Source organism: Haliotis rufescens, unplaced genomic scaffold, assembly GCF_023055435.1.
Source record: "Haliotis rufescens isolate VD_foot unplaced genomic scaffold, xgHalRufe1.0.p SCAF_14, whole genome shotgun sequence".
NCBI lineage: Eukaryota > Metazoa > Mollusca > Gastropoda > Lepetellida > Haliotidae > Haliotis > Haliotis rufescens.
Window position 1 is genome coordinate 9,721,281 of NW_025963824.1, and position 72,089 is coordinate 9,793,369.

The 72,089-nt window shown below is 40.3% G+C and overlaps 1 protein-coding gene across 1 annotated transcript; it reads left to right on the forward strand.

The window, feature by feature from the left end:
- Nucleotides 1–17,362: 17,362 nt before the first annotated feature.
- LOC124145414 lies at nucleotides 17,363–31,705 on the forward strand. Its single transcript, XM_048395737.1, has 15 exons — nucleotides 17,363–17,515; nucleotides 18,868–19,012; nucleotides 20,964–21,040; nucleotides 22,067–22,204; nucleotides 22,954–23,198; nucleotides 23,454–23,535; nucleotides 23,983–24,156; nucleotides 24,379–24,452; nucleotides 24,714–24,896; nucleotides 25,706–25,879; nucleotides 27,551–27,706; nucleotides 28,971–29,057; nucleotides 29,561–29,753; nucleotides 30,358–30,557; nucleotides 30,881–31,705. Exons 2-15 carry the CDS (start codon nucleotides 18,913–18,915, stop codon nucleotides 31,050–31,052), a joined length of 2,055 nt encoding a protein of 684 aa, XP_048251694.1. The 5' UTR covers nucleotides 17,363–17,515; nucleotides 18,868–18,912; the 3' UTR covers nucleotides 31,053–31,705.
- Nucleotides 31,706–72,089: the final 40,384 nt, after the last annotated feature.

The following is a 72,089-nucleotide window of genomic DNA, read 5'->3' on the forward strand; positions in this document are numbered from 1 at the left end:
CCATCTCCAGTCAGTAGGTGTGGGCCAACCCTGGGAGACAAGAACTGCCTTGGCTATGGAAGCAAAGGGTTGAAGCAGACCCTGCAGAATGGTCGTCCACTCGGCTGCAGAATTTCGTCTGGGTGCTGTTGTGAAGTGAACTTTGCCCTGAACGTGAACCATTGTGATAGCTTCCCACACCATCACACCACCTCAGCCGAATCTGTCGACTGCCATTGCGCAGTTTGGTGCAAAACGTTCTCGTCGACGTCAATACACCCGGCATGTTCCAACTCTATGTTCAAAAGACACCTTTCATCGCTGTACTATATAGTACAGTTCTGAATCGCAGGGAGGCTACACTCTCTCTGTGGACATGACGATCCGGGTTAGAATAGGTCTTCAGCAACCCAGGCTTGCCGTAAGAGGCTACTATGCTTGTCGTAAGAGCTGTTATATGCGTTAAACAACAAACAAACAAACTGTGGACACGACACCACTGACGTCGTATTGGCCGTGAAGTTGGTTCGTCAAAATGACACCGTAAACCATCTTCCCGAGGCAAGGGAGTTAACTGACTATAAAAGTCCAGTTTCCACCCTTGCCGAACTAGGCTGGTGTTATGGAGTTACATTTTGGCTGGACTAACGAGTCTATGCATAATCCAATCAAAATCGCGCACCGAAATCGAAATCCGGTTCATAAACTGTCGGGCAGATTTCGGTCGATTGAAGGATTTGCAAGGCATGTGCACCAACAACTTGTTGTCAGCAAATATTGTCCAAATCATTTCATGTTTTTAATCAAGGTGCTCACGTGATTTGATGCATTTCGCGATGTAAGACCAGTTTTATCACAATATAGATCTTGATTATCGATCAGATCGTCCTGACTGGGCGGCGCCATTTTGTGTGAAGCAAACGCAAGTGATACGAGAGGTGGAATCTGATTGGTCCATAGGAGAGGCTTAGAAGGGGCATAACTTGTAATAGCCACTGGTGGCGCTACGATCGAGCCCAGTAATTCCAGCCAAGTTCGGCAAGGGTGGAAACTGGACTTTTAAAGTCGGTTAACTCCCTTGCCTCGGGAAGATGCCTGAAACAGTCGCCTGGCTCGAAGACCTACCTCTCGTAGATGCCCTCTTACAATCTGGGACGAATCCTGCCAACTTTGTATAGCCGATGCTGTGGAGCCGTTGTGATCTTTTGCATAGAAGGCGAACCCGGACGTGGAACGCTAGTCTATAATAGTCACGCATGGTCAACGGGTTCTGGGAAGTCATGTGTTGTCCCTTGGCGTACTAACGATTCCGGAGCCAGGATAAAAATTTCCAATCGACCGATGACGTTACTTTCTGCTTACCCAGCATATGTTTTCTGTGGTGTAACCACACAGATACAGAGGACTGGCTTTATGCCTCTATGTCGCGCCCGGGTAGCGCAGACCGCCTCCGTGGTCTATTGGTAGAGCGTCCGCCCGGAGACCGGAAGGTCCGAGTTCGATCCCCGGCCGCGTCATACCAAAAAAAGATTAAAGATGGTACTTGTTGTTACCCTGTCTGGCGCTCGGCATTAAGGGGCTAAAACAAGGACTGGTCGGCTCGGAGTCAGTATACTGTGTCTGAGTGGGGTATTCATGTTAAACTGCGGCATGGTATCTCAGTGAGCTAGCACTATAAATCAGCATTAGTCCGGACTAGTACACACACGCACGCACACGCACACACACACACACACACACGTGCATGCACATCGCTATATAAGTGCAATACTCTTGGACGCGACGTTAAACCCCATTTCACCCCATCTCACCAGGTAGCGCACGTGTAATGGTAACGTGGTTTGCACGTGGTTGCATTTTGCCGAATTTCCACGTTTGGGACTGTGGCAATGCCGAAACAGGTCTTTCGCTATTCCCCGCTGCTGGGATTTGAATGCGTGCATGTCACTAGCGACTTTGAACAAATTAGCAGTGTTATTATTATTGGCAGTATGTGATGAAATAAATTGCTGCTTTTTCTAAAGAGTCGCGTACACACACAGACAAAGAAACACACACACATACAGATACACACAGAGACACACCGACACAGAGAAAGACACTTACTCATACAAACACACGGATACATACACATCGACACACAAGCACACACACAAACACACACACACACACGCGCACACACACGCACCACACAAACACGCTCACACACACATACAAACACACAGATACACACACACACACACACACACAAATAAACAATCACAAACACATACACACACACACACAAACATACACACACACACACACACACACACACACACACAAACACACACACACAAACAAACACACACACACACAGTGATACAAACACACACACACACACACACAAAAACACACAAAAACACACATAAATACACACACAAACACACACACACACACACACACACACACACACACACACACACACACACACACACACACACACACACTTTGTGAAATACAAGTTGCACCTTGTAAAAAGCTAATTATGAACTTTAGGCCTCTAAAATACGGAAAGAAGTTTGACTGCCCCAAACTCGACTATTTACAGGCCGCTATTTACATCCTGGAATATTCCTGAGTATGGCGTAAACACGCATTATACACATACCATCAAAACAAACCATCCACTTGGAAACCAATTCATTCAATCCACAGCTATAAATCACACATGTCATGCATGCAACTCCTACAAATGCTTTGTTACACCTGATCACAATGCGGTGAGGAGCTGCTCACTAATGTATTGAACAACACGACAGTTGGGCAATGTGTTTTTTGACCCTGTGTCTATTACTTGAACATGTAGCTTTGGTTTGGTGTTTGTGTCACATGTTTATAACTGAGACATGTACACTCACGCCCTTGTGACTGCTGGTTGAGCTGTTATTGGGGTAAGCAGAGGCTCTTGTCTTCAGAAATCTATCTTCTATATATCAATTTACCTTGTAAGGCATATATTGCTTTTGTTCATGTGTATATTCATCGTTGGCTACATCAAAGAGGTGATGGGGTGGCCTCGTAACTGAAAACCTTCACTCGCGACGCTGGGGTCCCGGTTTCAATTCACCTCATGTGGACAAGGTCCATGGCGTTCCCTGCTTTGAAATGTTGCTGGAAGGTTGCTGAAATGTTGCTAAAAGTATGGAATATTGCAGGGGACATTCTCGCGATCTCGCATTCTCGCGATCTCGACCTTTGGAAACGAGGTGAATATGCCCAAAACACGAGAATGCGAGATCGCGAGAATGTCCCTTACAGTATTCCATATTAAAGTGACGTAAAATGTATTCACTCTTGCACTAACTAAATCATTTTTGGGGGGCATTTCTGCAGAATGCAACATCACAAATGTGTCATGGACGAAACGGTTCTTTTTCAAATCATTAAACTCCAAAAGTATGATTGGCTAACAATTTTTACATTCAAGCCATTGAGATCTAACATTCCCTAGCCATTGTCCAACGGGAAACAGAGTTTCACAAATGTGAAAGTGTAGGCGTGTGATAGTGTTTCTTGAATATCTGCCCGCTCTTACAAGTGAGTCACTGGCCACCACAATAACGTTTGTAACACCTGTGTTAAAGCTGTTCACTGAAGTTATAAACCTATTCATTGGGATCGCTATTAAGTTAGAGACTTCTTTCTATAGGCATTAAAACCTGTTGTGAGGTTTAACTTTCCTGTCGAGTTAAATCTCATAAACAGGGACGTTGTAATGTCCCTGGGATTTTATATAATGTCCTGGGTATTTTATTAATATAACTTCCGTTCATATTGTAACATTTTATGAAATGTAAAATCAAATGACAAATGTTTTCTTTATATTCCCGAGGATCAAACTCGCAACCTTCATATCTGTAGCCCAGTGAGTGTACCACGAGGCTACAGAGGTGTTGATAAGCCTCACTGGTTTTTAGAATGTCCTTTTCAAGATCCGTACGCCAGCAACAGATATTTTACGCGCGTTTCCTAAGGTTCAGGGAAAGTATGTTCGAAACATAAAAATGTTGATAAATGTTGTTTTAAGTTTCTTTTTTCGGTTTATAAGCATGGAAAAACACTTTCCCTCGGTTTTGGTAGACAGAGCATGCCCTGGGGGTGAAGCCCCCGCGGTTTTTCCCTCTCCCCAGGGCATGCTCTGTCTACCAAAACCTCGTGAGCGTGTTTTCTCCAATACGTAAACAGGATATCTGTCTACGCTACTGAACGAAGATACTGTTGCATGTGAGTGGAAATGTCAGCCTACTTGACAGATATGAACTTAACGAACTCTGTCCCTATCTCTACCATGACATCACATGGCGGGACAACCTTTACCGTGATATTATTTTGCAGGAATACCTCTACCATTGCAGGAACACCTACACCTAGAGAAACACATCTTCCGAGGAATTACATTGCAGGAAAACCTTTGCAATGAAATTGTATTGCAGGACCACCTCTACCATGACATTATATTGCAGGAGCACCTCTACCATGACATTATATTGCAGGAGCACCTCTACCATGACATTATGTTGCAGGAACACCTCTACCATGACATTATATTGCAGGACAACCTCTACCATGACATTATTTTGCAGGAACACCTCTACCATGACATTATATTGCAGCAACACCTCTACCATGACATTATGTTGCAGGAACGCCTCTACCATGACATTATATTGCAGGAGCACCTCTACCATGACATTATATAGCAGGAACACCTCTACCATGACATTATATTGCAGGAGCACCTCTACCATGACATTATATAGCAGGAACACCTCTACCATGACATTATATTGCAGGACAACCTCTACCATGACATTATGTAGCAGGACCACCTGTACCATGACATTATGCTGCAGGAGCACCTCTACCATGACATTATAATGCAGCAACACCTCTACCATGACATTATATTGCAGGAACACCTCTTCCATGACATTATATTGCAGGAACACCTCTACCATGACATTATATTGCAGGACAACCTCTACCATGACATTATATTGCAGGAGCACCTCTACCATGACATTATATTGCAGGAGCAGCTCTACCATGACATTATATTGCAGGAACACCTCTACCATGACATTATATTGCAGGACCACCTCTGACAAGACATTATGTTGCATGATTATGCTGGATATGTTTGGAATATTGTCAAAATGACATTAAATTTTAACTTATTTTCCAGGAAAATCTCTACCATGGCTTATACCGATATTGAAGATTTCTGCACACTGAAACTATGGATTGAATCTAACCAGAGCCCAGAAGGTCACGCGTCACTCACAATGCATGATGGGACATATATCAGCATCTTTCCTTACCCCGGGGGAATCCACAGATGCGACACACTCCATGATGACATCGAAAGAATTGGAAAAGATTCGACCGTCACATTCAAACTGTTCTACAACAAGCACCTACACCACCCTGAGCGGATGCAAACATGGTTGGCCAACTGGAGGAACGGCACAGCAGTCCTCGAACCAACAGATACAACCTTTTCTGTTATTTACAGTTTGCTCATCATGGGAGGGGCTCCGAATGTTGCCTTAGACCGGACAACGTTGAATGCTACTTCCCTGAAAGCATATATCTATAGCATCCTGGAAGAATCCGATATATACACGGCATAGCATGGATATGGAAAAAAACTCGTAACTCTAGTACAGACCATATTAGAAGCTACTTTCCTGAAAGCATATATCTATAGCATCCTGGGAGGTTCCGATACATACACGGCATAGCATGGATATAGAGTGAAACTCGTTACTTTAAATATTGAAATTAATGCGTCTCCAAATTAATGCGAGCGAGGAGTGTGATGAAGACTATCGGTGCCCTTTGGGTCGTGTCGGCCTTTGACGAAGTGTTGCGTGGTTGGCGTCTGTCTGGACTGCTGGAGTGGCCAGTGATGCCCGGTTTGACTTGAGTTGGTAGAACTCCTGACCCCAGCAGTGATAACTCATCGGATGCCCATTGTGTAATTCCTATTTTTTTGAATGACATTGTTAAACACTTGTTTCATCTGCTGCTCAATAATCCGTGTTTGTGTTTATATTCAAATTGGCATTTCCGCTATACAAAGTGTGCAGTAAGGCCGCCTTTTCGTTGATAGTCATTTTGGAGACACAAATTTAAATGCGAAGTTTCATTAATGCTGTCATAGCGACTGATTTATGACTACCATTGTCTGCAGTACATTTGACTCCAAGGGCAAATTACCCTGTAGCCATGTCTCCATAACTTAATTGTCATTACGTTTTAGGCGCTAATCCCCGTTGTTAATCCTCACCAACATTTCATTGTATATTGACTGTCAGTCAGCCTGGACTACCATATCACTTCCCTTTAGCTACTGCTTTTTATAGTATGACATTTATTGCCCTTATTGATCATCCCATGAACTGTGTTGGTTAATCACGCCCACATGTCCAATGTCCAAAGCAACGTCGTTGTCTCTTTGTCTGTCCATTGTTGTTCATTACTATATATGTGCTACCATTACACAGTTACTTGGGTGTTAGTCAGGCTTGGTATTCCGAGTGCTGGTGTATGGACGACCTCGAGCAGGATGTGCCGCTCGTAGGAAACGTCCTGAGGTGAGCTGGAGCTCCGCTCACCTCTTGTATGCCTGAGCTGGAAGGTCCGCTCATTGCTGTGTTTGTGTTGTCAGAGCAGGTATTCCTCTCATTGTACAATTGTTGTTTATTGTTTACATGTTGTGCATAAAGCGTTTCGGGACAGTGATGTCGATTTTGTTCTTATTCCCCCAAGAGCTAATTCCCCGTCAACATACACGTTGACAGTGAACAAAGACCACTCGCATTTTTCGCATTTAATTCACGCTATCGTTAATTTAAAAGATGTACAGTATTCAAGAACACACAGCACTAGGTGCTACTTCCCCGAGAGTAGTCATTTAATATATCGATTTAGTGGGAAGACTTTACCTTGGTTCATCTGAATTCTTATAGTTGCGGGGGCACGGGTGGCCCAGTCGTCTAAGGCGCCACAATTCGCTGTGAGGAGTTGCGCCTCTTGGGCACGCCAGAAACCTATGATTGTGGGTTCGAATCCTGGTTTGCCCCGATTATGTTTCTAGGTTTGTCAGCACCATACCAGTGCTCGTGGGTTTCACCGAAGTGGTAAACGTCTGAGACCTGCATCACTTCGGGCTTTCCTCCCACGTTAAGCCGGCACGCCGCGATATAACTGGAATACTGTTAAAAGCAGCGTTAAACCCAACTCACTCACTCACTCACTCTTAAAGTTGCTGTGGTCTAATATATCTCTTAGCTCTTCTCGAAATGTGTAAACAAACTGTGTACACATTTAAAACGCCAGATTATTTGTCTTTACACTTCGGCGGAACCTAGATAATATATTTATTTATTACACTTTTGTTTGTAACGTCATCACATTCGGCTACACATGAGGTAACGAGGCAGATATAGTTAAAAATCTGGCTTCAGAGGTTCACGTCAATTTGTCAAAAGTAACGCAAATGCCAACCGAAGTTTACTGAGAACACAATATGTGAACTGCTAGACATCCTCATTGATAACATCAATGCCAAATGTGAGGGTAAGACTGGTAGGTGAGTGAGTGAGTTGGGTTTAACGCCGCTTTTAACAGTACTCCAGTCATATCACGGCGTGTCAGCCTAATGTGGGAGGAAAGCCCGAAGTGATGCAGGTCTCAGACGTTTACCACTTCGGTGAAACCTTCGAGCACGGGTATGGTGCTGACAAACCTAGAAACATAATCGGGGTGAACAGGGATTCGAACTCACAATCATAGGTTTCTGGCGTGCCCAAGGGACGCAACTCTGCACAGTGAATCGCGGCGCCTTAGACGACTGGGCCACCCGTGCCCCAAGGTCGTCACGAGGTGTGGGACCTAGTCTGTGTTCACCTACACAAAACTAACATTAATTATATATAATTAATTTTCAGTTTACAGCAGATTGGACTTTGATTTTGCTTACTCACTAGAAATATTGTTGAAAATAATGAAACTTGCTCGCGCAGCTAGGCTGAGATCACTTTTAGGTGACTTGGGCCTAGGCTGAGATGACTCTTAGGAGACTTGGGTCTAGGCTGAGATCACTTTCGGGTGACTTGGGCCTAGGCTGAGATCACTCTAGGGTGACTTTTGCCTAGGCTGAGATCAGTGTTGGGTGACTTGGGCCTAGGCTGTGATCACTCTTAGGTGACTTGGGCCTAGGTTGAGATTACTCTTAGGTGACTTGGGCCTAGGCTGAAATCACGCTAGGGTGACAACCCAAGGCTGAGATCACGCTAGGGTGACTTGAGCCTAGGCTGAGACAACGCTTGGGTTTCTTGGGCCTAGGCTGAGATAACGCTTGGGTGACTTGGGCCTAGGCTGAGATAACGCTAGGGCGACTTGGGCTTATGCTGAGATAACGCTAGGGCGACTTGGGCCTAGGCTGAGATAACGCTAGGGCGACTTGGGCCTAGGCTGAGATCACTCTTGAGTGACTTGGGCCTAGGCTGAGATAACGCTAGGGCGACTTGGGCCTAGGCTGAGATCACTCGAGAGTGACTTGGGCTTATGCTGAGATAACGCTAGGGCGACTTGGGCCTAGGCTGAGATAACGCTAGGGCGACTTGGGATTATGCTGAGATAACGCTAGGGCGACTTGGGCCTAGGCTGAGATAACGCTAGGGCGACTTGGGCTTATGCTGAGATAACGCTAGGGCGACTTGGGCCTAGGCTGAGATAACGCTAGGGCGACTGGGGCTTATGCTGAGATAACGCTAGGGCGACTGGGGCTTATGCTGAGATAACGCTAGGGCGACTTGGGCCTAGGCTGAGATAACGCTAGGGCGACTTGGGCCTAGGCTGAGATCACTCGAGAGTGACTTGGGCCTAGGCTGAGATAACGCTAGGGCGACTTGGGCCTAGGCTGAGATCACTCGAGAGTGACTTGGGCTTATGCTGAGATAACGCTAGGGCGACTTGGGCCTAGGCTGAGATAACGCTAGGGCGACTTGGGATTATGCTGAGATAACGCTAGGGCGACTTGGGCCTAGGCTGAGATAACGCTAGGGCGACTTGGGCTTATGCTGAGATAACGCTAGGGCGACTTGGGCCTAGGCTGAGATAACGCTAGGGCGACTGGGGCTTATGCTGAGATAACGCTAGGGCGACTGGGGCTTATGCTGAGATAACGCTAGGGCGACTTGGGCCTAGGCTGAGATAACGCTAGGGCTACTTGGGCTTATGCTGAGATAACGCTAGGGCGACTTGGGCCTAGGCTGAGATAATGCTAGGGCGACTTGGGCCTAGGCTGAGATAACGCTAGGGCGACTTGGACTTATGCTGAGATAACGCCAGGGCGACTTGGGCTTATGCTGAGATAACGCTAGGGCGACTTGGGCCTAGGCTGAGATCACTCTTGAGCGACTTGGGCTTATGCTGAGATAACGCTAGGTTGACTTGGGCTTATGCTGAGATAACGCTAGGGCGACTTGGGCCAAGGCTGATATCACTCTTGAGCGACTTGGGCTTAGGCTGAGATAACGCTAGGGGACTTGGCCTATGCTGAGATAACGCTAGGGCGACTTGGGCCTATGCTGAGATAACGCTAGGGCGACTTGGGGCTTATGCTGAGATAACGCTAGGGCGACTTGGGCTTATGCTGAGATAACGCTAGGGCGACTTTGGCCTAGGCTGAGATCACTCTTGAGCGACTTGGGCTTATGCTGAGATAACGCTGGGGCGATTTGGGCTTATGCTGAGATAACGCTAGGGCGACTTGGGCTTATGCTGAGATAACGCTAGGGCGACTTGGGCCTAGGCTGAGATCACTCTTGAGCGACTTGGGCTTATGCTGAGATAACGCTAGGGCGACTTGGGCTTATGCTGAGATAACGCTAGGGCGATTTGGGCCTAGGTTGAGATAACGCTAGGGCGACTTGGGCTTATGCTGAGATAACGCTAGGGCGACTTGGGCCTAGGCTGAGATCACTCGAGAGTGACTTGGGCTTATGCTGAGATAACGCTAGGGCGACTTGGGCCTATGCTGAGATAACGCTAGGGCGACTTGGGATTATGCTGAGATAACGCTAGGACGACTTGGGCCTAGGCTGAGATAACGCTAGGGCGACTTGGGCTTATGCTGAGATAACGCTAGGGCGACTTGGGCCTAGGCTGAGATAACGCTAGGGCGACTTTGGATTATGCTGAGATAACGCTAGGACGACTTGGGCCTAGGCTGAGATAACGCTAGGGCGACTTGGGCTTATGCTGAGATAACGCTAGGGCGACTGGGGCTTATGCTGAGACAACGCTTGGGCGACTTGGGCTTAGGCTGAGATAACGCTAGGGCGACTTGGGGCTAGGCTGAGATAACGCTAGGGCGACTTGGGCTTATGCTGAGATAACGCCAGGGCGACTTGGGCTTATGCTGAGATAACGCTAGGACGACTTGGGCCTAGGCTGAGATCACTCTTGGGCGACTTGGGCTTATGCTGAGATAACGCTAGGTTGACTTGGGCTTATGCTGAGATAACGCTAGGGCGACTTGGGCTTATGCTGAGATAACGCCAGGGCGACTTGGGCTTATGCTGAGATAACGCTAGGGCGACTTGGGCCTAGGCTGAGATCACTCTTGAGCGACTTGGGCTTATGCTGAGATAACGCTAGGTTGACTTGGGCTTATGCTGAGATAACGCTAGGGCGACTTGGGCCTAGGCTGATATCACTCTTGAGCGACTTGGGCTTAGGCTGAGATAACGCTAGGGGACTTGGCCTATGCTGAGATAACGCTAGGGCGACTTGGGGCTTATGCTGAGATAACGCTAGGGCGACTTGGGCTTATGCTGAGATAACGCTAGGGCGACTTTGGCCTAGGCTGAGATCACTCTTGAGCGACTTGGGCTTATGCTGAGATAACGCTGGGGCGATTTGGGCTTATGCTGAGATAACGCTAGGGCGACTTGGGCTTATGCTGAGATAACGCTAGGGCGACTTGGGCCTAGGCTGAGATCACTCTTGAGCGACTTGGGCTTATGCTGAGATAACGCTAGGGCGACTTGGGCTTATGCTGAGATAACGCTAGGGCGATTTGGGCCTAGGTTGAGATAACGCTAGGGCGACTTGGGCTTATGCTGAGATAACGCTAGGGCGACTTGGGCCTAGGCTGAGATCACTCGAGAGTGACTTGGGCTTATGCTGAGATAACGCTAGGGCGACTTGGGCCTATGCTGAGATAACGCTAGGGCGACTTGGGATAATGCTGAGATAACGCTAGGACGACTTGGGCCTAGGCTGAGATAACGCTAGGGCGACTTGGGCTTATGCTGAGATAACGCTAGGGCGACTTGGGCCTAGGCTGAGATAACGCTAGGGCGACTTTGGATTATGCTGAGATAACGCTAGGACGACTTGGGCCTAGGCTGAGATAACGCTAGGGCGACTTGGGCTTATGCTGAGATAACGCTAGGGCGACTGGGGCTTATGCTGAGACAACGCTTGGGCGACTTGGGCTTAGGCTGAGATAACGCTAGGGCGACTTGGGCTTATCCTGAGATAACGCCAGGGCGACTTGGGCTTATGCTAAGATAACGCTAGGGCGACTTGGGCCTAGGCTGAGATCACTCTTGGGCGACTTGGGCTTATGCTGAGATAACGCTAGGTTGACTTTGGCTTATGCTGAGATAACGCTAGGGCGACTTGGGCCAAGGCTGATATCACTCTTGAGCGACTTGGGCTTAGGCTGAGATAACGCTAGGGGACTTGGCCTATGCTGAGATAACGCTAGGGCGACTTGGGCCTAGGCTGCGATAACGCTAGGGCGACTTGGGCCTAGGCTGCGATAACGCTAGGGCGACTTGGGCCTAGGCTGAGATAACGCTAGGGCGACTTGGGCCATTACTGAGATAACGCTAGGGCGACTTGGGCCTAGGCTGCGATAACGCTAGGGCGACTTGGGCCTAGCCTGAGATAACGCTAGGGCGACTTGGGCTTATGCTGAGATAACGCTAGGGCGACTTGGGCCTAGGCTGAGATAACGCTAGGGCGACTTTGGATTATGCTGAGATAACGCTAGGACGACTTGGGCCTAGGCTGAGATAACGCTAGGGCGACTTGGGCTTATGCTGAGATAACGCTAGGGCGACTGGGGCTTATGCTGAGACAACGCTTGGGCGACTTGGGCTTAGGCTGAGATAACGCTAGGGCGACTTGGGGCTAGGCTGAGATAACGCTAGGGCGACTTGGGCTTATGCTGAGATAACGCCAGGGCGACTTGGGCTTATGCTGAGATAACGCTAGGGCGACTTGGGCCTAGGCTGAGATCACTCTTGGGCGACTTGGGCTTATGCTGAGATAACGCTAGGTTGACTTTGGCTTATGCTGAGATAACGCTAGGGCGACTTGGGCCAAGGCTGATATCACTCTTGAGCGACTTGGGCTTAGGCTGAGATAACGCTAGGGGACTTGGCCTATGCTGAGATAACGCTAGGGCGACTTGGGCCTAGGCTGCGATAACGCTAGGGCGACTTGGGCCTAGGCTGCGATAACGCTAGGGCGACTTGGGCCTAGGCTGAGATAACGCTAGGGCGACTTGGGCCATTACTGAGATAACGCTAGGGCGACTTGGGCCTAGGCTGCGATAACGCTAGGGCGACTTGGGCCTAGGCTGAGATAACGCTAGGGCGACTTGGGCTTATGCTGAGATAACGCTAGGGCGACTTGGGCTTATGCTGAGATAACGCTAGGGCGCATTGGGCCTAGGCTGAGATAACGCTAGGGCGACTTGGGCCTAGGCTGAGATAACGCTAGGGCGACTTGGGCCTAGGCTGAGATAACGCTAGGGCGACTTGGGCTTATGCTGAGATAACGCTAGGGCGACTTGGGCTTATGCTGAGATCACTCTTGAGCGACTTTGCCCTAGGCTGAGATCACTCTTAAGGGTTTTGAGCCTCGGCTCAGATCACTCCACCTAGGCTCCTGGTTCAAATGATTCCACTTACTTTTTCAAATGTCCATATTTTGTTGTATGTTCGTGTACGTTTAGGTTTAAGTTGATACATTTACTGTCGGCCTTAATGGTTGTTCTCATTTCGAGTTGATGGAACCTATTTGAAAGTGACCCATACACATCCTTATGATACAGTCGGAACTGAATTATGGACTTTTTATGATTACCGAAAAGATTTTGTCGTTTACATCTAAAAATTGTACATTTTCCAACTTTTGACGTACATTCGAGGCTTGCCGAGGATTTTTTTACTCTTTTATCAATGAGTGTTGATATATTTGATATAAAAAGACACGAGGTTAAGATTTAATTTATGATCCACATCATTCTTCCAACTTTTTCAGTTTGTAGAAAGTAATAAGCAGTGTCTTAAGTGTAGAAAGTAGTGCTAACAGCTTCAGTAGCAGAGCCATTAGTGATGTCATTTGATTGTGACGTCATTGCAACAATGACGCCATAATGGTCTGCATACATTGTGATGCAATTTCAATGCAGCGATATCTACAATGTAAATATTGCTTGATCTCACCCAAGCAATTTCTCCTGTGGGAGCCAGTTTTGGATGATAAATGGATGTTTTGCTTCTATTTATGGATGAGGAAGGGTAGCAGACAATTCTCTAACATATCTACTGATTGCTCTGAAGAAGATCCATATCCCGATCAGAACAGCTGATATAGACAGATGCAGATGGATGATTATAGAAATACCAGCAAGGGATATGTATACACCAGAAACATAAATTTTTTCCCGACTTATAAAATGTAATGTAAAATAAAAGTGTGTGTTGTTCATTCAGTTGAAGCTGGAAAATTTGGACTTTTGACAGATATTTTCTCTATTAAAGGATAAGTGACAATCGGTTTTGTGGAATTATTAGTTAATTCATGACACATTATTATCAGGAAAAATGCCTTAATATACTTTAATCAGCATTCTCCCAACCGGGACATTTTGTTGCCATGTATGCATAACGTGTCGTCCGTTATTTGATGACGTCATTGTATTCCCGAGTGACGTCATGTGCATCCCATGCAAGGGCACATAGGACGGACTTAACCTGTTTCTGTATTGGAGCGCTGTTTACACATAAACCCACAAAAGACATCAATGAAACAGAAACAAGAATGTTTTCTCCAGTAACTGCAAATAATAACGACAAATCCCATTTAATATTTATAAGAAACCTTATAAGCAGAGAAGATTGTACGATTCCGACTATATCATGGGCATGTGTTTATGAATCACTATTAAATAGTAATGATACCAGGTTTTCGCGAACAGGTAAGCATACCATGCCCCACCCGTGGCACCCGTCACAAACACATGCAAAGACAAGTCAATTGTTCACCTGATTAAACACGGGAACATACGAGGGGTGTTCGTTAAAGATTTCCCCTAAACCACTTAGGGTTATCATATTTGGTTGAAATTTCACATGTGTAATGATACATGTATCTATGGGTTATGTCTGAATTTGCAGCACCGAACTATTAATCTTACCACTTTTACAGGTGTTATGATCGAGTAGGGTGTGACAATGGAGCCAGTAGAATACCGAGCAGTGATTAGGTTTTTATATTTGAAAGGTCGCACTTCAAAAGAAACTTTCAATGAAATGAAAGCAACTTATGGGGAAGATGCCCCATCATATGACGTTGTTAAACACTGGCATCGCCAGTTCAAGTGTGGTCGGACATCTGTGGAAACAGCTGCCATTCCTGGTCGCCCCCATTCAGCCATTAATGAGGACACTATCCATCAATTGGAGACCGCCATTTTGGCAGACCGACGTATAACTGTTCGCCAGTTAGCACAAGATGTCAAGATCAGTGTAGGGTCTGTGGAAAAAATCATCCATGACAATTTGAACATGCATAAGATGTCTGCACGATGGATTCCCAGGTTGCTCACACCTTTCCAAAAGCAGGAACGAGTCAATTGTTCAAAGGTTCTTTTGGACATGTGCCAAAAAAAACAGGCAAACTTTTTTGACAGACTTATCACACAGGATGAAACATGGGTCCATCACTATGATCCTGAGACTAAAGTTCAGTCGATGCAATGGAAGCATGTGGAGTCACCACCCCCAAAGAAGGCACGTGTCCAGCCCTCTGCAGGCAAGGTCATGCTCACGGTGTTTAGGACCAGCACGGAGTAGTGATGATGGATTTCTTGGCAAAGGTTACCACAATTACAGGAGCTTATTATGCTTCACTGCTGCGGAAAGTGCGGGACGCTATCAAGCTTAAGAGGCGTGGCATGCTGACCAAGGGTGTCCGTCTCCTGCAAGACAATACTCCAGTACACAACTCTCATGTTGCCCAGACAGAAGCGCGGTCCTGTGGCTATGAAATACTTCCACATCCTCCTTACTCTCCTGACCTTGCACCATCTGACTTCCATCTCTTTCCAACCATGAAGTCATTTTTGAAGGGAAAACGTTTCACAGATGATGAAACACTGATTTCTGAAGTCAAGTCCTGGTTTGAGACGCAAAATGAGGGCTTTTACAAGCGAGGTCTCCATAGTTGCATTAAACGATGGGAGAAGTGTGTAACTCTTGGTGGTCCCTATGTGGAGAAAGACTAATACCTATGCCAAGTTTTATTCCACTAGGTCCATCGGAAGTGGGTCAGGGGAAATCTTAAATGAACACCCCTCGTACAAGTAAAAATAGGGAATTGAATTGGACATCATGTTTGTCACTTAAACGTCAAGATTATTAGGAGGTAAGATTGGGTCATGAGTTTATGCAAAATACAGCACAGCTTCGAAGCGAACGGCTACTTGTAGTATTGAATGAAATCTATTGTGTTGGGCTTATGCGGGTTGTAAAAGGACTGTGCAAGAGATTTGAGGTATTTCATTGTCCAGAGTGAAATATGTTTAGAATACCCATACTCTAGGCACAACAAGTCTCTATGAAGAATAAAATAAATCACCTCATTTGAAAATATATGGTAGTTAGGAATGTTGTTTGTTTGTTGTTTAACGCCGCACTCAGCAATATTCCAGCAATATGACGGCGATCTGTAAATAATCAAGCCTGGACCAGTAGTAGTTATTTGTGAAAGCATATACCACCGGTGTTATTTCATGACTGCATAGTGACAGCGTGTCTTGCCGTAGTGAATTTGGGCAAGATTAGATAAAAACAATCTTAAATATATAATAAATTCGTTAACGTGACTAGCGTTGGAGGTCACAGAGTAACAAAAACATGAACCACTGGCGACGATACCATAAAGTTTATAAACGGTTACAAATGCATGGGTTTTTTTAATGTAATGTATCTCTATCCACATTTAAGACAACCCCTGCAACTGTGTATTAAAATCGGATCAAGAGCAAAAGTGTCGAAAGAATGTAACCATTGTAATAGACATTGCTATGACTATGATTGCCATATTATTGTGCACTGTGAAATGTTTATGCCTGACAGAAATAATTTCTCCTCATGCCTGATTGATAAACTTGATGTAGATGTATATGTGAAAATAGATATGCTTGACGATGATGATATGCTTTCATTCTTTCTCGGTGCAGATGTCCATGACTTGAGTAACGAACTTGATTACGATACTTGGCAAAGCATCATAATGACTTTCTGCCACTTCATATTGAATTTAAAGAAACACCTTATGTATTTCTACTAGATACCTTACTGCTCTCAAAATGTACATTGTAAATTATTTATTCATAGCAGTGTATAACATGACTTCATTGTATATAGTCAAGTAATTTCATTGATGTATTGTAAATAATGTATTTGCCCAGGTAAAATCTTCGGATTCAACTCTGGAGGAAATAAATTCATTCATTCATTCATTCATTCATTCATTCATTCATTCATTCATTCATTCATTCATTCATTCATTCATTCATTCAACCATTTAATACAACTATACATTTAACATTGCAACCTGGAAAGTTTTTGATATAGAGCTTCCTGAGGATCAATTAAAAATACATTAGGAATACTAATAATTCTGTGAAGCATGTATTTGAATATAGTATTCAGTGTGTACCAACACTGTTCCTGTCATTTACACTATTACACAGAGTGGCGTTTGTAGTGTATTTAATACTCTGTTCACCATGACACTAGTTCTTCAAGGGACACAGCTATTGACGATGTCTTTTGCAAGTAGTGCTGGTTATAATAACAATGCAATCATTGAGATGTGTGTTATTAAACACATAACGCTGCATTAAATAGCACAGAAGTTCAGTATAATGCGCCAGCTATTATATTAAACAGCTATAGAGATATTCCAATGTGATCAACATATTTATTATTTCTGAGACCTGTCAGTGTTGAACCTTGTCCATTACCACATACACATTCGTTGATACACTAACAGTGCCTCCACGTCAATACGGGCCTGCGCACACAGCCTAAGGTCTATTGTGTGTGAACCCCTCGACTTGTATCTGCTTCTACTTCGCTGTGGCTGACGGATCAAGGAGTTACGTCTTCAGGTACGTGCTGTCACATTAATCCGAACAATTATCAACTTTTTCATCGTTTAAAGTTTTGTTTAGAGAAACCATCATTCGGTTGCTGACAGGTTCAGGTTTAAAAAAAATTGTCTGACCAATGCGCCTCCGTGGTCTCGTGGATAGAGCGTCTGCCCATGGAGAGCGGAAAGACGGTTGTTCCAGTCCACTGTCGGTACATTGAAAAAGACGTTAAAATGTGGTACTTGTTGTTACTTTGCCTGGCGTTCGGCATTCCGGGGATAGTCGGCTCTCAGTATATATAGGGTATCCATATTAAACAGCGGCATGGTATCTCAGTAGCAGCTTGGTCCACGCACGCACGCACGCACGCTCACAAACTCACACACAGTCACAAACTCACACACGTCTTCTATAAATATTAATGTACTGAAGCCTTTGACAGTGAATATATATATATATATAAGATGAGTGACCGTAACAATTAGAAATCAATGCGAAGACCCACTATTCAAAAACTTTAGTACTATAGTCCTATGACAGCATTTCTGTAATAAAGATTGATTGATTGACGCACACACACACACACACACACAAACACACACACGTAATATAATCTTGAACGCGACGCCAAACCCCATTTCACCCTAACTCAGTTCAAAGATCACCATACGCTGGTTACTGACTGACTTTGGGTCTATGTAGCAAGTATGAAAGTGCTCAATATTACTATTACTATGAGATATCTGAGCCGAGTCAGTGTTTGTGGTGTGTACCTACATATTGACGCCCGATGCACATTGTGATATTGTATGTACCGACTACAGCGTGAATCTTTAAACTCAACTCATTTCAGGAAATGGTTTTGATTCATAATGCCAGTCTATCTATGTTTGTACATATGTCTGGGAGAAAGAAAGTTTCACGAACATTGAGGGTGACTGGTTTCTTTCATATTGACGCCAGATGCACATTATGATCTTGTATATACCGACTACCCACGCGTGAATCTTTGAAATCAAATTTCAGTGAGTGAGTGAGTGAGTGAGTTTGGATTTACGTTGCTGTTAGCAATATTCCAGCAATATCACGGCAGGGGATACCAGAAATGGGCTTCACATATTGTCCCAATGTCGGGAATCGAACCCGGGTCTTCGGCGTGACGAGCGAACTCTATAACCACTAGGCTACCTGACCGTCCCTGACTCAATTCACCTTTTGCATAACGCCAGTCTATCTATGTTTGTAGATATGTCTGGGAGAAAGAAAGTTTCAGTGACATTGAGGGTGACTGTTTTTTTTTCAAAACGAGATTTCCAATTGATGCGCTTAGGCCCCCCCTGCCATGACATAAGTGCATGTTTGTGCTGCAGGTTAACGATGAAGAAGCTGGACAGAGCCTAGTCGACTTACCCACAATGCACAGCAACTGGAAACACAGTGGGACCACCAGAAGCATTCTTCGCCGTAAACAGTCAAAACGTGCTGACATAGCACTCTTGGACATTAGCGGTCAAGGCAGGTTTAATGTTTATTGAATACAATCTACGAACCCATGAGCGGTCACTCGGTATGAATCCAAACTAATAACCTTCAGTAAGACTTCATAAAAACAGTTACACGCGTATTCGTGTCCCTATATTATGGTATACAAGCTATTCATGTCTACACGAGAACGCTTCTATATTTATTTTGTTTTGCTGACTTTTAATCATATCTGAGACAGCCAGTGCAAATCTGTATTGGAAACATCCTTCAAAACGTTTCTGCTACACAGTAATTATAACCTGTGTATTGTACTTTGACATAGAAAATCCGTTTCTAGAATATCATATTCCATATTCCTATAACTTTTTATGAGCAGCACATAATACGTTTTGGATTTATGAGAGTGATAATTGTATATCCTTGAACTTGAACTTCCCTGTGTATTCACCATACTAATAGTGACTGATCATCGACTGTAACCCGATCAACTACGAACACCATGTAACTTGTGACTAAACCTTTCTCTTAAACCATACAGCTGAGCGACTGAAAGTCAACACAATGTTTGGTATGGTGACTGAAGACATTATGCAACGCTATGCAGGGTGTATTGTATGAATGTATATATGTATGAATGGTCAACTCAATGCTATATAGTGTCATTGCTGAATAGTTAGCTTAGTGAGTCGCTGTGTCATATGCGCTACTTTACAAAATGTAACTGTACATATCACAAACCAAAGGCGAGTTGATGCGCCCTATACATGTTATTACCTTCACTTTGTGCTGACCTGTTTCCCACCTCCTGCAGGCGAGCGCATGCGTGTTGTTTGCTGTTTGACGCCGCACTCAACAATATTCTAGATATATGATAACAGTGTGTAAATAATCGAGTCTAAACCAGATAATCAAGTGTTTGACATCATGAACACAATACTATCAATATGTAGTGATGGCACTGTTCATGTTTGACACATCCTGTAGACGAGTATATTCATTGTAAAGGATATACATGTTGATATTACCCATATATTTGACACATCTTGTAGACGAGTATATTCATTGTAAAGGATATACATTTTGATATTACCCACATGTAGTGATGGCACTGATCATGTTTGACACATCATGTAGACGAGTATATTCATTGTAAAGGATATACATGTTGATATTACCCACATGTCGTGATGTCACTGATCATGTTTGACACATCATGTAGACGATTATATCTATTGTCAAGGATATACATGCTGATATTACCCATATGTTTGACACATCCTGTATACGAGGGCGGTCGGGGAGCCTAGTGGTTAATGTTTTCGCTCGTCACGCCGAAGATCTGGGTTCCATTCCCGCAGGGGTACAATGTGTGAAGCCCATTTCTGGCGTCCCCCGCCATGATATTGCTGGAATAGGTTAAAAGAGGCGTAAAACCATACTCACTCACTAACTCATCTGTAGACGAGATTATTCATTGTCAAGGATATACATGCTGATATTTCCCATTTGTTTGACACATCCTGTAGAAGAGTATATTCATTGTAAAGGATATACATGCTGATATAACCCATATGTTTGACACCTTCTGTAGACGAGTATATTCATTGTCAAGGATGCACATGCTTATATAACCCATATGTTTGACACATCCTGTAGACGAGATTATTCATTGGAAAAGATATACATGCTGATATTTCTCATATGTTTGACACATCCTGTAGACGAGTATATTCATTGTAAAGGATATACATGCTGATAGTACCCATATGTTTGACACATCCTGTAGATGAGTTTATTCATTGTAAAGGATATACATGCTGATAGTACCCATATGTTTGACACTTTCTGTAGACGAGTATATTCATTGTAAAGGATACACATGCTTATATAACCCATTTGTTTGACACCTCCTGTAGACGAGTATATTCATTGTAAAGGATATACATGCTGATATTACCCATATGTTTGACACCTTCTGTAGGTAGGACTGTGTCCTTGGAATCGTGCCGCATCAGTCAGTTGTCTGTTGGCATCACCGGTGAAGACTTCAAGGCGGAGGTAACGAACACACTTTCTAACATGACATGTATATAAAGAAAGAATTTGATATAAAGCCAGTTCATTGAACTAACTGCAAACTCCAGGCGTGTTCAAACATACTTGCCTGACGTTATCAGTTGGTCATTGTTGTTTAATAGCACAGACAGCAACACGCTAGCTAAATCACAGCTGCCTGTCACGTTTGGGATATTGAACAGGCAAAGCCAGTGACCGAAATTATGTTTAACAACTACCAGCTCTTACCACATACGTGTGGATATATTCTTCACCAAACTCACACTGAGATATTGCAAAGCGATTCACCGCAGGTTGAAATCATGATCAAGACTGTAATGATATACACGAAAGATATAGGCAGTGTCACAATTTCGAAACCAAATCCATGAAGGAGAAAATGGAAACAAATTTGAATAGCAGCAGATGTCAAGTGCAGTAAAACTGGTGACACTTGGTATATATTTGTACAGGTAGACTTCAGACTCTTGATATGAGGTTTAGGCTAACAAACTAAATATTATATCACACTATACAAGGAGTTATGGGGTTTTCGAGATTAATGGGATCTGAGCAAGGACTTTATACGCTCAAGGTGTGTCATTCATGAAGCTGTTGATTGAGTGAGTGAGTTGGGTTTAACGCTGCTTTTAACAATATTCCAGTTATATCGCGGCGTGTCAGCTTAATGTGGGAAGAAAGCCAGAAGTAATGCAGGTCTCAGATGTTTACCACTTCGATGAAACCCGCAAGCACGGGTATGGTGCTGACAAACCTAGGAACTAAATCGGGGCGAACTGGGATTCGAACCCACAATCATAGGTTTCTGGCTTGCCCAAGGGACGCAACTCTGCAAAGCTAATTGCGGCGCCTTTCACGACTAGGCCACCCGTGCCCCCAGAAGCTGTTTTGCACAATAGGTTTACATTCATTTTCAAGTATTTGTATCGCTGAAAGTCCGTGGTTTATGTGGCAAATGTACTTAAAGCAACCTTTTAATACGTATAGTCATCTTTCCCTCTATATTAGGTCCTGCAGAAGAGACAGTCCAACTTCATCACAAAGCTCGATGCAGCGGCTGCCGTTTTGATTGAGCGACTCATCAAGAAGAAGGGGAAGGATGAGGCCTTGTTACAAGTTGTCTCCAAACGAGATGACGAGAAAGAGGTACTGGTGAAGTATTGGAGTACATTCACATTATATTGTTTTGTGTTACCTTCTATGAAGTGCACAATGTCAACCTGCTTTCCGGCCATTTGTACCTTGAATCAGTATTGAGTGAGTGAGTGAGTTTGGATTAACGCCGCTTTTAACAGTATTCCAGTTTTATCGCAGTGTGTCAGCTTAATGGGATGCAGGTCTCAGACGTTTACCACTTCGGTGAAACCCACGAGCACGGGTATAGTGCTGACAAACGCAGAAACTTAATTGGGGCGAACCGGGATTCGAACCCACAATCATAGGTTTCTGGCGTGCCCAATAGACGCAGCTTGGCACAGCGAATTGCCGCGCCTTAGACGACTGGGCCACCCGTGCCCCCTTGAATCAGTAAGGTGTGTACCATCACAATTTACATTGTTTCATATTTTTCATATTACCTCCACAAACGAGTGGCTAACGGGATCCGGTGGTATCGCAATATGGATCGATTGGTTGGTTGGTTGTTTAACACCACATTCAGCAATATTTCAGCTATATGACGGCGGTCTGTAAACAATCGAGTCTGGACGAGACAATCCAGTGATTAATATCATGACATGCATGACCAATTCAGCGAGCCTGACCACCCGATCCCGTTAGTCGCCTCTGACAAGCATAGTCGCCTTTTACGGCAAGCATGGGATGCTGAAAACTTATTTTACCCTGGATCTTCACGGGTCGTACATATTGTACCTGTGACATGTCATGTTTAAAAGGTGCTGAGATTGGTGAGCAGTTTGCTTCAGCGAGGGGCAACTTTGTCAGCCAAAGACAGCACTGGACAGACTGCCCTCCACGTTGCAGTCAGAAAACAGTTCAAGAGTGTGTGTAGAAAATTGACAGAGGGAGACTGTTTGAGTTATGACAGAGACAACAACGGCAAGATGCCCTACCACCTCGCTATTGACCACAGCAACGACTACATCGCCGCTCTGCTACTCAACCACATGCCAAACGCCCTGTGAGCTGACTTCATGTATTGTGTACATTCGAGTGTCTGTGTTGAAATGACTATGATATTGCACACATTTACTCGCACTGTCATGGTAGTGATGTGTTTATGATGTATGACTAAACTTTTGTTGTAGCAAATCAATAAAACCGATACAAGACTAGTATAATCAGCCACACGCACACGCGCGCGCACACACACACACACACTCACGCACACACAAATCCCGTTCCACCTCACCTCACCTATATCCGTTATTTCTAGTGTCCGAGATCTTTACATCGCCTCGACAGCGGAAGACAAAGCAGAATGCAACTTCATGACACCCCTGCAGAAGAACATGCCGGTAGGTCAATAGATCGCTTTTATCCAAATTGCAGCAACATCACCAGAAATAGGTCACTGGACATGGGCTTTACACATTGTAACCAAAGGTTGAATCTAACGACACTGTTTTATAATATTGTGAAATGAATGGTGAATAATATATATGAAAATCTTTATATTACCATAGAAATCCATCAATTATCTTCCATGTATCTGCATACACACAATGATGACTGGTAGCAAGGGATGTCTCCTTTTAGTGATTTCCAAAAACCTATTACAATCTAAAATGTTAATTCGTTGGGGTATAAAACCCCCTTTATAACACAGTAAGTGATTGTGTGCTTGTAAAAGTTGCTGACCACGCCCAATGGCTGATAGGAATGTTGGCTTCGTCCCTATACTGTTCTAAAGTGTCTCATTTTTAAAGATACGTGCAAAGTTATTGCTTCTCTTCTGTGTACAGCAAACAGCTATAGGAGTTTTGGATTCCATGCTGGACCCTGTCGATGACTTTGGGAACATGGAAGTATTCTTTGATCTTCTCGAGTCCGATGAACAGGGCAGAAGTCCTCTACACCCGTCCTTTAATACAAAGAGTAAAACCTATCTTTACCACATCGCGCATCTCCAGCCAAAGGTGATCCAGACATCAGTCTTGTACTCTTCTTAATATAAAATAGCGTTTTTCTTATTTGGCATTGCAGTTGCCTGTTCTCTAAAGTTGATATGAACTTCAAAGTAATTGATGTCAGTCAGACAGATGCGCTGTTTTAGACTTGCCACCTATGATTTGAGGCAGCTGTAAACATATTTAAGATGCTTTTGTTACTGCAGTATATCTTGTAACTATTTTGTCCAGGAGGTGGCGTTTCACAGTGTAGTTCGCCTCCTGACCAGGAAGAAGTGGAAGCGCTATGGCAGATACTGGTTCCTGTGAGTGCAGAAATGGAATATATTACACATATGTTCACATTAATTATATCATGTAGAAGGCTTTTCATCCATGTCCCAGAACAAAACTGTGACCAGCAGTGATCAGCAAAGTTCCACGACATCACAAACAGGGTGCAGGGAACTTTAACCTTCCAGGAATACCCTACAAGAAAAAATAAAATAATGTCCTTTCGAAGTTATTCTTGTGATTTGTGAATACCACATGAAAATGAAATTAATGCCACGTCCGTCTCTTCCTAGGATGAAATGCATGTTGTTTATTGCTACCCTGTTTGCAATAACATTTTCTGCGATCACTGGCGCCATGGCTTCTGACCCCCGGCATTACAGCACCCCCCTGGACAAAGCCCGTGCCTTCTTTGAAGTCTTGAGCTGCTTGGCTGTTGTCGCCACTCTGGCTTTTGAGGCATACCAGATGTTAAAGTAAGTACATAGTATTACTCAATTATCCCCACCATAAATATGGAGGGGGGTATAGGAATCAGTGCTGTCCGTCCTTCTGTCTGTCACATTTTGTTCTGGCGCACTTGCACAAAGCGATCTTAGCGCTTAGGCTTAAGATAACCTTAGCGCTAAGATCACTTTGAGCAAGTGGCCCCTGGAGAAGTGCTCAAAGGCAATTCCATATATCTTGATCAAAGTTAGCACAGCTCTCCACATTGCCAAGGACTGGTGCCATGTGCTATTCAGGAAGTTCGGAAATTTGTATTTTGTTCTGGGTTTTTATAACAAACAATTCAAATCAATGAACTATTGATGAACAATTCTTATATCTATCAAGTTATGAACTGATTTCCTTTATGTTTATCTCTATAAATTCTTAAACTCCATTGAAACAAATAGCAAATCCCAGTGCATCCAGTGATTACCACAGCTCCCAGTGATGTTCTCTTATAAACATCGTGAGACTTCACTCCATCTCCTGGTGGGTTAAATATAATCTCATAATCGAGGATGCTTCCACGTCCAAGCGATTTTATATGCATAAGAGGGAAAAAGTCTTGTGCGCTATAAAAAATCACATCAAAATAAAATTGCGCTGGACTTTGAGAATCATGCATGATAATAACTTGATGACCCTGGAATTGCACGTGTATCCCAGGCATTGCATGCATAAATCCTGTTAGAAATTCGTGTTGTACATATTTGTAGTTTCTATACTTGACCAGTGAACATTTGCTGAAAAGCTATTACATCAACCTATTGGATGTCACTTTATGCTGACTTTGCAGATACAGATGCGACTACTGGAAAGACAGGACCAACTATTTTGACCTCTTGGCATCCATCCTGCTGCTGCTCGTCATCCCTCTCAGGTTCGCCCATCAACAGGAGCAGTGGCACGTCTTCTCTGTTGGCTATCTCCTGTGGACGCTCAGAATATTCGAATACGCAGTCGTCTTCAGGTTGTATAAGGCAGACACTATAAGCATTTTTATACTAGGATATACTGATATTTATACTTATACTATTATTGATAGTCTGGTTTTAGAAGCTGAGTGGGATCTCACACCTGTGAATAAGCCTGTTGCTTATGAAATGTGAGTGGGGCTTGAAACTGATTTAGTTCAGATATATCATGTTGGAGAGCTTGATATTGACCATAATCTTTAATATAACTGAAACTATTTGAGACAAGTAGACCTACTAGCCTGTGGATTCTGAAAAACTCAAAGGAACTTGAATTTTGTTACAATCTGTGATGGCACCAAGCGCTGATAGCTAAGCTTGGCAACTACATGCACTTACACCTATATCTTCAGATGTTCAGGACAATTTGTCAGAAGTTTACTCAGAAAGCAATATGTGAAATGCTAGACTTGCCTACTGATGACATCCCCCTGGGCACCCATTGTGTTCCCTTTGTAGCTGATCTGTTTCTTTATGCATATGAATCGGAAGTTCCATTGATTTACCCACATGAACGAGTAATAAAGAGACGAGTCTGCCCCATCTTTCTAACATTAGATCTCTGCGTAAAGATTGAGAGATGACTTCAACTTTGCAATTGCCTACTTCCCCTTAATGTTGAGCAGTACTCCAGAAGCTCTATTTTTTGTTGTCTATACTTCACAACTTTTTAGGTACTATGAAGCATGTGTTTTCTACCAATATTTAAAAGAGTGCTGTGAGACACTTGCTGCAAAGTTTTTGATCAGGGCTCAACATTCAAGGCTGCAGTAAGACTATTTAAAAGTTTAATGGTCGACATGTGGAGGACAGTTCCAATTTTGACGCATCAATGAAAGAAATGGTCTCTGATGCAATTCCTGATTTTGAATACCTGGTATCATAAATATTTGAATAAGGATTCATAAACACATGCTCATGAAATAGTCGGAATTGTACAATGTACTGTGCTTTGTGTAGAGATTGATTATGGATATGATTATGGAAATGATTTTGTCTCGTTTAATTGCATGATGCTATTGTGGATCGTTTCAGATTAATTGATATGTGATAAATGCAACATTTAGATAAGACAACTAGTCATGTTGTTTCTTATGATACGTGAGGTGAAATTGACGAACGCACCACAATAAGTTGAAGTCTTTTGATCAGTGTTACAACATTCAAGGCCTCAGTAAAGCTTTCAATAGGTTTCATGGCGGACATGTCCAAATTTGCCGCATCCACGCCAAAAATGATATCAATATAATTCCCCTTATTACATGTACCATACACTTTTTAAGGTGAACAATTGACTAACATTTGCAAGTGCTTTTGATTGGTGGCACTGGTGGAGCAGGATGCACTTACCTTTTCACAACACCTGGTATCTTCTTGATAATGATTCATAAACATTTGCGTATGATATGGTTAGAATCATATACTGGATTGTTTTTCAAGCTGAGATTTCTTATGATTAGAAACATGGTGTTTATTTTATTTACATATAGTGGTGCCAGGAATCTGTAATTGGGGTTCGAAGCTCACCCTTTTTCAAAGGTTTAGTGCCCCAGAACTATGACTGATAAACTTGTACAATCTGTGCTTTTAAGGGTTTTCTCTACAACTTAAATGATAGGGATACAACTGAAATAATATTGGTATTAAAATGTTCACAATGGTTGCAGACACAGTGGAGCCCACGCTCAGATTCTGTGGCGCATCATCACGAGTGACTTCTTGCAGTTCTTACTCGTGTTTGTCATCATCCTCCTTGCCTTTAGCGGATCACTCATCATGGCGCTCAGGGGAGATAACTCTCTCCACGTGCATACTGAAACAAGGTACTAAGCATTTATATAACGCTAAAATCAAGCTAAAAATAACTGCTGGAAAGAACTGTTTGAGTCTGCAGGATACTGGACATAACAAGAGAAATGGTTATGTATGGTTCAGTGAAGTGATAAGGTGGTCAGTTCTTTAATTCTTTAGAGGTTGAGCGGCAGAGTGTTTAACAGCGAAGGCGCAGGTCTTGCAAAGCAGCTATCCACACAACTAGATGTAGGAACGAAGAGTAGGTGTTGACTGCATGATCTTGATGACTGATTCCCTGTATAGGTTCCCGAAGATAGGCTGGTGTCTTTAATCAGCTTGCATCACTTTACCATATCAGTTTACTCATCCAGTTAATGTATCAGTGACTTGTTTGGTGGAAAAAGTCACACTAAAATACTGCATTTCCTTCATTCTAGCGCAATGAGGACAGGATTTGACTCCAACCAGAAGAGTGTTTTTTGCATGTATTTACCGTGTTTGTACCATGTGAAATATTTATTTGCTTTCAATTCACAAAATGAATTCAGGTGAAATCAAAGTATCAGTTTTAAAAACCTTACCAAAATATCACACTTACGTGACCAATTTTACACTTACATGACTACCTGTGCACTAACATGACTAATTTGAGACTCACATGCCTATCCTAAGGTAAAGACTCAAGGGTGAACAATGATGAAGGTAGGTGGCCAAAAATCGATAAAGGGATGAGAAACTTTATGTGATCAAGGTATAGGGGATGAATATAATTATTTACTTGTATGTATGACTGAGAAACTTTTTGTGACCAAGGCATAGATGATGATTATCATTATCTACTTGTATGTGCTACTCATGATGCTATTAGAATTAAATATCGACCAAAGACATGTATTACTAATGTAAATAAATTTAAAATGACAATTGCCAAAAATAAAATCACTATGCCTGTTTGTTTTTCATGCTTTTGCAAAAGAAATTATTGTTAAACAATGTTTAAAATGATGTATTCTGCCACTACAAAACTTGCAAATTGTTCAGAAGTGATACTCATAAGGAAGAGAATTTATCGATGTCAACTTCTTTATTATGAGGAACACGCGCTGTGAAATATTCATTAGTTTTTAATGAAGAAGTTGACATCCATAAATTCTCTCCGTTTTGTTAATTGTTATTGGTATATGGGCCTATGGTCTTCATACTTAATAAAGTATTGATTGATTGATTGATTGATTGATTGAACCTAACGTTAACACTCACTGACTTAATATACGTTGACCCTTTCTTGTGAAGTACTTTCTGGGACATTCTGTTCACGGGTTTACGGATACTTGTGAAGAAATCGCCCGTGGTGACCTGCACAGGATCAAGTGGATATGGGTATGTATGATGAGGACGGTCAGAATACAGCTGTATTGATCACTGTTAATCTTAAAATGGGGGTTTGAAACGAGGCTTTCGAAAGCTTGATTTTAAAGTGACCAACGCTGACGTTTTTTTTTTATCCTGTAAGGAACCTTCTTTATTATAGACTCAATCTATGATCGATTCTTTAGAAAGAGAGTTTTACAATTAACCCAATCTCACCTGTAAGGAGATCCCCAAAACGCAGATGGAAAAGGTTTACGTTACTGTCTGGACGTGCTTACTCAATCAGGTATGTCAACACAATAAGCTTCTTTGTGTCAAACACATTCACTCATTGTCGGACTCACGACTGCTTTCTATTGGAAAGCAGCTTGAAATGTCAGGTGCTTCTCGTCACGTTTCTCATAACTTGAACGTGGAAAACGCATTGCATGCATTTAGAGCGGAGGCGGTCGTAGTGCGACGTCATCAGAGGTTTATAATTTGGCATATATCCTGTGTTCGTACGTTGACAGGACTTTCAGCTGCATCCTGATGTTCATCTTCCTCTTCACCTGCATCGTCGTTCTCCTACACATCCTTATCGCCCAGCTCAGTCACACCTACCAGAAGGTGCAGCAAGATGCGCAACGTGCTGTGGAGCTAAACAGGGCGTGGATCATAACCAGGGGTGACTTCGAGCTGAATGGGTTTCCCTTTATAAAAAGGGTATGATTCAGAGGAAGTATCATTTAGAGAAACGACAAACCAAAAGAAAATTCTTTTAAAAAATCTTATACTGTATTTAACATTAATAAAGTTATTTATGTAAACCAATGCAATATTTAGCCATATTAAACCAATAACAGTATGTCGATGTCCTGTCTCATTTTAGAATAAGCACCAGTGCATGTAAGGTATCAAGCAAAATATGTTGAACCTCCTAAGCCAAGCGTGTATGTCCCAAATTTAAATAATTTGTATGTCAATCTTGTGACTCATCTGTAGACTAGCATGCATACTCCTCAGGAAGTCGAGAATATAATTCCATCATATTCATGTCAATACATCACCGACTAGTGATGCCTCCTGCACTTCATTGTGGCCTCTTTTAGCTTTACTTATCCAGGGTCTTCCTGAGTGTGTTTGTGAAGTGATGTTCGACCCCGCCAGGTTTCCCCCTTATATTGAGCTACCCACGTTGTGTGATCTAACTGAAATATTGTGAAAAGTAGCTGCGACCATAGTCCAGCCATCGACTTTGGGTGTGATTATAATTAGAACACAATCAACATAGTGTGAAGACAATCACCAACGTCAACTGTACTTTCAGTTTTTCAGCACTGCTGAGAAGCAGGGAGAGGATAATGTTATCAATGTAGAGGAGGTCCTGGAGGCTTGGGAATGTCCCACCTCCAGCGAACAAACAACAGATATCAGACACATCAGGGAAGACCTTGACACATGCAAACTCCACCACAACACCGTGAACACCAAGCTGGCCCAGCTAGAGCACATCCTCAGAACTATTCAGTGAGTATACTTCATGCCCTCACAATCCTTCCATCCAGAGTGAGTGAGTGAGTAGGCGGTAGGGTGGTCGCTCGGTCGGTTTGGGTGAGTGGATCAGTGGATGAGTAAGTGAGTGACACTCGTCACAATTGTAAACTTTGTTAAGCCCTTGTTTGGTTTCAATCACAGTAGTATTGTCGGATCAGTGAGAAAAATCAGAATACACGTTGTCCGAATTATGTACACTAAGACACGTGGCTGTATTGGGTGCTTTATACTTCATGTAATCACCTCCACTGTAATGATGCCCAACTCTTCCAGTAAATTCAGGCTTATGCTTTCAGGGATCACCTACACTGTAATGATGCCCCAACTCTTCCAGTAAACCCAGTCATGAATGCAATCTCCGAAGATGAAGAGTTGGCTTCCGTGGAAAAGAGGAAGGGGCCGCAGGTGGAGCCACTGGGAGATCCTGCTGGCCTAGATGACGACTCAGTTGATGTCACGTGTGCGTGATTGCCATGACAACGATGGACCAATATCAAACGATTACAATAAGTGATGTATTATTGGAGTTATTATTGTACCTATCAGAGTCGGATCCAGAATTTTTTAATTTTTTTTACACAGAAGTCTACCCCAAAAATCCCAGACACCATCAACCCCCTACCCCGACCCGCCACTGACATATATATGTGTTGTCTACATATAGAAATCAACGTGTAAAAAACATGTCGAAATTGTAAAGTGTTTGAAACAGATATGTCCTTTGTTATTTTGTTACTTCTTCTGCGGCTGTCTCACAGAGTACGTATTCATTGTTATTTTTTTATACACTAATGAAGTAGTGCCATGAATGTTGGAATTATTGTGTGACATCATAAACATCCATTAATTTTATATCATCCATATTTTCATATAAGATGGGCTGATACAAAAGGTTCCCTTGATCTAAACCATATGTGGTTACTGGCCAGTATGTTGCGATTACCTTCGACCTCTTGAACTCCCATATTGATTGCATCAATATTTATTTTTACCTGCTGCATCCAATTTTCTTATTTATTGCTTCAGTAAAATATACCCTTGCAGTATACGATGTGAGATAATGTCTGGATTCCTTTCCTCAAAGTAGACTTTAGATGTCTCCACAAATAAATATTGAAACCAATATCTTCTGTTGTCATCCTCAGGCAGCTTGACTTTGTACATCTACCAAGATGTTAAAGAACGTTATACGACTCTTGTTTGATCAACGTTACAACGTTACAACATTCAAGGCCTCAGTAAAGCTTTCGAAAGGTTTTTGGTAGACATGTGGGGGACATCAACAATCAAGAATTTAGAATATTCAGCCCATACCATTTCCGACTCCAAATAGTTTACATGAAGGAGGACATCAACAATCAAGAAATATCAAGAATTTAGAATATTGAACCCATACCATTCCCAACTCCAAATAGTTTACATGAAGGAGGACATCAACAATCAAGAAATATCAAGAATTTAGAATATTCAGCCCATACCATTTTCGACTCCAAATAGTTTACATGAATCATTTCGTCGTCCACCCGTGAAGGTCCCGGTTAGAATCTTTAATAAGCCTGTCCACTTGCGAAAAACAACAATTTAATCCGACTTTGATTAATTTTTTTTGTATGAAACCACAAGGTGGAGCTCGGTGACTTCGTTGATTACAGTTTCTAATACTAACAATCACTGGATTGTCTGGTGTAGACTGGATTATTTACAAGCCGCCGTCATATACATGTTGGTGGAATACAGCGTGCAAGAACAAACAAATGCGCCCACAGACACAGACACAGAGACACAGAGACACAGACACAGACACACAGATACACAGACACAGACACACAGACACAGACACAGACACACAGACACAGACACACTGCTATATATCATATAAGACATGTGCTCGAAAACTATCTAAATAAATCTATTTGTCCTCCTCTAGTCTAACAGACTAAAATTGTATATATTCTTCAGTTGAGGTCGTTTCGTTTATACAATTACAATGTTATCATTTGGCAGTCGTGTGTGGTCGCTGGTAATCTCAATGCACACGTAGCTGTTGACACCACGTTGCTTGGGATCACTATTATACTGCATTGAAAGGCGTACATACCTGACAAGTGGGGCACTCGGATAACAATACACGCCACCCCATGTTAAACACTTGTCAGGCCTGACTGCCGACATGCGTGTATTATATCGCCTCTGTCATCTGTCCTTATGTTTGCATGCACCAGGACGTGTAGCGGGGAGACCGTCGAGGGGAAGGTAGACGAGAGCTACCACAACGTTGCTGTGGTGTAATTGTATGTGTGCATGTGCGATTATTCACTTCAAGAAACCAATTCTAGCCCGGACACGTACACCAAGTCAAGATGTGCAGAGTTGCATCACTTGGACACGCCAGAAGCCTTTGATTGTGGGTTCGAATCCCTGTTCACCCCGATAATGTTTCTAGGTACCCATGCTCGTTGGTTTCACCAGAGTGGCATTACTTCGGGCTTTCCTCCCACATCAAGCTTCAAGCTGACAGGCCGTGATATAATGAAATACTGTTAAAGGCGGCAATAAAACCCAACTCACCCAGTCACTTGTAACGTGTTTACTAACTACGTAGATCGATGCTCACGATGTCAATCACTGGATTGTCTGGTCTTCAGTATTTACAGACCTTTTCATATAGCTGGAATATTGCTCATATGGCGACAAACAAACATGCATCATAGATTTCCTCGGAGTACAATTAGCAAAATGCTATCGCTCGTACTCTTCACCAAAGTGGAAAACCTTTTCCGTTGGAAAGCTTGGGCTTTGATACAGCTGACCTGGCTCAGTGGACATAATGGTGAAAAGCAATGTAGCTTACTCACACACTTGATAAATTGACCTGAACAATTGACTTATACAGCATTGTGCGAAGGGATATCCGAAAATAAACTGTATAGTTTTGAAAGATCGATATTATTGTATGACACTGTTTGACCCATGAATATGTGGGTTATACAGCATTGTGCGAAGGTATATCCCGAAAATAAACTGTATACTTTTGAAAGATCGATATTATTGTATGACACTGTTTGACCCATGAAAATGTGTACGACCTCAAATGGTCATCTTCAGAATCTGTTTGTTAGGTCCGGTCACGTGATGACGCACGAGCAGACGAAAGTTTCCCCGTGTGCCATTGAACATTGCCTGACAACAATGTGGATATTTCATTCACTCACTCACTCCCACCGAGATTGTGTCCCATACGAACCATGCTTGTCATGCAGGTTTGTTGCGAGACAAGGGCATGACTTACCAGATTTAAAACAGTGATGTACACTTTCATATAAATAAAATGTAGCACTGTAATCAATGTCATTAAAATCAATTCTTAGTTATCGCTACCACTAAACAAAGATCCCAAGACATCCCATTCCAGGTCACATCAGACCGACCTAACGCGAAATTTGACCGACCAATGAAATGACTGACAAGAAGTCGACATTAGCGAATCAGAACGTAATTTCAAATTTGCGACTACGCTACGAAACAAATTTGACAAATTCTCAATAAAAAATTTGAAACCTGAACAGAAGAACATTCTGAAATGGCTAATATATGCTTTGGATTGTATTGATTCAGTCGTTAAGCCCGTAACTATCGTTCGGAATACCCATGTTAAAGTTTTCAAGGTTACATGATTAGAAATCATATTCCGACTGTCAATTTCGTGACCTGGTAAACGACGCTCTGATTTGTTTGATGAAAGGTCGTTCTGACGTGACCCCTAATGGGATGTCTTCAGATCTTTGTTTAGCAGTATCGAGAACTTAGATCTGATTTTAATGAGGTTGTACTGTAACCAACTTTAAGCAAACAGAAAATAGTGAATTAGTAAACGTTCACCTCAAGACGGACGTATTTCAGTGTGTACAGTGACAAGAACAGTTAATCTGATTATTTTTGTTTTGTTTGCTTGTTTGTTGTTTAACGCCGCACTCGGCAATATTCCAGCTATATGACGGCGGTCTGTAAATAATTGAGTTTGGACCAGATAATCCAGTGATTGATAACAAGAGCATTGATCCACACAAATGGAATACGATGACATGCATCAACCAAGTCAGCGAGTCTGACCACACGATCCAGTTAGTCGCCTCTTACGACTAGCATAGTCGCCTTTTACGGCAAGCATGAGTTATTGAAGACCTGTTCTACCTCTGATCTTCACGGGTCCAAAATAAAAGATATGTAAACGATGGACACGATTCCCCTAATAACTACCTGGATTGGCTCTACTCATAATCTCGGATGAATTTCAACTTTCAAAACGCGAACAGTCACTGAAACTTCACAAGAAATCCATTGAATCCATTGTTTGTTAGTTTGCATCAGGGTACATGTACTTACGTACACAGTATTCTGGTCAAACAATGCTCTAAAAGGTCATGAGGAAACAAAGGATAAATCCAAGGATACTTTCAATAAAAACCAATAGTCCTATTTAATATCTTTATCTTTGTCTTTGATCTGAAACCAAAACCTTTCAGCTTTAATGTTTTGAAGTGACACTTTCAGAATCATAATTACTACAAACCTTTTAGTGCAATGAAGCGACGACGAGAGTGTGGGAAAAGTTGCCTCTTCACCACACTGAGATTCATTCGTGGGATCAAACTGGGAAGAAACCACGTTAACTCGACAAACGTGAGTATTTCCTTTTTCACATTGTGCATCCCTTCTAGTATAAATGCTGCACATGACTATATAATTATCCCCCGCCCCAACGAAGTTGGCGGGGGATATAGAAATGGGTTCCGTCCGTCCGTGTGTGTGTTTGTGTGTATGTGTGTGTGTGTTTGTGTGTGTGCGCGCGCGTGCGTGTGCGTGTGTGTGTGCGTGTGCGTGTGTGAGTCCCGAAATCGTTTCCGGAGCATAACTAAGAAACCGTTAAATATTTCTCTACGAAACTTTGCATGTCTATCACACTCATGCTGAACTGGTGCCTTTTGCTATTTAGGAATTTTATAAATTTTTATTTTTTACGTTTCCATGGCAACAAGTTGGACTTAGGTTCTATTAGGGTGGTGTTCGTTTCCGGAGCATAACTCAAAAACTGTTAAATCCTTTCTTACAAAACTTTGCATGTCTACTAGGCACATACTGAACTGGTGCCTTTTGCTATTTAGGAATTTTATAAATTTTTATTTTTTACGTTTCCATTGCAACAAGTTGGACTTAGGTTCTATAGGGTAGAGTCTGTTTCCGGAGCATAACTCAAAGCCCATTCAATACTTTCCAACAAAAACTGTGCATGTTTACCAGACACATACTGGACTGGTGCCTCTTGCTATTTAGTAATTTAGTAATTTCACGTTTCCATGGCAATAAGTTGGACTTAGGTTCTACAGGGGTGGTGTTCGTTTCCAGAGTGTAACTCAAAAACCGTTAAATACTTTCTTACAAAACTTTGCATGTCTACCAGGCAGATACTAAACTGGTGGCTTTTGATATATAGCACTTTTAGAATTTTTTATTGTTTATGTTTCCATGACAACAAGTTGGATTTAAGTTTTAATATAGGATTGGTTTACTTGAGTAGTATAACAAATAAACTGTTAAATATTTCCTTGCCAAAAATTGCATGTCTCTATATAAAGCGCATACTGAACTAGTGCCATTTGATATTAAGGAGTTTTAGAAATGTTTATTTTAGAATTTCCATTGCAGCTATTTTGACATGGGCTAAGAGAAATGTTGGGTCAGTTACCTGGTTTGGGACCATAACGTGTTAAAATGGGCGGGGGATATAGATGACTTTGTCAACTATACGCTTGTTATAAATTGCAATGCGTCAGTCCTGTATTATTTATCTGTTATTTCATCTGGCCATGTGAAATATTGCAAGATGTTTAAGGACGATTTATTGTTGGGCAAATCTCTGGGAAATTCCATCAGCATTCTGTGTGGAAAGGAATACTGGAATTCTAAGCAGAACAGCTAATTTCAGTTGATGTTCAGATTTTGAGCCAACGTTTTTTTGACCGTCAGTCCTGCATACACTTTGAACTCAGTCTCATCAGTGAGTGAGTGAGTGAGTGAGTGAGTGAGTGAGTGAAGATTTAACGTCACATCGGCAATATTTCAGCCATCTCGTGACGAGATAAAGTTAGACATTGACAACAAATATATTTTCGATTGTATAAAACCTGTCTCCGAAGGACATTACAATAACTAGACTTTATAAACCTATTCATTGGGATCGCTATTAAGTAAGAGACTTCTTTCTATAGGCATTACCTATTGTGAGGTTTTACTTTCCAGTCGGGTTAAATCTCATAAACAGGGACGCAACCTTAATATCTGTAGCCCAGTGAGTGTACCACAAGGCTACAGAGGTGTTGATAAGCCTCACTGTTTTTTTAGAATGTCCTTTTCAAGATCCGTACGCCAGCAACAGATATTTTACGCGCGTTTCCTAAGGTTCATGGAAAGTATGTTCAAAACATAAAAATGTTGATAAATGTTGTTTTAAGTTTCTTTTTTCGGTTTATAAGTATGGAAAAACACTTTCCCTCGGTTTTGGTAGACAGAGCCTCCTTGGTTTTTCCCTCTCCCCAGGGCATGCTCTGCCTACCTAAACCTCGTAAGCGTGTTTTCCCCCCAATACATCACAGATTTGAGGAAAAACTAGTTTGAGAAAATGTGAAAGGATAAATTATAATTCAACAACACAATATAAAAAAGGCTACAGATTGCCAGCAACCAAAGTGTTTTTTTTACAAAAATCATGTAGTTATACATAGATACATCTCATCAATTACAACAAGGTTATAGACCACCAATAACCAAAGATAGACCACCTTACTGGAGATCATGGGGACTTACAGTACTGATGCTTCCTGCATGATTCCACAGCAGGATTTATGCCATCACTTTGGTTACCAGTGGCAGTACCTTATGCTAGCCAATATCAAAAGAGATACAATACGATCTTACTTCTAAAACACAAGTCAATAGTACGTACCTTAATCGAGAATGGATTTACGTGTCACTAACAGGAGGACAATATGTTTACACTACTTTAACCACCCGAGTGGCACCACCATCAATAATCTCAGTTGATGCTAATATTTAACTTATTGAAATGCATATTAACTATTCAAAATTTATCTATTAGTTCTATTTCTCTTTAAAAAAAGAATTAAAGGAGTACGGACATTATCAAAGGATTCTTTAAAGAGGATGAATGATAATGTTTATCCTTTGTGAGAGAAACATCGACACAGTAAAGCAAATCTAGACTGACAACCCAAGTAGGTGAAACCGATATTCGGTTTGATTTCATGTAACTTATTAATACCTACTTGAGGGCCCCCCCTTTTTTGCATGAGACATTGGACATAACATTTAATCACAGATTTGTAATTACTGTATGGGATAAGAAGATTTGTTGAGTAGAGGTGTTGCTGCAGCATTAGCTATTGTGTTGACATTTATACCCACATGACTGGGCAAAAGATGACGTCATCTTGGCAAGTTGAAAGATCATTGTAAAATTCTAAAACATATAAAATATTTGGATAATTAGAATGGACATTTTTCAGTGGATGTTCCTGTTGATGTACAAGTTAATTTGTGTCAGATAAAACGGGTTAGGGAAACGTCTGGCCTCATCAGTTGCCAGGGAGGAGCAGACAAGAGCTGATTTGGAGAGATTATATCTGGATCAAGATTAGCAGCAATATGTGATTTGATCAGAAATCCAAGTGGGGGAACCAGCTTTGGTTTCCTCTGAAACAGTTTTTAATAGAGGGGATGACAAACGGAGTCATAGACTGGATTAGAAGGACTGGGGTGTAATTCAGTGATATATTGAAGAGATAATTTAATAAGGTGTTGTTTCAAAGAAGGTTCATCAGCTTCGACATAGAGGCTGTCAACAGGAGAAATTCTAAAAGCACCAAGGCACGGTCTAAGTCCTTGATGGTTGACTGAATCTAGTTTTTGTCCCCCGCCGGGACATTGTTTTCACGACCGTCCGTCCGTACGTCCCGTCCGTCCGTCCGTCCGTCCGTACGTCCCACCTGTTTGTTGCCGCGATATCCAAGAACTAAACACTGGATTGTCTTCATATTTGGAACTATGGTGTTTATACAGACTCCGCCGCAGACACCAATCGGTTTTGGTGACCTTGACCCCATTTTCAAGGTCACAGCAGGCAAATCTGCTTTTGGAGTTGGAAAACGGTGTTGCCGTGATATCTTAAGAACTAATCGCTGGATTTTCTTCATATTTTGTACTATGGTGTATATACAGGCGGGGGACATTTCGTCACTTTGTGACAAATACTTGTTTTAATTGCTCTTGCAAGCTCAAGCATACACAATGGAGCTATAATCTAATTTAGAGCGGATGAATGATCTACATAAGTGAAGGGACGTTGTCTGATCCCCTCCCAACTTTAAATTAGAGACGACTTTCAGCAAATCTAGGACCTTCAGGTATTTTGTCTTTAAATATTTATTAACTGGCAGAAACGGTTGGGATGACCCAACTCGGACTTGACATTGGCTGTGCCATACACATCACCGGGTGGTAAAAAAATGAATGATCAGATGTGTAGTGACACATTTAATTTTTTTCTAATTATTGACAAATTTAGCGAATGTTAAATGAACATATATTCTATGATTAAAATTTTGGTGGTGAAAACCTACTTCGAATGACGTAGTCTTACATATCCTCTCTAGGAGACAATCCTTTTACATTACTTAATCCCCCGCCAAGGGTACAGTCACTAACAATTTTAGTTAAATATTTCTTCTACCAAGTCTAATTATCATTTATAAATTACAAAACATATGTTTCAAAATTTATTTAACAATTCTATTTCTTCTTTCTTCTTCCAAGAATTAAATGAGTACTTTCCTGATTAAAAATATCCTTGATGGGTGAAAATTTGAAGTGTTGATCCCTTGTGACGAAAAAATCAATACATTCAAGCAGGACATGACAAGGGATGCAAATGGAGGATCCTCACCTTTTAATGAATATTCATGAGTATGTCGAGAATGGACAACAGACATCCATCGTCTTAATATGACCTCTTCAAATCTTGACTGACAACCCAAGTGGGTGTGACCAATTTTTGGTTTTATTGCATGTCATTTATTTATATCCACTTGGGTGTTCCACTTCTTTTGCATGAGGTCGCTGATGTAGCATCTAAATACAGGTTTGTAGTCACTGTAGGGTATTTGTTGAGTGCTGCCGAAGCAGCAGCATCAGCCAACGTGTTACCAACGATGCCAATGATGAGCAACCAATAAAAGACGATGTCATATTGGCCAATAGCTAGATTATTATGTTATTCAATTATGTCAAACAAAACTGGATGCTGACACGAAGGTTTTTAATTGGCTGGAGACAGGACAGCGAGTCTGAAAAAAATAATAAATTCCTTATGTTTAGACTGTTTATTTATATATTTTTGAGCAGTTAAAATGGCCCTTGATTCAGCTGTGAAAATGGATGAGTTATCTGGTAATCTTGGTGATAAAGTTATGGATCCAATGATAGTGGCGCTGGCAACCGCATGACCATCCTAGGATCCATCAGTGAAAATAGATTTATAAGTATCATATTCGCTTCTTAACTGATTACATTCTTGTTGATATCGTAGTTGATTAGTGTCAGATTTCTTGTCTAGTTTACATAAGGTAAGATCCACTTGTGGCTTTACCAATTGCCAAGGCGGAGAATAAAGCAGTCGGAAAGGAGATATATTTTCAAGTTTAATATCAGCATTAGAAATCAAAAGGTTTAATTCTTATTCCAAGAGGCGGATTTTTTTACAATACAGATCCTCATAAAGGGGATTAAATACACAGTTGTATGCAGGGTTAGACTGAATAGAATATAATTTTGTGATATACTTCAAAGATAGTTTAATACGGCGCAGTTTAAGTGGCGGCTCATCGGTCTCAACGCATAGACTGTCAATCGGAGAAGTCCTGAAAGATCCAAGACAAAGTCTTATACAGTGGTGATGTTTTGGATCGAGTAATTTAAGGTTACTTTTACAAGCTCCACCATAGATAATGGACCCGTAATCGAGTTTAGAACGGATGAGTGATCTCTAAAAGTGAAGAAACTGGTCCCCTCCCACTTGGAGTAAAACAACCTTTATTACATCTAGTGCCTTCAGACATTTAATCAGTTTAAATATTTGTTATGAATGTAAACTTTTGTCTCCTGACGATATGGCTGAAATATTGCCGATATGATGTTAAATTAGAAAACTTAAAGCTGTTCTGCTGTGCCCAAACATTGATTTTACTAAGACAAAGTTGCAACTGTCTCTCAATCGTGTGTATACTTTTACCTCGACATGATACATTAAAACCATCAACAAACAGAGACCCGTCAACAAAGACATTCAAAACCTTAGCTTAGATATTAATTTGTATGCTAAACAACGTTACCGATAATATGCTACCTTGTGGGACACCTTGATCTTGATCGTAAAAATCAAACAAGGTGCATCCCACACGAACCTGGAAATGTCTATCTGTTAAAATTTGATATAACAAATTAGGCAAACGCCATCACAATCCCATTTTATGAAGATATTTTAAAACTCCATGTTTCCAGGTGGTATCATACACATTTTCTAAATCGAAAAATTTTGATAACGCATGTTGTTTATTATGATAGCACTTTACACATATGTCTTCAGTCTAACCAAATGGTCAACGGTACTTCTATTTTACCACATTGTATATCTTTCAATGGTCTTGCATGCACAGCTAGTAAGTGATGTCGGCCTATAATTAGAAGGATCAGTATGACCACGGCCATACCGTTTTGGTATCAATATTACAACAGCATTTCGCCAGGATGAAGGGAAACTCCCTGTGGTCCAGATATGGTCCAATATATTAAAATAATGTTTCTAAGCATGACTCCGGGAAATGTTTGAGTTACTGATAGTAAAAATTATCAGCACCTGTAGGAGTATCATGAGCTTGTCCTAGAGCCTTAAGCTGCTCATGTATAGATCTGGTTGTCCCCTTTTCAGGGTCTGCCACTTTTATATTTATTTGGATGATTCTGGTCTGGCTTTGATTTTGAATTATGCAGTTTGTTTCACATTTGTTTCACATTTGTTTCTGATTTGGATGTCTGAGCTAATTTGGGTGATTGTTTCTCAGATGGAGACGAATCTGTATCACCAGATGCCTGTCATTGATTGAGGTTTGAGATGTAGAGATAGTTTGTGAGCTTGAGGTCTCTTGTGGGGACCTCACCTGGACTGCTGCCAATCGTAAGGTAGGAGCAGATGCCGTGGCCCACGTGTAGTCTGTGTGACGTGCCCAATGGACGCAACTGCAGGTGTAACACCTCAAGGAATTTGGAATAAATGTATCCACCCTTAAGCTGTAATAGCAAGCTTTAAGTGATTCTGGGTGAAATTGTGAAGAGATATGTGTTTGTATTAGTGACTTCCTTATTATGTTTATCTGTGAAACGTTTGACAGCAGTAACTCAATGGGAGTGCAACTCTGTTACAATAACAGTTTCAGTCTGAAATTCAACGCCCTATATCACGGACGAATCCTTACTGCTATTCAATGTCCTGTGAGGAAAAGCCTCAACAGGACCATGAGCTAGTGATTGATAAAAGAATTTGAGATTGCATTGGTTTTCTGCATTCAATTAATAGAGGACCAGATTTTTTAACTTCCTCTACGTCGCCAGCCCAATCTTCAATGCCCTTTGCTATGGCAAACGGATTAGCTTTAAGAGGACCAAACCTGGAGCAGACATAACAACAAATCGAGACCAGTAATCAGGATTGAGGTGAGTTTTAGTAGAATCTTCATCCTCAGAAGAGAACGAATCATCAGATTCGTATGAACATTTGTTTGAGTGGGGGTGCTATGGTTATATTGAATGTGATTCACCTCCTAGCTCCCCTCCCCTCTAGGTGAAGTATGGGTCAAGTGGTGTGTTGGGCAAAAGGAACACTGTTCCTGGCTCCAGTGCTCTAAACCACCAGATCCCCGCCCTCCACCGACACAGGGGCGCAACCAACGGCAAACGGGTTGCCCAATTCGGTCCCCTTTTACGACCAACAATGGGGTGCTGAGGACACATTCTTATCTAGTTCTGGTAGCTATCAGACAATAGGCTCTGTATGATGATTTGATTTCAGCATTGAGGGCAAGATTGAGACTAGTAAAACAGTTATGCACCTGATGCCCCATGATCCATTTATCTCAGACATTGAAGCAATAAATAAAACTCAATATCAAAGCAATGTAATGACAAGGGTTGTGTGACCTTTATCTTTTTGTTAACGAATAGTTGAACACATTGATCTTGTGATGAGTGGCTGTAGAGACCTTTTAGTCCTCAAATAAAGAGTCAGAAGGGATGATCTTCTACTGTATCCATGGTCTCCCTTTGTGACTTGGCCACTGAATAAGACTATTACACAATATAAACTAATGACTTATCTAGGGATAGGTTTGAACATAAACAAAAAAAACTCTTTTAGAAAAAATAAATGAAAGTGAATGTTCAAAAAATGTCTCAGCTCTTAGCTCCACACCCTCATTAAATGGTCATATTGGTAATAGTGGGTCAGGTAATAATACTATAATGCCCTTGGATCACAGGAGAATCAGATTTTATACATTGAATTAAACTAAAGCAGAATATATAATTTTATATATGTTAATGGTATCATCTGTATAGCAGAGCACTGTCAACAAAAGCTCCGAGAAAAGTGAAAAACTTGATAATTCTAAGGTGAGAAAAGCCAACAAAACCAACAAAACAACTCTATGGGGATTCTAGTCGAGAATTGGTGAGCAAAATTTGGAAGATTACAACCCCCCAAAAGGACTAAAACAGGTAGGAGGTATGAAAAATTCAACCCTACAACCACATATCAGATTGGACGCTGGTTCCCTACAGTCTTCTGTTGTGTGAGACTGTATGATTAAGTGTGGTAGGTTTAGGATCTGCTACAACAACATGGATACAAGACATATCGCCTTAGCTTATCCCTACTACTGCACAATGTTTGCATGGTTTACAGAGTGAGTGTTTACACATTCTTTTAACACTGGCGACACTAACATCGTTGACATACCGAAAACAGTACATATGCAATGTAGATACTCTGCCTGGCAATACACTCGTACCATCACTGATACAAAGATCAGGAGACGTAGAACTAGACCCTGGGTCAACAAGTGACGAATTAAACGAATTAAAAACAGGGATTATCGACCAGATTAAGAATATGGAGGATTAACATTCCAAAGATATAGCACCTATTAAAGAGGGCATACAATCCACGAAGGCCGATTAGAATTGACACTGGTGCACAAGGTGAAAAGGCTGAGGAAGCAGCGCGTTACTATCGGGACCTAGAGGTTGAGTTTGAAGAGCAGCAAAGGAGAAGTAGGCGAAACAACATTGTTTTATGCAATATTCCGGAGAAACAAGATGAAAATTACGCTGAAAGCAAAGACAAGGTACTCGAAGTCCTGAACAGTGCTGGACTACATAAAAGCCTACAAACTCAAGTTGCAAGAGCCATTGAAAGGGCACATCGTATCTCTACTAACAGTCCCAATAAGACAAGGCCAATGTGTAACTGGAGAACAAATGGCAGACTGTGAAAATGAGGCCCGGGTCACGATAGAGACATCACACGAGATTATATGAATCCTTGTGATAAATCTGAGGACTTGTTTGTTAATTTTATATATTGGAGCATCTCCGGTTTTCACAAAAGTTAACAGAACCTGACTTCTTAAACTATATAAAGTCTTTCGAAGTTGTTGGAATAACTGAAACAAGGAGTAATTTTTTTATTGACAATATGTTTTCCCAAATTATAAAGTTCTCACTAAGGATAGGGATAAATATCAAACAGTGGAAGACATTCTTTTTGGGATAACAATATTGATGAAATGAGGTGATGGGGTGGGGTGGGGTGGGGGTTGGGGTGTGGTTGGGGGAGGGGTACAGAGATTTTAATGCTTGTACAAACCCAATTTTGTTGAGGGTGACATAATTGACTGCATTGAAAATCATAATCACTCCGTGAGGGATTTCCCTCCTGATAAAATAAAATAAATGAAGCCAATTTGAAGATTAAACCAAGCACAGACTCGTTAGTCCAGGCAAAATGTAACTCCATAATACAAGCCTAGTTGGGCAAGGGTTGAAACTGGACTTTTAAAGTCAGTTAACTCTCTTGCCTCGGGAAGATGTAACAGACTTGTTGTTTTCCGTTGGTTATGGCTATGTATGGTGTGAATAAAGTATACAATATCATTCTTATTTCATTAGATCATTAACACAAAGACTTAAACATATATATTTACAAAATTGTTTTCAATCCTTATCTGAGTCAAACAAATGTATTTATTACAAAATAGTTAAAAATTATTCATATCCCGAACAGTATTTATCTTGATGTTCACATGATCTATTTATTGAAACTCGGCGTTACACGGGTATTATAAGAGAAGAACGCATTTGTCAATTGTGCTCCCTGAATGACATTGTAGAGGAATATCACTTCTTTTTATATGCCCATTTTATGAAACATTAAAGTCTAAGTATATACCTGAATATTACTATGTCAAACCTAATTTCTTTAAATTCACATATCTGTGAAACAACTCGAAGTACTTAATTTTACAAAATGTATCTATGTATCTATCACTATGCATTGAACGGGTGGTCAAATCGCCTAGGGCGCCGTGATTTGCTGTGCAGAGTTGCGTCCCTTGAGCACGCCAGAGACCTATGATTGTGGGTTCGAATCCCGGTTCGCCCCGATTATGTTTCTAGGTTTGAAAGCACCGAAGTGGTAAACGTCTGAGACCTGCATCACTTCGGGCTTTCCTCCCACATTAAGCTGACACGCCGTAATATAACTGGAATAATGTTAAAAGTGATGTGAAACCCAATCCACTCACTCACTCATTATGCAATGAGACACAGGAAAGATATTATGTTATAGACTCTACTGCTCTGAATGTACTAATTATAAATGTAGTAGAGGCCTCAGCACGGAAATAAAGATTGACTCTAAACATACTGAATACAGTAGTGACCTAATCTTGCACCCCTTTGGACTCAAACATGGCCAATCAGCATGGAACGCATTACCACTCGTGACATTCCCAGTGGAATATTGGAGCAGTCTTGGTCACAATTGTTGACTCCAGGTAATATTTCAAACGTATATCTACCACAGTCAATGAGCTTAGCAATATTCTACGTCGTGCTTGCAGCAACATCCAGGTTCAGAAAGATGCTTCTTTACAGAGGATCTTGTTGTACACTTAAATAGACAGATTTTTTATTCATGCACCGATTGTCTTTAAATGTAATATCCAGTTATGTATGACTGTTTAATAATCCCATACCAACTTTGACTGGAGTAGGTCCAATAGTTTTTCAGATATTGTAGTAGACGTTGGTACCTTAAATTACCTTCCAGACTATAATATTGCACACCTCTGGACTCAATCACTGCCAATAAGCATGGTACGCATAACCACCCTGTGACATCCACAGTGGAATATTGGCGCAGTCTTGGTAATGTTTCAAACGTATTTCACCATACACCTACCACAGTCAATGAGCTTAGCAATATTTTACTTTGTGCTTGCAGCAACATCCAGGTTCAGAAAGATGCTTCCTTACAGAAGATCTGGTTGTACACTTCAAATAGTCTGCACTGTTTTTATCGTGGTGGTCACTGCAACATTTGACCAAGAGAGACAGCCAGTCGGACCGGAAATGTGCAAAGATCATTGTGGCAAATGCAATAATTGCACTTTTTGCGTATTTCTGACAAAAAGGCTGGCCTGCATAGCGACATGGTCAAAATATCCACTACAGACAAACGGAGAGGAGGTAGTCCTTCTAGAGATCAGCAAGGTACCAGGTTTTACTTAGACTCTCGTGGGATGTCTCGTTAAAGATTAAGGTTAATGAAACAGAGAAGTTCAACTTATATTATTCTAAGAACTTAGTATGAATACTGATATGAAATGGATGTGTCTGACCAAGGAAACATTAGGATCCATTTCTCAGACAGATGAGCTTTCTCTTGTTTATAATACAATCATTGTGTGCAATTCCTTCACGTATATTCTAAGTTATTTGAATGACTACATTTCTAACATCAATGAGTCTGTCCTAGGAAAGACTTGGTTCGATTTCACAAAGAAAGGAAAAATGTGAAGAGAAACAATCAAGGATTGTTCTTACCAGATCAAATGGCTTTCGATGTATAAAATGTAAGTGTTCAATATTTGCTCTTTGACTTATTTGAAGACGGGGTAAGCACAAGATGATAAGTAGTTATTTTTAATTTAATTATTTCGATCCAAGATATCACATGTCAAATAATGGACAAACACTTTGAAAGCCATCCTTTTCCACCGTGCAATGTCTAGTGGACAAAGGTTACATTTGCATAGTTATTTATAGCAACACAGCTATTAACGTCACCCTCTCTCGGTCGGCCATATTATGTAACTTGTCACTCTAACTATAAATCATGCTCTCTCGGTAAACTCATCTCGCGTCGTGACCGAGACGACATGGGAGTTACAGTGTTACTTGATCCATGATGGCAATGATGCTGACTAGTGTGTCTGTAAGGATTCAACAAACTAAGCATGTCCCCTGCTATCCACTAATTTCCCCTCTGTTCATGCGTTGTAAAGCAAACAACTGATAATTAGTTGTTATTATGACACTCAATGTATACGATACAGAACAATTTGACAACAGTCAATCATTTTGCCCATAAACATCTGATGTGCAGGTGATTACACATTACACACTTCTTTTTCGAATCATAACCTGATAACCACAAATGCATGTTTGTTGCACCCGTCAAATATAAAATTACCTTCTTACAGTGAGAACAGAGGGAAAGACACGTCTCCTGGTTGCATCTCGTGCCATTAGGAAGGCACCATTACGTGCATTCAACCTTCTGAACAGCTCCATTACCACGTATCATCATATAAAAACACGGTATGTCAATGCCATAGCATATGTAGCAACAATCCAACACGTTTTGATGTCTACCTACACAGCGAAGAACATCCAAGCCGTCTCATTAAATCCTAATGTCGCTGTCATCGTAAGGAGGAAGATATGTGCGAGGTCAATTGCAGTGGACGATGCTCAACACTTGGCGTTTCTGGCTACACGGTCGCCATTTGCCTGTGTAAACAGCATGGCACCTGATGGGAGATATTTCAAGAACATCACCTGTCGAATTGATCCACGGGTTATTTGTGTTGATACAAGGCGAAATCTATTGTATGTCTCCAACAAGAGAGCTATCTACTCGTTCACATATGATGGGCAGGGACAGCAGCAGATAACATTATCATATAAAGTGTTTGGTATGACTCTGGGTGATAAAGGAGACATGATTTATTACAATGACAAAACCGATATCATGGAATTGAACTTGGTCAGAAACGAAACAAAAAGGAAAGTAACTGAGAAACATATTTGGGTTAGGAACATTCTTTATAATGAAGGTTTTCTGTACATAAGTTCTTGGAAACGCAAGTACATCTATGTGGGGCATGAGTCAAATTATTCTCGTTTAAGGGAAGCTTATTATACAGGTACAACTGAATCAATGATAGCTCTGATGCCATAAAGTGCTTGACATGATTAAATAAAATTGCATTATCAGGTACAATTGTATGTATATGATCTAAATGTTTTTAGAAATATATATTTCCTGAAATGTGTCAGTAGCAACAATATCTACAGTCTCTAGAAATATCTGCTCACTGTAATTGTCGTTTATTAAAACTGTTAAATGACATCATAATCCTTATTCAGGCCAAGTGTTTAAGTTGCTAAGGCCATGACCAGGTTTCACTGTTCGCAGGGGTCGAAGATCCCGCATCCTTGGTTAACGTAGGAAGCTACCGATTGACCTTAGGTTGACCCGTCGTCTGTGTGGTTCGTATGTAATTAAGTCGTGGGTTCATCAAAGTGTTAAAACGCACACGATTTCAGGGCTAGGAACACATGTATTAGAGATACAAAGATATTAAAACATGAAGACATGAAGTCCTTGGAGTTGGGCCTAGTGGTTAACGCCGTGTCACATCCTCTCTAAGCAAGCACCTTTTTGTACCTGATCTTGCTTCAAGCATATCGGTGAGGATCATTGCCTGTTGTAGGCATATGCCGAACTAGAAAAGAGTTTTGTAATACATTCACACATAGAAGTTGCTGTACCCCCGCCATTTCGTGAAGGCCCCAAAACATTCACACCAGAAATATGTGTCAGGAACCATTTGACCAAATCCGGTGACAGCTATCTGACATCACCAACTGCACTTCCGGTTTTGTTACACAACCACTAAATGTAGGACAAACACATGTACAATACAGAACACATTTGAAACAAACATTCAAACACGTCAGTTTTGGGAAATCACATACCCCAAGCAGTAAAAAGACCCCACGTCCCGGTGGTAAATGCCAGACAATTGTACAACAGAAAATCACATGCATCTATCAGCCTCAATAAAAAAGTCCCATTCTTCCAGCTAGGTTAATGGGAAAGTCATATGCACCTTCAATTGCGTGTTAAATTCTTGTTGAAAACGTGTGCTTTCTCTTACAAACATGTCACGCAGGGACCTTGTGCAGGAACAAGGAGACAGAACGACCTAGGACCATTTCATTCACCAGGAGATGTACAACACTGAACATGCCTTGAGCTATTACGAATATAACATGTTTCCTTGTGTATGACCTTGAGAGTTTAGTTGACTTTCAATATACGTGAAAACTATTTCAATAACATCCTAAGAACAGTATTACGATGCTGATAGAATAAAATGTAGGACTTATTTGTAACGGATTATTACCAATTGATTATAATGTAACATAATTCAGATTGTATTGCCTGTTGTAGTCACGGTGACGTAGATTAAAGCGTTTATGCCGCAGATATAAAACTAAATCCGAATGAACCCCCAAACAGAAATTTGACTCTGAAGTATGGTCAATCCAAAAACATAAGGTTTATTTACTCGTTCAACAACGTTTGTTGAACATTGCATCAACCACAGTAGTTTGAGACTGTATTGGAGTTAACATTTAATGCCTCAGCACTGTGGTTGGACATCAAACAACTCTTGCTCAAACGTTGTTTCATCAGAGTTGCAACCGTCAAGGCCTCGGCACGAACGCAGGATATTGAAAGTCGCACTGCTTTCATATTCACCTTCATGTTCTGAAAGTAAGAGCAGACACCACGAGGCCTGCTAAGGTGGAATTACCTGTTTGTCAATGAACACACACCTATTCAGGAATCTGTTCTGCTATCAAGACTCAATAAACTTTGGGCGCAACAGAGTGAGTGAGTGAGGTGAGTTAACATTTAAAGTCATATCGGCAATATTTCAGCCATGTGACTATATCAAATTATACATTACATTAATTTAGAATAAAAACCTGTCGACAAAGGACAGTAAAAGAACTATATTATCACAGATGTAGGTTTAAAACTAGTAAATGACCATAAAACTTGACTATTCTACAATACAATACAATGTTAAATTGGCTATATATCACCAGCGACCTACAGGTAGGCCATACTGGTGACCACGGGGACTTACAGTACCTTTGCTACCTGCATGGACCGGCTCAGCAGAGGAATTGTAGATATACAACATATTCCATTGTTTCATTGTCAAAACTTTTATTACACGAAGCCTACCATGCACATTACCATTATCCGTCCCTGGTCGACAAACAAACCCTGAATCATGGCATCAGACACACATCCAAAGATGATTAATAAATAAAATACAGTTGTTCAATATAGCGGACTGTGTCTATTCTTTTTTTTGGAAAATTTTAAAGGGAAAATTCCAATTGCAAAAGTCGACAAAGCAAGACAGGTGGAACTTCTGTAGGTGTCCAAGTAGTACCCCAGAGGAATAATTGATGATCATCAACTTAAAATGCTCACAATAGAATTATTCAACCATCATGACACGAACAGCTTGTGTGCAGTTCTCTTCCTTCTTCGGTTACAACTATGTAGATATGAATTCCACTCACACTTGGTTGGTAACTGACACAATGTTTTGAAATCTTTATCTGTAAATTGTTAGATATTTATAACGTAACTAATAGAATGTATCAATATATGACTTCTCACTTGCACATAGCCTCAAAATAGATCGGTCATTAGATAAGGCACAGATGGCCAAAGCTATCATGGATAGGTTCAAAGTTTTCTCCATTTGTCTTCACTGAACGTTCAACTGATTTCCTTGCAACCACCAATGCTAATATCAGTGACATGAAGATTCCTGTGACAGTGCTACAAGACTCCTTGTCAATTCTCCAGTCTCAGCTGAAATCAGTGACATGATGATTCCCGTGACAGTGCTTCAAGACTCCTTGTCAACTCTCCAGTCTCAGCTGATATCAGTGACATGAAGATTCCTGTGACAGTGCTACAAGACTCTTTGTCAATTCTCCAGTCTCAGCTGAAATCAGTGACATGATGATTCCCGTGACAGTGCTTCAAGACTCCTTGTCAACTGTCAAGTCTCAGCTGAAATCAGTGACATGATGATTCCCGTGACAGTGCTTCAAGATTCCTTGTCAATTCTCCAGTCTCAGCTGATATCAGTGACATGAAGATTCCTGTGACAGTGCTTCAAGACTCCTTGTCAACTCTCCAGTCTCAGCTGCTGTTAACTTAAGCTGAAAAGATGGTGATCTCAGATGAGTTTAAAACAGTTTCATCAGAACAGGACACAAATCACAGCATGGCATGTTCGATACGAGAAATCCAAACTGAGCAGCACTCAACTTGTGCAGAAAACAGATCTACCTTTGACTAAGTTACTTATGTACAACTAGAGTGTTTAAGAAAGAGCGTTAACTGACTGCAGTGCACGCACACGTTAAGAACCCGCTAGTGGAACATAGTAACATAACGAGCATAAACTTCGTCTCGACTAAGGACGAGCAATGACACTAATCTAACGAAAGCGGACGGAGATCTTGCCGTAAGCAAATATTTGAATTCACAACAAACCAAAACTATCGACAGCCATGAACCTCAACACAGGGTATGAATTATGGCTTGAAAAGCGGACAGGATCACATAACATAAATGACCGCCTTTTTACCGGATTTTGGGCTGTTCTGATTTAGTATTGAACCGTTTGTTCTGACACATACATGTAATTTAAATAGTTGACAACAACAAAAATCCGTCACATTTAAACATACCTGACAATTGAAAAAGTTTGTCAATAACGGTTTACAACTGAAAATGAAACATTTTCAAATAATGAGGATTGGGATATTGAGAATGCTCTAACTACCTTTTGATACTAAATACTATGCAATTCAACAGTCAGGGATCAACCATTTGATATTCACAGTTGGTTGATGGGTGGGTGGGTAACGTGAACTTTTTGTGCTTCACGTGTCAAACATCTAGGCATTACTTTGAATGTAATTGTTTGATAACTGGAAAGACCAATGATCCTGGTGTGTGTACGTTATGTTGAAATGGATTCTTACTGTACCCATGTCGGGATTCGAACCCGGGTCTTCGGCGTGACGAGCGAACGCTTTAACCACTAGGCTACCCTACCACCCCCACACATCTAGACATTACTTTGAATGTAATTGTTTGATGCCTGGAAAGACTAATGATCCTGGTGGATTCTTACTGTAAACAGACACATGGTACCCTGACTTGTAAAAGCTAACTAACGTTGAAGGGGTGTCATCACAGTCAGCCTTCTTGATGCTCAAAGTTTATAGCCGTATAAACACAAAGAGGTAGAATATAAAATAAATATCTGCTTTTCCATGCTGGTTGTTAGGTTTTGGTAATCAGTTTTGTACTGACATGGATCATGAATCATGGATCATGAACATCCCACTGACGACCACATCCACATGTTGTGAACAATTTAGGAAACCCACCAAAATTGCATCACATCAACTCCGCTACACAGTGAAACATTCGTATTATGTTTGTACTTGCTAAATATAGTTGTAGCAGGGCAGTGAATGAGTAACAGGCAAACACACGATACAGATGAGAGACGTTTTATTCCGCAAATGATTGTGTTATATATTTATCTACACGCTGAAACATATTAAAGGAATGCTAAGTAATATTAACAATACACATAATGTTTTACAGATCAAACTAACCTGATTTTAGATGATTTGACTTGCTAACATGCCTGTGTAAGAAATGTGTGCAGACTGAGACATGCAGTGAGAGAAACGGTCAACTTTGAGGGTCAGCTTGTCCAATCAGTTGAGCACGGGATGGCTTGGGTTTGTTAAGGCGTACAACGTGAAGGACACATTAACTACATTTAATCTATCTCAACCAATAATTATACACAAAAGTTGAACACTTAAAAGCAGAGACTGAAAGTGAATAAGTATTTATGTACAATGTTGTATCTGTCACAAAGTAATCTTCATGTTTACTTTCATACTTGTTCCCTTATGCCTGATCATCAGTATTTCTGAACAGTTTTGGTGTCACAATGAAGCATTATGTCGGAATGGCCATTTCGAATTTATTCATTATCTTAATTCCATCATTCGTCATAGTTTTCATTCGTCGTTCGTTTGTTTGTATCTTTCGTTAGGAACCGATTAACTTGTGTCAGGTCTCATTTCGTTGTAGTGAAGTATAGGCACCACATTGCCAGTGTATCAAAGGTGATGGGATTGCCTGACCAAAGCTGGACTGTTTACAACGTGCACCAGTGACCACACAGTCTTATAACGGGTGACCTTGCCTTAGTGAGCACTACCCAGTTGACTGTCGTTCATTTCCCGATGAATGTCAGTATGTCACATGATTGCATTGTCATGCGAATGACATTGCGGTAGCCACCATCTTCTGCTGCTTGTAAACCCAAGGGATGTCACTCCAAATGGAATGTTTGGGACGGATGACGTCACGACTCCCAGCGTTGATATTGTTCGCTTTAATAATTAAAGTTGGATATTTAATGGATTGTTTTGTTATGATTTATGTATATGTCAATAGAAGGATAGAAGTTGTATTTGTTGTCGTTCATCAGCTAATGAGCAAATTCCAGGATGCGCGAAGCATTGTCTTCATCAGCTGATGAACGTCAACAAATACAACTTCAATCCTTAATACGAACCTATCTTGTTATCTTGTCTTACCTAATATCAATGCTTCAAAAAAGCAGAGCTTCTTAAGATATAAAGTTTGGTCTATCACATGTGTTGTGTATAAAATACGGTTTTCTCCTGAACTGTAAAACGAAAGAGAGACATAATTCTTTTGGCACCAACACCGATCTTGGGCAACTTTGCTTATTACAATTGAGTTCATTTGAAAAATTATGTAGACTTTTATGAATTGAATTGTCGGTGGAGCTCTTTGAAAATATAAGATCAACTCTTTGCACCAACCTAAATTGTTTGACCTACAGAGAACGACCAATGCAAAAGGAATTGTGTTTGACACGTCAATGCCAGAGTATTCATTGAAGATAAAGGGCAAAATATCAAAGAACATTATAGGAATGGATCATTGAAAATCAGTGATGGCAAAGGAACGGATAACAATTTATTTAGCTACACACTACAAACAAAATATTTGCAAAAGAGACAATGACTTGAAGGCAAAAGAGAATATTCTACGGCATAGTGTAGTCCACAGTGACAGTTTTTCAGGCCACATACTAAGTTAAACTGATTATAACATGCAAACGGACAGTAGAATATATTTAGAGAACAGATTGAACATTGTACTAACAACACACTGGAATGGCTCTGCAAAAACGTAAGCAAAATATGAAACTTCACAAAAAATCATAACGGATATTTACAGTATACACTCAGCCATATATTCATTGGGCGTTTCCTCGCACCAGAACACATGCACTTACACAGCATTATAGCAAAACCCCGCTGCTCTCAAATGTCATGTTTAACCAAGAATACTTAAATTATACAGTGTTGAGCTTATCAATAGTCGTACCTGACTGCTTTATCTTCGTTGATGCCAACTGTCTGAAGCCAAACCCTAAAAGGGTTCAGCTTTAATATTATAAAAAACCTACATTAAGAAGCAGAATATGTAATACAAACCTTTTAGTGCAATGAAGCAACTACTGATGTTTGGGATAAATTGGTTGTTCAGATATTGAGAATCAGGCGTTGGAACAAACTGAGGAGATAGAATACTACGGTCTAAAATGGACTCACAAATATAATACAGAACATTTAATATAAACATCGCTAAGCCTTGGAGCAACTAGTGAGTGAGTGAGTAGGGTTTTGCGCCGCTTTTTGCACTATACCAGCAATATCACGGCTGGGGAAATGGGCAGAAATGAGCTTCACACATTGTACCCATGTCGGGAATCGAACCCGGGTCTTCGGCGTGACGAACGAATGTTTTAACCACTAGGCTACCCGACCGCCCCTTGGAGCAACTAAGTAGGTGTTGAATAAATTGGCTGGTAGAACATTGAGATTCATTCATAGGAAAATACTGAAGAAAAGAACATGACGTCGGAAAACGTAAGGTATTTCCTTTTCAAATTGTGTAACATTGAAGGTATGAATACTGCAAATACTTTATTATTACACCTGGTCTCATCACTATCAACTCGGATCTGACCTAGAAAAGTAATCAACGGTCAACTTACCTTTCAAACATCCGCCATTCCATCAAACAATTTATCAACAAATCAATCTATCCACCAGCCTTTCCAGCTATTCATCCACTGTTCCATCCTCCAACCAACCCACCAGCCAATCCATCCTTAAAATCCATCCATCATTCCATTCAACCATTCATCCAACAATCCATCCAACCACCCATTCAACTATTTATCCACTATTCCTTCCAACAATCCATCAACCCATCCATTTAACTATTCATCCACTGTTCCATCCTCTAACCAACTAATCAATCCACCAGTCCACCCATCATTCCATTCAACCATTCATCCAACAATCCATCCAACCACCCATTCAACTATTTATCCACTATTCCTTCCAACAATCCATCAACCCATCCATTTAACTATTCATCCACTGTTCCATCCTCTAACCAACTAATCAATCAACCAGTCCACCCATCATCCCATTCAACCATTCATCCAACAATCCATCCAACCACCCATTTAACTATTCATCCGCTATTCCATCCAACCATCCATCCACCCACCCATTCTACTATTCATCCACTATTCCATCATCCGCCCATTCACCCACTATTCCATCTTCCATCCAATTCAACAATTTATCTACTGTTCCATCCAACAATCCACCATTCCCTTCAACCATTCACCCACTTTTCCATCATCGAACTTTTCAACTATTCATCCACTATTCCTTCCAACAATCCAACAATCCGCGGGGACCAGTGGTAGAATATGTCCCAAGCACCCCATTGCTGGTCGTAAGAGGCGACAGAATTGGGCAGCCTGTTTGCCGTGGGCTGCGTACCTGTCGGCAGAGGAAGGGAGTCTGCTGGTAAAGGGTGCCAGAAGGGTCATACACACGTTTTGTGTGTGAAAAGGCTTGACATATTTGAAAGGGTTTCCGCACCAAAAGAGAAACCTCTTTTAAACCGAATCTTTTAAACCTACCTACCTACCTCTATTGACCTACCTACCTCTCTTTTGATATATCTATCCATCAACCTACCAACATACCAACATACATACCTACATACCATACTTATCTACATCTCTACCTACTACCTCTATTGACCTACCTACCTACATATCTATCTATTTATCTATATGTCTACCTACCTACCTACCTACCTACCTACCTATCTACCTACCTACCTACCTACCCACCCACCCACCCACCCACCCACCTACCTACCTACCTACCTACCTACCTACCCACCTACCTATTGATATATCTATCTATCTACCTATCTACCTACATATCTATCTATCTACCTCTCTATTGATCTGTCTTTCTATCTACGAATAATCTGAAAAAGGGACCGTGAAACGTAGATACAAAGAATACGGTATTTTTCATCCATACAAAAGTGCCACATTAAATACTGAAATGAAGCAAAATAGTATATTCTACGAAATAGTACTGAGTGAGTGAAATTTAATGTCACATCGGCAATAGTTGAGCCATATCGTAACGAAACATAATAATTTCAGGCATACAGTACCAATGACAGCTAAACTAGTCATAAAATATATAAAGGAAGGACAGTAAAACATATGGATATCACAGATAGAAGATACCACTGATAACGCGCTGAAATATCTCTACTCTAAATCTTAAGTCAAGTTTTAAGTTAAGTTTAATAACTGAAATTTTAAAGGTTATCAAAACGGATATCAACGGATCCATGTATTCATCGTTTGTTCCCTCGCATGAAGGCACATTTGTTTTTTACTTACACATAGTGTAAGAATGTCCCATGGGAATATCATTGGAATAATTAACTAAAGCCAAAATTAATTTAAGACATTCATATTTGAAGTCAAACTTTAGACTTTCACAGAGATTTACTTGAACCTTTTGCTATGAGAATATTCCTGTCTAATGTATCGGTCTATCTGAAGATATATATCTACCTAGTCCTGCTTTTCTGTCAATTATTTGAAGAAAAAACGTGTAAGTGGTTCAGCATTCATGGTTTAAAAATGAAAATTTAGAATCTTTTTGAATACAAATAGTTTGGTTTCACATGGCAACTACTTGGTAGTGGGGCACTCTTTTCTTGAAACTAAGAAACAACACTACATCGAAAACAGGATGTGTTTTCTTTTTAAAAATGTGTAACATGGAAAGTATGGATGTGCAGAAAATTGAATCAAATGACTGTATTTTCCTTCCTCGGGTGTTAATAGTCCGTTATTCATCGGGCAATGTATTGGACTGCAGGAACATTCTTTCTTCCTGGGAGGGATTTCTGGGTAATTCCACCATTACCCTGTTAATGGGGGCACGGTTGCCCAGTCTTCTAAGGCCCCGCGATTTGCTGTAGAGAGTCGAGTCCTTTGGGTACGCCAGAAGCCTATGATTGTGGGTTCGAATCCCGGCTCACCCGATTATGTTTCTAGGTTTGTCAGCGCCATACCCGTGCTCATGGGTTTCACCAAAGTGGTAAACGTCTGAGACCTGCATCACTTCTGTCCTTCCTCCCACATTTGATGTAACTGGAGTTCTGTTAAAAGCGGCGTTAAACCAAACTCACTCACTCACTCATGGTGGACACTGGAACATGTGACCAAGGGAGGCAACCAATAGGAGTGGAAATGTGCAAAGATCATTGTGGCCAATAAAGTGATTGCCCGTTTTAGGCATTTCTGACAAACAAACGGCTTGCCTGCTTGGCTACATTGTCCAAATATCCACTGCAGACTAACAGAGAGGAGGCTGCACGTCAGCAAGGTATTGGGTTTTACTGTGAAAAGCGGTCTGAAAGGTCCCAAAAGACAGATTTACTACTACTACTACTACTACTACTACTACTACTACTACTACTACTACTACTACTATGTTAAACACACACTTGAGGGCTGTGTATGAAGAAATCCCGAGTTAAACAAAGCCTTATAACACTCAAATCCCTGTAATGATAAAATATTATTACTCACTGTCAGTTTGTATCAATGTATTTGCTATTTCCCCAAATTGATGTCAAAATTACCGGGCGAAAACTTGGTTATAATAATTAATCACTGACATGACTTATTATCTGCACTGCTAACTGAAGTTGCCACTTAGATTGCCACTTAACATAGGAACATGTACTTCATATCTTTTATATCTTTTGAGGTAAAGGTAGATGGAAGAACATCTTGAATATTCTGAGCTTTTCTCAGAAGCCAGTGGTGTCGGTACAAGGAACAGAGCAACAGTAATTAGACGCCATGACCTTGATATGCAATGGCGACTATGAAAGTTGAGATCACATATAAGGACACAGTTGTTAGAAGCTTTCTCACGTGTGTAAGACATGAACTCCCATTTGGCGAGCAATCATGGACATGTTTGTGTGTGATTTCTTTACAATATCAAAATACATCTAAAATATCGGTGTTTCTGTCCGAGGAAAGACTCGGATTCATTTTACAAAAGAAGGAGCTATACACAAAGAGACATGCAAGGATTTTCCTTACCAGAATGGCTTTTCATGTATCAAACGTAAGTGTTCATTCTTTACTCTTTTATGTATACACCTCGTCACCCACTTTTTTCACTAAGTAAAACTGGATCTTCAACCTCATAAAAATGGTGCTTAAGGAAAGCACATTAAACTGTTTATATGGCCTCATGTGAGCGTTCAGTCAGGAAATTGACAACACAAGACCGAATGTGAGCACTAATTGAGGGTTTAATTGCAGCAAACTAAAGTTCACTAAAATAACCTTGAAATTAGGTGAAATAAGTATGACTGCCGGAGTTGTTACAACAGACACAGAACACAGTTCACATTTCATTAATGTCGAACACACTAGTAAGGTCCACAATGACTACTGGCTAACTCAGTATCTGGTGTAACCGTCCAGCACTTGGATAACATGTTCTACGCGCCATCATCATTGCACGCATTTATTTGTCTGATGATCCTCTTGTGAAGCATGTCAAGACTCATGATGAAAACAAGGCATTCCACAGTTTTCTAAAACGAGCCAAGGATTCGGGACATACTGTCAATGTCGGTGATGGTTCTGTACTGCTGGACGGTACAGAAATGAGTGTCAACCGAGCGAAGTGCCATATCAAGTCGCCCAGACTAAGTTTTAAAGGAGAGGCTATCTGAACAACCACTGCATCGAGTTTGTGTGCAGTGTGTTGAGAAGATCAGCAATCCTGCTTTGAGTCCTTCGCTTGGATGAGGTCGTCTGGCCTTAAAATTGAAACAGAAGGCTCTATGTTTGCTGCTCAGGACCAGTCACTTCCCACTCGAAACCGTTAATGTGTGATTTTGCATCAAAATGTGAATATGAAATGTAGATTATGTAATGAATTTAATGAGACTGTCCAACACATTGTGAGTGGACGTCCAGCTTTGGCACAAACACAATATTCTCAGCGACATGATGGGGTGGCTCGATCATTTTATTACCGTCTTCGCCAATATGCAGACCTCTCTTTCGAAATGTCACACTTTCATCCCAAGTACCAAGTTGTCCAACTCACCATTGTTCTCGGTGCCTTAGGTTTGGTGCCTCCCAATCTGTTGACTGACTGACTGAGTACCCGAGTTTGCTACGAGGAATACAGCCCTTCTGACAATCTGGGTAATGCAGAAGGCTGCAGTGTTGGGAAGTCTTCACATTCTCCGAAAACTTCTGGATGGGTTTGACTGGGCAGCGCTTTCTGGGAGAAGTCCCATTCACTGTCTGGGCTGCGTGTAGAGGGGGCAAGGGCCCTGAGCTGATGATGAGCCTAACCAGTCTGACTATGCCAGTATCACCCAAATTGTCTTTGCAGCATTATTTATTTTTAATTTGTAAATAATAAATAAATAAAGCGACGAAACCCAGATGACTCTTGTTTACAGTGCAGTTGCTTTTGGAGCATCACTTTTCAGTGATTAATATAACACTTTGACAGCATTAATATAAATATAATAATCATGTACATATATAACGCATCCCCCAGTGAAGGCCATGTTCTATGGTGTTAGCAAACAACAAGGTTCCAGATAGTTTCTTCTTTGACACAAGTACCTCTTCTTTTCCTGTCCTTAGTGTTTAGTTTTATGCTAAGGTCAGCAATATTCATCTCACGGGGGCCTATAAATATCAAGTGAGCTGAAATATCCTTTTATGGGTTTTGATTTTGCTTGATAACGACTGAGGTTGAGTGTGTGGTAATACGAAACCAGGATCAATGTTAACTTTTAACATTGTTTTAGCTTATAAAACAAAACCTCTTACTTAAACATACACGATGGAGATTATCCCTTGGACAATCACACTATGTCCATTTTCCTATCATATTGTTTTGTTTTTGTAATACAACTATCAGAGCCAAAACCTTAAGTGGTATCTTCATGTTCTAAAAGTCAATGTTGAAAAGCTTTTAGTTGAAAGACTACAAGGAGGTGTGATAGTTTTCCCAGAACGTTGAGATTCATTGTTGGAACAAAGTGAAGAGAAGAAGCACTGCGTCAAAACTAGTAGGTACTTTCGTTTTCAAATTGTGTAACATGGAAAGTATGCCTCCTGCAGATAGCTTGTAAGTAATAACAATGAGTGACGTACTTCCTGTCTTTGTATTTTATCAATCCGCTATTTTATCTGAGTGAGTGAGTGAGTGAGTTTAGTAATCCAGAATGCACGATTTTTGAGCGCAACGTGGTCTGATCCTTACAGCTGTGTACTATACACTTTGAGGAATCTGTTCGTTCAAATATTTGGATAACTATTTCAAACATTTATTCCTCACCTGTCATTCAAGAATTGCGCGTTTCTTTTTAAGAAACTAGTACACGCATTGAAAACTATTTTAACTCAATATATTTACATACAAAAAATATCACAATCAAAACAATCAATTGTTAATGTTAATAATGTTGTTGAGATTGTTGTTGTCAATCACTTAACTCAAAATTACTGTTATTACTTCAATGAAAGCAAAATCAGACATTCTTCACCAGTTACTTGATGTGTTATGTTTGGATGGGTGATACAAATAGTCCATATAATAACAATCTAAAACTTGTAAGCAACCAAACATGATATCTCATTTTTGTGTAGAACTCTTCATAGCACACACAGATCAAAGACACATAAGACTATACATAGTTGAAATGTTCCATTGCCTAAAAAATAAAGCCGGAAATAGAAAAGAAATTGATGGAATATGTGAACCAAATGTGAGACAGTTTTCTTATGAAATAACATCCAAATTACTTTTTAACCTCTAATTATCGACTTTTTGTGAAATAAATTACTGAACATTGCTAAACAAAACTTGATTATGTGAATTTCAGTGAATTTATAATTGAAATTCCTGTAATGGCAGCTGATTTATTGAATTCTTGATCTTTTCTCATCATCTCTAATTTTAGGGTTAGCGTTTCTTTCTGAAGTTTCAGTACATCATTCTATAATAAGAAGTTGTTTGGCATCTAGGTCTTCTTTTCTTGTGTGTGCAGGGGACAGCTGAGGCTGAAGTACAGGTTGGTTGAGGTTTGGTTTGTACTCCATGTGGCAAAGCGCCACAATCTTCAGATTCAAAGCCAAGGATTGCTGCTTCCTGACAACTGAAAAGAAAATGTTACACATTAATGTTTGAGCCATAAACCATAACATAAATTTCAATAAGTTATTTATCATTAAAGAATAAAATGTTTACCTGTTTGGCATATCCATGACCAGGAAAAGGGTTGAATCGAAGCTCCTTTCAATTCCACCGATGCTCACATTTGTGTGTTCAAGCACTTCATATACTTCCTCAGACACCACACTTAACTTGCTCTGACCATGTCCCCTTTCTGCAATATTTTTCATTGTTTTAATGTTTATGTATTTCTGGATACAATTAATTAAAGTGACGCAATAGATAAAGATAAAGACATAACTCAATTTGTCTTAATACTATTGTATTAGTGAACATGACAAATGTTATCCATAAATTGTGACTACTTTGGAATATGTATGATGTTTACTGCCTATAAAGGTATATAAAAAAATAATTTCATACTGCATAATGCATAAATTAATACTATACTAATCACATGCAATGTAGTTAAATATTTTGGTAATGATCATCAGTATGATTGCTACATCTGTTTTCTTTAGGTAATTTTGAACTAGTCCAATTTGGTCTTTTCTTATGTCATGTTTGAGCTTGATAAGAAAATTGATATAACAATATGAGCTCTCATTTTTGTGTAAAACTCTGCAAAGCACACAAAAGAATATACATTTACTCCTGTTGAAATGTTCCATAGCCCAAAGAAATAAAGTCAGAAATATGCTCTTAAATCTTTTAAAGAAATTGATGAAATATGTGAACCAAATGTGAGACAGTTTTCTTACGAAATAACATCCAAATTTCTCTTTAACCTCTAATTATAGACTTTTGGGATTCCCCTTGTTACGACCAATAGCCAACCTAAGAGTTACTCTAAGTTTTTCTTAGCGAGTTAGGAGTATTCTTAAGAAAATTCCAAGAATGTTTATGAATACCACCCCTGGTCCGTATGGATTTACAGCAGAAAATATTTAGGTTAGACCTAGGGCAGTATCTCATTTGATCGTTGAATGCAGCCTTCAGACAGGGTTTGCTATCAGCCCCTCAGAAACAAGGGCTAATAACTTGCATACCAAAGGGAAATAAACCAAAACTGTTTCTTAAAAATTGGAGACTGATACCACTATTTTGATTATTTTAATGAAATTGGATAATTAACTATATCCAATCAGTACTAAACCTTTTCTGTTTGCACCAGCTTGGGCTTTGATGCAACATATAGCTGACTCATTAGACATAGACCCGTGAAGATTCCGGGATAGAATAGGTCTTCAGCAACCCATGCTTGCCGTAAAAGGTGACTATCCTCGTCGTGAAAGGCGACTAACGGGATCGAGTGGACAGGCTCGCTGACTTGGTTGATGCATGTCATCAATCCCAATGACGTTGATCGATGCTCATGATATCAATCACTTGATTGTCTGGTCCATACTCGATTATTTACAGACCACCGTCATATTGCTGGAATATTGCTGAGTGCGGCGTTAAACAACAAACCAACGAACCAACCATAATGTCCAATACCAATGTAGCCTACTCACACACTTACAAACCTGACCTGAAAATTAGGCTGTACAGCATTGTGCGAAACATCCCCCAAATATGTGTATGATTTTAAAAGATGATATTCTTGTATAACACTGTTTGGCCCCATGAAAATTTGCACGTCTTCATATGGTCATCTACAGAATATTGTTGAGTTTCCCCTTGCACCATTGAACAGGTACTTTGTGTGACATCAATGTGGACAACGTAACTGTTTCAAAACAAACACCCAGTACCTCAACATGTTGACACTGAACAATTGGGAATTGGATAGTCAGACATTTTACTGGCGATCACATCCACATATTGTAAACAGTAGAGGAAACCCACCAAACATACAAAAGTGCAACATAGTGAAAAATGCGTATTTGATTTGTCAGTGCAAAATAAATATCTCATGTCATCTTCAGGTTTCCCATGCGATGTCAAACGCGTGTTCTCTTCATATCTGCTCGCTTATATCTGACTATGTCTATGTTGGAATCGGGTCACAAAGGCATTCAGCAACAAAACGATTTTGGTCAAATACTTACAGTTCAATACATTCGTAATAACATCCTCCTACATAGTATCTATGCATCGTGTGTTTGCAGTAACTAGACTACTTAAAACATGCACCATTGACCACACAGATAGTTGAATCGGACTTTCGCTACCGTCAATGCACCCATAAACAGATAGGCATAGTCTCCTCATTCAGCAAGCATGGTTTAGTGAAGACCAATTCTACCCCGGATCTTCACGGGTCCAAAAAAAATAAAAAAAATGTAAACGATGGACACGATTCCCTCAATAACTAGCTGGAGTGGCTCTGCTCATGATATCAGTTACATTTCAACTTTCAAAACGCCAACACAACCTGAAACTTCACAAGAAACCCATTGCATCCATTGTTTGTTTCTTTGCATCAGGGTACGTGTATTTACGTACACAGTATTCTGGTCAAAACAATGCCCTAAAAGGTCAGGGGAAATAGATACTTTCAATAAAAACCAGTAGTCCCCTTTAATAGCTTTTTCTATGTCTTTGAACAAAGCCTTTAAGCTTAAATGTTTTGAAGTGAAACATTCAAGATCATATTTCATACAAACCTTTTAGTGCAATGAAACGACGACTAGAGTGTAGGATAAATCGGTTTTTCACAACAGAGATTCATTCGTGGGAACAAACTGAGAAGAAACTACATTAAATCAACAAACGTGAGTATTTACTTTTTCAATTTGTGAATTCTTTCAAGTACAAATGCTGCACATGACTATACATGGCAATGAGTCAGTCATGTATTATTTATATGTTATATCATCTGGCTATGTAAATAGATTCCAAGATGTTTAGGTACGATTTATTGTTGAAGGAATACTTAGATTCTGAGCAGTACAGCTTTGTCCTAAAAAAATATTTCCTAAAGTCTGGACTTCAGAAGCCTTCAGAACATTTCGGTTGACGTTCAAACGATGGGCCAACATTCTTATGACCGTCGGCCCTGATTATACTCTGAACTCAATCTAATCAATTAGTGAGTGAGTGAGGATTTTACGTCACATAGGCAATATTTCAGCCATATCGTGACGAGATAAAGTTAAACACTGACAACAATATTTATTTTAGATGGCATAAAACCTGTCTCCAAAGGACAGTACAAACAGTACAACAGCTTTACTATTACAGTTTTGCTGTAAAACTAGTTTGAGAACATGTAAAAGAATAAACTATCCTTAAATACTAGTAACACAATATAAAAAAGGACAACAGATTGCCAGCAACCAAAGTTAGGCCACCGTGCTAGGGACTGTGGGGACTTAAAATAAGGTTCCCAGCAGGATCTACTCCATCCCTTCAGCTGCTGTGGGCGATTATATGAAAGTTAAGCCAACACATAAAATAACAAATATGCTGTGATTAAAACTAAACATACTTTGTAAAACACGGTCCCAGGGGGGAGGCATAACCAATCTCAGTTAATATTTATACACAACCAATGTATAAGAAAAACCTATTTTCATAAAAAAAATTGAATAACTTCTTTCTCTTTAAAATAAACAACAACAACAACAACAACAATAATTAATTGACAGCTGGTATTGTTGAACATATCTTTTAGTGATGAAACTTTGAAATATTGAGCCCAACTGGTGGAAAAATCATCGCAGTCAAGTAGGACATGCTTGATCATGATTCTGGCATCACCACTGAAACAGAATGGAGGATCCTCCACTTCAATAAATATTCGTGGGTATATCGAGACATTGTCTTAATATGACATATTCAGACCTAGATTATGTGAGTGAGTTAAATTCCACACCAATATTTCAACCATGTAGTGATGGAAACCAGGTATTAGATTTAAAATATCTGTCGACAAAGGACAGTAAAATAGTACAATATCATAGTTTTTATACAGACCACCAATAACCTGAATAAAAGCACCTTACTGGAGATCATGGGAACTTACAGTACCGATGCTTCCTGCATGATTCCACAGCAGGAGTTGTGCCATCACTTTGGTTACCAGAGGCTGTCCCTTCTGCTAGCAATATTAAAATAAACACAATACGCATTTTCAAACACAAGTCAATATTACGTACCTTGATCGGGAATGGATTTACGGGTCACAAGCAGGAGGACAATATTTTGTACTTTATCTTAACCACACAGGCAGCCCAACCATTAAAAATATCAGTTTATGCTTGTATTTAACTTATTTAAAATGCATATCAACTATGCAAAAGCTATCTATTTCACTTATAAACAAGAGTCATCAGAAAGATGACATATCCCCCAGGCAGCTGTCTTTAAAGTTACTACAAGTAAATGTGCAATTCTGTGTGTAACGAGTCAAGAGTTGAATGTTCTTTAAGAAGCAATAATTGTTTACCAACAAAAGATCCACCATAGTCGCATGCATATGAAATGGAAAGTAAAACATGTGTGTTTCTGTGTGTTTTTTTATGCAAACGAATGACAAATTACAAGAAAAATTAACTAAAGAAGCGTATAGTCAACGACGTCATCTATATCCCCCGCCCATCTTAACACGTTATGGTCCCAAACCAGGTAACTAACCCAACATTTCCCTTAGCCCATGTCAAAATATCTGCAATGGAAATTATAAAATAAACATTTCTAAAACTCCTTAACATCAAATGACACCAGTTCAGTATGTACCTTATATATATATACATGCAATATTTGGCAAGGAAATATTTAACAGTTTATTTGTTATACTCCATAAGTGAACGCACACTATATGAAATCTTAAATCCAACTTGTTACCATGGAAACGTAAAAAATGTAAAAAAATATACAATTCCTAAATTGCAATAGGCACCAGTTCAGTATGTGCCTGGTAGTCACAGACTGGCTGATTGCTATATCCCCCCTCATTATTAAAAGAGTACTAACATTATTAAAAAAGGTTTTTTAAAGAAGATGAATGATCGGCAAAGTCAAGCAAATCTGGACTAACAACCCAAGTAGGTTTAACGGATATTTGGTTTGATTTCATGTAACTTCTTAATACCTACTTGAGTGTTCCACTTCTTTTGCATGAGATCTCAGATGTAACATCTAATCAGATATTTGTAATCAATGTGTGGGAAATGAAGTGGTGTCACAGATGTGTTGAGTGCTGCTGCTTCTGCAGCATCAGCCATTATGTTGCCTTTTATGCCCACATAACTGGACAACCAACAAAAGACGATTTTGTATTGGCCAGTTAATAAATATCATTGTAAAGTTCTAAAATATTTAAATATTTAGATGATTAGAAGCGACATTTTTCAATGCATATTCCTGTTGATATACTAGTTGATTTGTGTCAGATTTTATAAAACTGGTTAGGGAAACGTCTACTTCTGGCCTCAACAACTGCCAGGGAGGAGTAGACAAGAACTGATATGGGGAGATATTATCAAGATCTAGATTCGCAGCATTAATGCGTGATTCGATCCAAATTCCATGTGGGGAAACCAGCTTTGGTTTCTTCTGAAACAGTTCTGAAATAGAGATTGGTGGTCGAAAATCAACCCCCCGAATTTTGTTTACTTTACAACTTTAAAATGAGTGTCATCTAAAGAGAGCCCAGGGTCTTTATACGGCTTATGTTTCCGACAGAAATATATACAATTGGTCTTTGAGTGTGAAAACTAAAAGCCATTCTCATGACATTATTTATGAATGAAGACACAGATGTCAACGTGATTCAATGGTACACATATTTATACCACAACATGAAATATCAAAACCATACACAAACAACTGCGATAGAAATTAAAGCAAGGGACCTCTTGAACCCAGGTTATGTAAATCTTCAAAAAACCACGCTTCGAAGTGGTGTGATAAGCTTTTTTAAGATGAAAAAGATGGATAAAGCTTTTTGTTTATTGACAAAAGCATTCTTCGTGAAGGATTCTAAACGAACTAAATGGTCATTTGTACTTCGGTTTTTACGAAAGCCGTATTGGATATCACTGATTTTATTGTTGGTTTCTAAAAAACAACATACTTATCGATTATTTGCCATGCACTCCATGGTTTTACAAACACAGCTACTTTATGAAATGGGTCGATAATTTGATGGGTCTGTATGATCTCTGGCAGGCTTGATACGACCATGACATTTATCCACGAAAGAGGAAAATGTCCTGTTGTCTAAATATCATACAAATATTTTGGGTGTTTAAAGTGATAAACTGATAATGGATATAATCTGCACCAGTTGCAGTATTCATGAGCTTGTGCTACAGCAGTCTGTAGTGTGTTTTTTTCTCTTGTTGTTCTTTATACTTCTGAAACTTTTGATTACAATTTGCCGAAGAAGAATGTTTAGCTAAAGTTTCACCGAATATATAAGTAGTATCAGATTTTTTAGTCAATAAAGTATTTTCATCTTTGAAATGACGAAGACTAGATTTGGGACCTTTGCCTCTGATTTTTTGGATCATATTAAATACCTTTGACATGGGCGTGCCTGAAATATTTTTTTGGAAACATAATTCTTCCAAGTCTGACGTTTAGTGTGTTTTTTTTAAATTCGTCGAGCCTTGCTATAATTGATTTTTACATTATACTAATTATGAACAGTGGGATGGCATCGAAAAAAAAATCTGCCTTCTTCCTACGCTTCCTATCCTGTTTGCATTCGTCATTAAACCATTGATTGCGAATATGTGAGTTTACAGAGGACTTAGGAATAGATTCATCAGGTCTATCAGCTATGGGGTGCTGAGGACACATTATTTTCTACCCTGGGACCCCACGGGGGCAATCTGATGAAGCAGCAGGTCAATGCACTTCCTCTTCTCCTGGAATCGTACCGCTGGTTTGTTGTTAGACCAAGGTTGAATCAAAATGCTCTCAATGACAGTTACATGTCATATTGTTTATTTTTAACATCAATATTCTATGCAATATATGCAATTATTCACAAAATGTTCAATACAACTAAAATTGATTTAATTGTCCATGTATGTGCAGATTAAAAACTAACAGACAATAGGCTCTGCGCAAGTCAGGACATTCAGCATCGAGGGCAAGATTGAGACAAGCAAAATAATTAATGCATCTGATACCCATGATCCGTTCATCTCATACTCTGAAGCAATAAACAAAAGTCAGTATCAAAATAATATTTTGATCTTTCATCCGGCTGCGGAGACCTTTTAGTCCTTAAATTAAGAGTCAGAAGGGATGATCTTCTACTGTATCCATGGTCTCCCTTTGTGACTTGGCCACAGATTAAGACTATTACACAATATAAACTAATAACTTGACTAGGAATATGTTTTCACATAAAAAAAATGTCCTCCTTTTAGAAAAAATAATGAAAGTGAATGTCTTAAAAATATCTTAAATCTTAGTTCCTATGGCGGTCGCCGACAGACTTCTGTTTTGGGACTGTGTTATTTTGTGTGGTAGGTTTAGGATCTGCTTCATCAACGTGGATACAAGACATATCGCCAAGTCTGATCCCTCCTCCTGCACTATGTTTTCATGGTTTACAGAGTGAGTGTTTACATATTTCTTAAACACTGGCGACAGGTACATTGTTTACATACCGAAAACGGGACATTTGTAATGTAAATACTTTCCCTGGTAATGCATTCGTACCATCAATGATACATAGATCAAGAGACGAAGAACTAAATCCAAGGGCAAAAAATGATGAATGAAACAAATAAAAAACAGATTATCGACCGGATCAAGAATACAGAGGAAAATCTTTCCAAAGACATCAGATCTATTGAAGAGGACATTCAATCCACGAATGCCGATTAAAATTGACATTGATGCACATATTGAAAAGGCAGGGGAAGCAGCAGGCTACCATCGGGACCTTAAGGTTGAATTTGAAGTGCAGGAAAGGAGAAGTAGGCGGAAAACATTGTTTTATACAGTGTTAGGGAGAAACAAGACGAAAACTACGCTGAAATCAAAGACAAGGTACACGAAGTCCTAAACAGTGCTGGACTACATAAAAGTCTTCAACCACAAGTTGCAAGAGACATTGAAAGGGCACATCGTATGTCATCTAAGACCCCAATAAGACAAGGCCAATGATTGCTAAAATGTGTAACTGGGAGAACAAATGGCAGTCTGTGAAAATAAGAGACGTCCCCAGAGACTGAGTAGTTAGCAAAGCCAACGATCTGACCAACACACAGAGACATGAATTGTTTAGACGAGAATCCAAATATCAGGTATTATTATAAAGAAAATAAACTTGTTAGGGTGGCTGAGGAGGAGAATGGGGCCCGGGTCATGATAGAGACAGCACCAGAGATTATATGACTCTTCATGATGCCAGAGAGACAGACAATTGTGATATATCTGAGGACTTGTGAAATATATAATTTGGAACATTTACGGTATTTGACAAGAGTTAACAGAATCTGACTTCTTGAACTACATGAAGACTTTTGACGTAGTAGTTGGAATAACTGAAACATGGACTAACAGTTTTGAATGACAATATGTTTTCCTAGATTATAAAGTTATTACTAAGGATGCGGATAAAATATGTAACAGTGGAAGACATTCTGGTGGGATATTAGCATTGATGATAAAAATGTTAAATGGCACAAAATAACAGAAGACTTTGTTCATATATTATGTTACAAAACTCTATTCAATCGTCATTCTGATTTACTATACTCATGAATGTATGCCAATCTAGAAGGGTCAATATGCTATAACAAACTTGGCTTGTATTGCAAAAATCGAATAACAATATTTCAAGATAGACATACAGACATGTTTATGTTTCAGTGGTGGAGATTTTAATGCACGTACAAGCACCAAACCTGATTTTTTATCCCCCCCCCACCCCGACATATAATGACGGGGGGATTTTACACCTATCAATCAGGTTATGTAGTGGAGCCTTTGCTATTAACAGATGTTTATAAAAAAAATAAAAAAAATTCAATTCATAATTGAAAATTGATGAGCTTAAAGGTAATGTCCTCGTCTGGAGCATATCATGCGACAAAGATTCACCAATCTGTGCACTTATCAATCGTGTTCACTAGTAGTGCTGTTCGTTATTTATAAATTTTAATCTTTTTATCCCCCGGCATATAATGCGGGGGGATATAGCGATCAGCCAGTCTGTCCGTCTGTCCGTCCGTAATCATTTCCTTTTCCGGGGCAGAACTCGAAAATAATTCAGTGTATTTGATGTAAACTTGGCATATCTATCAGTTACATACTGACGTTGTGCCTTTTGCTATTTAGGAATTTTAGAATTTTTTAACAAGTTGGACTTAGGATCTTTAAGAGTGGGTGTTCGTTTCCGCAGCGTAACTAAAAAAACGTTAAATACTTTCTTACAAAACTTTGCATGTCTACCAGGCTCATACTGAACTGGTGCCTTTTGCTATTTAGGAAACATTTTTTGATTTTTTGTTAACGTTTCCATGGCAACCAGTTGGACTTAGGTTCCATAGGGTAGAGTTTGTTTCCGGAGCATACCTCAAAACAAATCCAAAACTTTCTTACAAAACTTTGCATGTCTATCAGACTTATGCTGAACTGGTGCCTTTTTGCTATTTAGGAATTTTAGAAAAAAATTTTTTTTAAGTTTACAGGACAACAAGTTGGACTTAGGTTTCTACAGGGGTGGTGTTCGTTTCCGCAGCGTAACTAAAAAACCGTTAAATACTTTCTTACAAAACTTTGCATGTCTACCAGGCTCATACTGAACTGGTGCCTTTTGCTATTTAGGAAACATTTTTTGATTTTTTGTTAACGTTTCCATGGCAACCAGTTGGACTTAGGTTCCATAGGGTAGAGTTTGTTTCCGGAGCATACCTCAAAACAAATCCAAAACTTTCTTACAAAACTTTGCATGTCTACCAGACTCATGCTGAACTGGTGCCTTTTTGCTATTTAGGAATTTTAGAAAAAAATTTTTTTTACGTTTACAGGACAACAAGTTGGACTTAGGTTCTACAGGGGTGGTGTTCGTTTCCGGAGCGTATCTCAAAAACTGTTAAATACTTTCTTACAAAACTGTGCATGTCTACCAGGCACATACTGAACTGGTGCCTTTTGCTTTATAGAAATTTTTGAATTTTTATATTTTTTACGTTTCCATGGCAACAAGTTGGATTTAAGTTTTCATATAGGGTGGGTTCA

What these genes read in the sequence shown, in the direction of transcription:
- LOC124145414 (XM_048395737.1), top strand. Translation starts at nt 18,913, where the DNA reads ATGCACAGCAACTGGAAACACAGTGGGACCACCAGAAGCATTCTTCGC. An exon ending in AACGAGATGACGAGAAAGAG is followed by an intron (nt 22,205 to 22,953) that starts GTACTGGTGAAG and finishes CATGTTTAAAAG; the next exon opens with GTGCTGAGATTGGTGAGCAG. An exon ending in CCCTGCAGAAGAACATGCCG is followed by an intron (nt 23,536 to 23,982) that starts GTAGGTCAATAG and finishes TTCTGTGTACAG; the next exon opens with CAAACAGCTATAGGAGTTTT.